General features: G+C 43.2%; 1 protein-coding gene, 2 long non-coding RNA genes and 1 pseudogene across 4 annotated transcripts in view; 1 reads left to right on the top strand and 3 right to left on the bottom strand.

Annotated features, from left to right (window-relative positions):
* The window catches only part of LOC147026267 (syndecan-1-like), a 41,525-nt gene extending 24,268 nt beyond the window's left edge, over positions 1 to 17,257 (bottom strand). Inside the window, exon 1 of the mRNA XM_085881520.1 lies at positions 17,026 to 17,257. Coding sequence (XP_085737646.1) covers positions 17,026 to 17,079 — 54 coding nt within the window. The 5' untranslated portion in view covers positions 17,080 to 17,257. The remainder of the gene's footprint in view (positions 1 to 17,025) is intronic.
* LOC147026268 (uncharacterized) lies at positions 2,075 to 14,532 on the bottom strand. Its single transcript, XR_015058266.1, has 2 exons — positions 9,763 to 14,532; positions 2,075 to 5,443 (listed from the first exon to the last, which is right to left on the bottom strand). It is a non-coding gene; the product is annotated as an uncharacterized LOC147026268 (long non-coding RNA).
* Positions 17,258 to 50,398: 33,141 nt separating the features above from the next.
* Positions 50,399 to 52,380, top strand: LOC147026266 (uncharacterized). Its single transcript, XR_015058265.1, has 3 exons — positions 50,399 to 51,160; positions 51,827 to 52,013; positions 52,130 to 52,380. It is a non-coding gene; the product is annotated as an uncharacterized LOC147026266 (long non-coding RNA).
* Positions 52,381 to 65,504: 13,124 nt separating this feature from the next.
* Positions 65,505 to 66,893, bottom strand: LOC147026265 (uncharacterized; annotated as a pseudogene). Its single transcript, XR_015058255.1, has 2 exons — positions 66,684 to 66,893; positions 65,505 to 66,437 (listed from the first exon to the last, which is right to left on the bottom strand). The product of XR_015058255.1 is annotated as an uncharacterized LOC147026265 (transcript).
* Between the last annotated feature and the right edge of the window lie 5,196 nt (positions 66,894 to 72,089).

The following is a 72,089-nucleotide window of genomic DNA, read 5'->3' as shown; positions in this document are numbered from 1 at the left end:
GAGCTTACGGCAGCTGCACGAATAACGCAAGCCCACCGTACGCCCTACGTACGGTCGACGTGGAACACATCTACGTCATAGCTTGGCTTGTCTAATTGCTACGGCGAACGTAGAAATGAAAAAAAGTTATAACTCCGCGCTAGAATTCCACAGCGCCCCTACGGCCTGTAAAATATAGCCAAACGGCGTAGGGCCTCCCTGAGGCCACCTCAGTTTCTCTGCGGCCGCCGCACGTTTCTGTCAATTCAGAGGGCGTACGGCCGCCATATCCTCGCCGTAGAGCAAATGTGACCTCGGCCTTATGAGTATCTCCACATCTCAATCTGAAAGAAGCACTACTACTACTACTACTACTTTTTCAATAACCATAATTTATCCCACTTTCTTGTGGGGTCGGCTGTGGGAGATGGTTGGCCTCAGTCTTTGACAAACTGGATGGCCAGACCTGGAGCTTATTTGGAGAAGAATTATGAATTTGTTTGGGGTACCGGTGAAAAACTCACATCTAGTCTGTGAAGGACCCTGTGGAATCTTTAACATCCATCAACTAATGCTAACATAAAGTTCCCAGATTAACCTCCAACCAAGGGACTGCACACTCCGTGAACAAACGTGCTGCCCGTGAAGCACCAAACTGACAGTTGAGTCGATTCAGGAATCAAACCCAGACAAGATAGTTCAAAGGTAAGTGCTGCCTTTGCAGTCTGCACAGTTCTGTCAGATATGAACCTGAAAAAGCACCATAATTTTTATTTAATTTTTTTTTAATCAGACCCTTAAACAGATGCATTATTTGAGGACAAAATAATGGGCAAGAACTCGGGTCTATCCTACAGTCTGGCATCGCTTTACTTGCAGGGTGTGTTTGGGCAAGTATAATTTAGTCAAATTATGTGCTCTTCGAGCTCAACTTCGTTTTTACACAACAGCACAGTTTGGGTGTCAAACACAAGTTATACAATTAACTAACAAAGCAGTGGGCCATTTGGCCCATCATACCTGTGTGATAGTACACCTGAGCAACCACATTCACTCTAGTTTGCGCTAACTATTATAGCAAATTCCAAATCAGGAATTTTAAAGGGACTTGCACATAATGGCCCAATATCAGAACTACAACGACCCTCATTGGAGTGCATACCTCTGCCAGGTTGAACAGTTTACGTTTTGTAAACCACCGATAAGCCGGATATGCATCCGGACCATTCGTCCTTGTCATGCCGGATGCCGGAACATCAGATGATATTCGAGCTCTCGTTGAGGCAATCAGGTGGAGACTAGACCGTTCAATGAGGAGGACAATACCAAGCGAGTCATCCTCAATCTTACAGCTTCAATTAGCACAAGTAGTGAATAAAATACATTTTTCCATTTTGCGTTCAACGACAGTGACATTGGAAGCCTAATTGTGAAACCATTTTCAGCTTCCAAGGGGATTATATAATCACCATTTATAAGAAAATACACAAAGTAATAGATTTCTCTAATGACCTCGAATCACATCTTGCCAAATCTATTGGCAGGGTCCCCGAGGAGAGATAACCGGCCCAAAAGCCTAGTTTAGTGACTACATGATGAGATCTTTAACATTCAGAGTGTTTATTGATGAGACAGCTTGCTTCATGTCTCCTCTGAAGCACAGCTTTTCCATAAATTGATGCCTCCTGTGGAGGGTCTTCCATCCAATTAAATTGTGCCAAAGATCAAACCCTTATACAAAATAGTTTATTTCACAGGTGAACACATTAACACTGAGCAATCATGACAGAAGATGAGCTATCCTACTGTGACTGCGCCCTTGGGAAGCAGGATTGAGGTCTGTCTGCCTCAAATTAAAGTCCCATCCCTCCTCTCACCCCACCTTTCTCCATTTTCTGCCTACAAGGCATCATTATTCAAAATTCTTACTTTCTACAACCCATGTATTTATTTTATTTGACTATAGCCAAACCCTAAAGCTTTCCGTTATAGCTCTCCCCACCAAATATTTCTCAACACTATTCTGGAGCTACCAGTGTCTACCTGAATCTCACTCTCCCCCCTTTACAAAGAAAAAAAAACAACAATCTGCCCACATATTTAAATGTTTAATAATTCCATTAGATTTTTGATCAGCAACCACTTCCAATTACATTTCAGGCAATAAAATGTGAAAAAAACACGTGCACGCACAATTCTGGAGATCAACAGATGACAAAATCAAATTTGTACACAAACATAAAGACAGCAAGCCAGAGAGTGTATCCCTAACCCACCTAACAAAAAATTCCAGGCAGGTGCAAAGATAAGATGTCGCACATGAAACCACAAACAAACAAATACAACCCCAACGATTGCAAAAAGAGATGAAAGAAAAAATATCAAGCGAAATATCAACAGATATACACCAAAAGAGAAAGAAGGTATAATAAAGAAATAAACAAGCAGTCAGACTGGTACATACGAAATCGTCAAATTGACCTCTGACTGTCTCATAAAGCTGTCTCAAGAGAAGGTAGTGACGCAAACCAGAAGTTTCTATGATTATTCTGCACCAAACTATCAAAAAATCGAATGTTTGACCTCACTGTGACCTTGACCTTTGACCGATTTTGACCAAAATCCAATCAGCACGAGCCATCACCATCCTGAAGCACGTGGTGTAATTTGACATTGGTAGCTTCTTCCCTTCTCGAGTTATCATTTTTTGGAAGTTTGACCTCACTGTGACCTTGAACTTTGACCAATTTTGACCAATATCTGAATAGCGCTAGCCATCACCCTCCTGAATCACGTGGTGTAATTTGACATTGGTAGCTTCTTCCGTTCCCGAGTTATCGTGCCAATAAACAAACACACAAACACACACACAAACAGAGGACGGAATTCATCAATATACTGACGAAATCTTTAGATTTTGTAAGTTATAAATAAATAGAGTTGGACAGACTGGGCATAGACAAAGAAGGCTCATTGCAATGGCTAAGGAGAGGCCAGTTCAACGGGGATGGAAAAGGAATCACAATAAATGCCCAAGACTGGGGACACTACACCAAGGGGCTTCAAGAAAATGGTGGGACTGAATCAATCAGACAAATGTAGATTTTGCGAGGTAGAACCAGAAAGCACGAGCCACCTCCTATCGGGATGTAAAAAACTCATGTCAGAACAGCTGAGAACACAAAGACATGACAACGAATGTGAAGTAATCCACTGGCACATCTGCGAAAGAAACTTTGATATCCCATTTCCGGAAAAGCTCATGGAAACATGAACCAAAAGCAATAATTGAGAAGAAGGAAGTAACACCCATGTATGACCTGATGATCCCATTGAGCGTGAACATGGAAAACAAAGCATTGTGACCGAATATAGTGCTGAGAAGAAGAAGAAAAAAAAAACCACATTGCTAATTGAGGTTTCAGTTCCCAGTGATTTTGGACTAAACAATGCAGAAATAAATTTTTAAAAATGACCAAATACCAAGACCTGAAAAACGAAGTGAAAATATCCTGGAAGCTGAAGAATGCCAAAATTGCACCAGTGATAGTTGGAGCTACAGGAATGACGACGAAGAACCTCAGAGATATTAAAAACCGTCCCTGGGAATATCACTACAAGCTAACTACAGTTGGAAGCTATCCGGGGCTCAGTAACAATCTTCAAAAGAGCCCTCGGCACAAGAAAAAAAATTCACAACTTGATCCATGAATCATGATCTCTTTATGAAACGGAGGTGGATACTTTGAGATCTGGGAGGACTCCGTTCCATATTTTGAAACCCGCATATGGAGATAACATCGACAGACAGACAGAATCCTCCAAGATCACAAACACACTTGGGCTGTTTGTGTGTCCATTCCTGTCGCGTGACAAATAGGTTCAGGTAAAAAAGCGTCATGGTGTTTTACACTCTCAAACACACCACAGGATTGGAACGCAGCCTTTTTAGCAGGGTTGTTTGCTTTGGCATTATAAGCATAACCGACTGGTGTTGAAATAGCCAAACCACCATTCCATTCCTCCTCTCCCTCCTCCTCCTCCTCCTCCTATTCCTACCACACCAGAGCAGTCACACATTTCAGAACTTTTTGAGCACAATAGTAAATTCAAGGAAGGAATTAACTTTTGTATGCCAATCCCTTCATGCGAATGCATCCCAGCCTAGCATTAGTCAGCTTCAACAGCTTGTTCCCCCAAAATGCTTTACTTGCAAGAAGTTGTAAGCAATCACAACTCTGTACCCACATCGCTTAATATATTCTTTTCCCCTTCTTGGATATATGTTTCGGCTCCAACTTTATAGTAACCAGAGCCTGTAATGTAAAGATTCAATAACAATCTGCATTTGATGATTTTAGTTTTACTGTCATTATCATTACAGCGATTCCAGAAATTTACCGGACAGTTTAAAATTTTCAAACATAATTTTAAAACAATAAGCTAATGTTCGCAATACAAACAGTAGCATTGAATCTGATCCAGGCACACCACAACTGGGATAAAACTGTTCTTGGGGGGGCGGGGCGGGGGGGTAAGAAGATGTACAGGTTGAGAGGTTGAGCAGTCTCACCCTCCCAATTTGGTAAAAGTTTTCAGATACCATACGGTAATTCCACCCTCCTGTCGGTATTCAAAAACACTCCTCAAAGGGTATTCCACCACTGTGGGATTATCATTGTTCAATCATGGAACCCACATCCTTTACAAAGTATTTTGAACTTTCTCCGTTCTGAGAATTTTTTTAACACGAGGCATGTCAAAAGAAATATGGGAAACAGAATCTCACTCAGTGGAGCACATACCTCTGCCAGTCTGAACAGTTCACATTTTGTATCCCACTGATGGGGCGGATTTGAATCTGGATTTGAACCAAAATCGAAATCGGCTTGTAGCTTCACCTAACCAACTCAGCCACCTAGTTTTGTTATAACTCGTCCACAACTTACTAAAATATCATGATGTATATCGTTTTTGGCCCCATCTCTCGATCGTGAATAAGCACTTAAAAATATATTTAAATTCTCATATCTGGATCAAGATCCGGATCGTCATGAAAATTGAATCAATTAGTCCTCGTCACACACCCAACCCGTTCATCAAGTTTCATCCGAATGAGTCCACAACCTTTTGAGATATCCGACTCACAAATCGAAAAACCAAACAAACAGGGGTGAAAACAACCGACGTCTACCTTCGGTGGTAATCATGCACAGCAGGGTATGCAATACATGCACAATGCTATTGCCTCAGGATAGAGGAGCATTACAGTTCAGTTTTCTCATTACTGAAGACTATTTACATATGACAGATCAAAAGCAGCACCAATTACCAAGCCAAACCAGGCAGATAATCGCACAGCATTAGTGCTTTTGGACAGTTGAGTTGCAGGCAAAATCTGTGCAGGTGTTTAAGAACCATTTATTTTCATGAAAGAAATGAGCAGGTGTGAAGGTGTCTGCAACTGCAAAAAAAAAAAAAAAAAAATTACAACTTCATAATCTCACATTTATCCCTCTACATCTACTGGAAGAAGATTAGTGGAGAAAGCTTTATGGTAGGCATTAGAGTACACAAAATAGGTGTTTACATTGTTGACCCACTTTGTATTCCACAAGTACAAAGCTTAATGTGGCAAACTCTGATGAGAGAATAACATTGTCGTGATCATATAGCTCGTCGTGAAACTCAAAAATGAAGGCACGAATAACTAGCATGGTTGCCCAGCAAACAAGTATCAGGTCAAGAGTTTTGACCATAGAGACATCTTCGGCCAGAAGTGTGCAGGCATCATTTATCAGGTCTCATTGTTACATGCTGGGTACATAGATGTACTCTGTGGGGTTCTGGCTCAATTTGGAAATAAGGATGTTCCAAAATATAACATAAAGTCTGAACACAAAAAAAAAAGTCTGAACATATTTGTGGATTATTTTTTTTTCAAAGAGAACAAATTGTACTCATCAGAAGAAAAAAAAAAAAAAGCAAAAGAAAAGAAAAGAAAAAAACAAAGATGATCTCAGAGGGTTCGAAGAGGCAAAGAGAGAAAAAAAAATAATAATAATAAATGATAAATAATAATAAAAAAAACATGGCAGCAAGAGGCAGTGAAAGGAAGCAAAGCAGTGCAACTGTCATCATATTTTGAGCTTCTGTTCCATACATTAGTAGTGGATTCTCTCGCTTTGTCTGCATTGCCGATGAATCATTATACATCTGCAAATTTAATTTCCTCTCCGAGACTGCAAATAAAAACTAGAAAGAGCACTCAGAGATTGCAGATCCTCACCAGAACTTGTTTTGTGTGGTGAATTTTGCGTGGCATTTTTATACTGGTGTGTTATGTAATTAATGAGACATAACTTGAACTGCCACTTTATAACCGCTGGAAGTGATGACCGTCCCGCTTTAATGCAACCCGGTTTGATTGAACACCTGACCCTGACCCATGACGTTTTTCATTATTATTCAATTGAATTTAAAGGGATTAAAAATAAATTCAATCCAAATCAAATGGAAAACAAAATAGGTACACTCGTACATTGGAGTCGTCAGAAGGAACCTGAACAAGCAAAAAGCAAAGATGAAGTCATCAGGAGGAACCTCGATAGGATTCACATTTCAGCTGCTACTCCTCTACCCTCAAACCCATCCAGGCACAGCCAAGTGAGCCTTATTCAAAAATAAAAAAAAGAAAAAAAGAAAGAAAGAATCCAGATCAAAAAAAAATCCCCAACAATGCTGGATGCCAGGCCATGTGTCTGATCAAGTTGGAATTTAAAACATGTAATCCCCATGACTACTGGATCATAATTCTGAAGTTTCATGTCGATTGATAAAGCGGTTCCAGAAAAAAACATTATTTAATATTTTCTTCAATCCAATATGGCTGCCAAACCATGTGACTTATGATGTCATGTGTATGAACCTTTTATTTGTCATGGATAAGCAGTCATACGTGTAAAGTTTCACTTTGATCTGTTAAGCTACTTCAGAGAAGATTTTGAAGATTTTTCTTATTCTTTAAACATATGGCTGCTGAATCATGTGACCGATGACATCATCAAAAATTTTTTTCTCTGGACCATTTTATCCCTAGATGACCCTCAAAAATTTTCATACTAATCAGATTTAGCGGTCTACATATGCAATTATGACGTCATTTTTTAAAAAAAACTAAAAAATAAAATCACATTCCCCATGAGGAGTACTTCCCATGTTTCAATTTCTTCCTTGGTAAGGTGTCAGAGACAGAGGTCCAAAGTTTTTTTTCCATTTTTCCAACATGGTTGCCATGCCACATGACCTATCATGTCATAATTATCATGAAAACATTCTACATGAGTAGCCGCACATGTGGTGAAAATTTCATTTCAATCCGACAAGCAGCTGTGCAGAAAAACACAAAATTTTGTGTGGACAAACAAATAAAGAGACCCAGGCAGACACGGACAGATTCACACGCAATATCTTCTCCTTCAGTGAGGGTAATAATGTCCACAGCACACGCTTGTCATTTTTCGAGTCATCGTACGAGACAATGTTGAAAGGTAATGCCTCCTATTCATTTTATCCAAAACACGTTAAGATAGTCAAACGAAAAAGTGCAGTCTGCACAATAGTTCTTTCTGGCACTGGGTGCAAGGTTTTGTGATTGACACTTGATGTCTCAGTGCTACGTTCGTCAAGCAGCATAACGTTGTTGATGCAATGAAGCATGAAGTGCTGGATGTGAGTCGGGACGACCGGACACGAGAGTCGGAAGTACCGGCGACGACTGGATACGAGAGTCGGGACGAGCGGATACGAGAGTATACAAGAGGTAGGTGCACTATTACGATCCTGAGATAAAAAGATGGTCAATGGAGTACCCCCACAAAGGATCACAAGCCCAAACCTGGCTCCATCAGATTACCTCTTCTCCAAACGGAAGGGACACCTTTGTGGAGATGACCACAATCTGATGGAGCCATGTCTGGGCTGGTGATCCTTTGTAGCAGTACCAGACTCGGTGGTGTAATGGTTAAAGCATCCACTCCGAGTCTGGGAGATCGACAGTTCAAACCTTGGCCAAATCCTACCAAATACTCTAAAAATGGGACGTGCTGCTTCCTTGCTTGATATTTAGCATTTAAAAGGTTAAGAGCATGAACAATCCCAATAGGTTGGTATCCATGGGGAGGAGGAAATTCCCCTATGCGTGCATAAGAAAAGCGGCACCATGTTGCGACGTTGCTGGTACCCAGAGTGCCCCGAGAAGTTACGGTACTTCTCCAAAGCTCAGTGGCTGTGTTCGTCATATCTAACATTCTTATGTTCACATAAATTATTCTGTATGTCCATGTGTGTGTGGGAGCCCTACATCATGTTTGTAAAAATAAATAAATAATGCACATGGTAGAACAAAAATTGTTTGTTACTATCTTTGTTTTATTCAAATATCTTTATCTGTTTTGGAGAAAAATAGGAGGTATTGATGCAGACCGGGTATCGGCTGTGAGCACGACCGCTAGGTGGGACGGTAGGGTCGACTCTACTGAACACCCGGAATCTATATCGTACCTTTCGGAAAACTCCGAGGGTACGGGTCCCTTACCGGACCGTGAATCATCAATAATTCCACCACGTGGTACAGGGTTATTTGCCAATCTTCAAAATACCGAGAGATCCACGTGGCGAGTTACCGAGTATTCACACCCTCGACGGCACTGTTAGCGTGTCCGACCCATGTGCAACCCGAGCGGATGGTTGCCGAAGTCCCGTCGGTCCAAATGTACATTTACAGCAGCAACAGCCTTTGTAATTCACCAACACACGCCATGCTTAGCCAATGGAGGAAACACAGCAACGAACTGATACGTTTAACAAATGTATTTATTTATAATGGGGGAAAGGGGGAGCACGCAAGAAGTAGAGTTATCTGAGTATAGAGATGCAAGTATGTACAGCAAAGAGCACTTAAACAATTCCTACTTACAGACGGGCCCACACACAGACGCACACTCAAAATAAACGGACCCAAAATGGTCTTTATTATCCCTTCAGCTCGGAGGGAAGTTGAGCTGAGGGACGAGAAAGTCACAGGCTACCTGGCCGCGCCGCGCGGCTCGAAGTCCGCACCTTCCCGGAGCACCAGTCGGCCAAGAAGGAACCAGGGCAGCCAGATGCAGACCACGCCAGCCACAAGACGAGATTACCCGGGAACCAGAGCGTGCCAGTGACGAGATGCCTTTCGCCCAGCCTCGAGAGATGCGTTTTGAACGGGCGCGAATTCTTCCTCTCTGAGCTCCAGCAGATCCACCGGAATATTTGCTCTCAGTTCCTTTTTATCGCTCTCCGGCGCGGTTCACTCAGGCATGGCCCGCTCTCGGGCGCAGTTCGCTCAGGCGTGGCCCGCTCTCGGGTGTGTGGCCTAGCAAACCTGTCCATGACCATATTTGGGAATGGAATTCAGTCCGCTCATCGTGGCCCGTTCTCAGTGGGTGGGACATGACGCATTCCCTTACTTGGCGCGCAGCCAAGCGAATCGGTTCATGACCATATTTGGGAATGGAATTCAGTCCGCCAATGAATTCCGAACATGCCCGCATTCCAGCGAGCGCACGGAGAATGCCGGGAGCAGAGGGTTGTCGCTGTGTGAGTGAAGATGGCGTTGTTGTTGCAATCGCCGTAGTTGTTGTGAGTGATGTAAAAATCCTAACTATTAAAATAACTCACAGTGCATGTACATTTATTCACCCATTAAACGAGGGATGGGGACCCCAACTAAAAACCCATATTTACCGATATAACTGTTCTATAGGACCTGTATGTTGAGAGATCACGGCTTCCAGATTCGTAACAGTATTACCTTTCAACACACCCTCATATTTTGTGTTAGATTGTTACGTGCAGCATTTGGCCTCGTACTGTCCACCACATGGGTAAGTCCTGAAAGGAATACCGGAACTCTCTCTCGTAAGCAAACAAAAACAACTTCTGGAAATTATGTTGTCCATAAGACATTAAGTGTTTCATCTAACCCACAGTTAAGAACAAGAACAACAAAGCATCCTGATTAACACTGCATCAGTTTAATGATGTACCTGCAGGCAAAAATATAGAGGCAACCACAAGATGGGGACAGATCAAGAAGAAAAGGGTAAAGTGGACTCTCTCTCCCACCAACTACTCTGTCCCTCACTCCCCCCCCCCCCATAAAATACAGGTTGAGTGCATGACAAGGACGAAATGATTGGATTTTCATGAAGATCCGGATCCGGATCAGACTACTAGAATTTTTAATGTGACTCTTCACCAGAGAGATAGGGCTAAACTAATATATAGCACAATATCTCAAAAAGTTGTGGACGGATTTGGACAAAATTTGGTGGACACGTTGAGTGTGACCATGACGAATTGATGAAGACCCGAATCCAGATCTGGAAATGAGTTATTTTACTTTAAAAGTGATTCTTCACCATTAAGAGATAGGGCTAAAATATTTCAAAAAATATTAGCATATTATTTCAAAAATGTATTGGGCCCGATATGTACTCGTGGATCAGGTATTACGCGGTGGAGGTATGCGCACCACCGAGTGACCTAATTTTCAAAGTGATTCTTCACCATTGAGATTTATTGTCAAGTAAAGCCAGATTAGATCCGCGACGTGTTACAGGTACCATGTAAACCTGTACCAACCTGTTCCATGGTCCAGTTGTCGGCAACTAAACCGGCTCACCCACCAAGTTTCTTGGTGAAGAGGGTGTATTAATATGGACACCCAGCAAGATTAAAAACAAAACCTGTCAAAGGGCGGAGGAGCTCCTAGTGAGCCAACAGCCATCCATATCTAATGCCCAACTGTCTGCGGATATCCTTCTGCATTTGGATTACTACTTTTTTATTTTGAGGTTGGTGGCAGGATTTGCATTCTGACCACCGTAAAACCCTTCATTCCGCAAAACACAAAAATGCAAAGAAAATTGAAAACCCACTCCGTGGGAGTACCTCCTGTGCAGCTGCCCTCCGCAGTGCACTGCATGATAGGATTGGGGCAAAGCCTTTGGGACCCCCACTCTTTGAGGAAAGGAGGAAAACCACGGGTTTTGGGGAGGGGGGGCAGATTGAGGTGGCGTGTGGTGGAGTGGTGCTGGCGTCTCATCCACCAGAAGGCGGACTCCTTGAATTAACCTGAAGGTGTCCCTCCAGTTAGGTGCCTAGAATGTCCTATCCCGAGGAGAGGATAATCACCCATCTCTGTTATCATCTGAGCCCAAGCATTTGATCATTGGTATTGCAGCACTCTGAGGTTCGGAGACCAGATAGTGGCGAGTTCATGGTGGGTGGTTACACTTACTATTGGGGTCTGTTCGCTCTGATGGTTACCATGCCCAAGGAGTTGCTGGAGCTGTGTCCAATGACAATTGAGGTAACACCGGTCAACGAGCGTATTACGAGACGACGGATTCGTCACTCCTTGGGTGTCGTGTCCCTGATCTCTGTATATGCTCCAACTGAGGCGAGTGATCTCACCGTGAAGGACGCATTCCATGCCATGCTATCGTCTGTGGTTGATCAGTGCCCCAAGCCTGGTGCTGGCTTAGTGATTAGGGTGGAGGCTTGGGATCCTGGGGTCCTGAGTTCAAGCCCCGTTGGCCGCTGAATTATTACACCAGGGGGTTGACTCAGCCTGTCATCCTTCCAAGGTCGGCGAAATGAGTACCAGTGTGTACTGGCAGAAGGGCACTGCATCAGCGGCACAGTCGCGCTTCCAAGAAATGATATCTACCCCGGCAACGAAGCTGCCATACGCAAGAAGATCAGTGCCCCAGGTGAGATACTCTTCTAGTCTTGGGGGATTACAATGCATCGACTGGAACTGATAGGGATGGTTATAAGACATGTGTTGGTCTCCATGGGTCTGGGAATGTGAACCTGAATAGTGCAAAGTTCCTTTACTTTGCAAGAAGTCATGGACTTAGGGTGGCTGGTTCATGGTTTCAGTGCCCACAGGCTCATCGCTGGACTTGGTAATCTAACGCTGATGGTGTGGTGAAGGAGACTGACCATGTGCTCGTTGATGGTCGCTGGAGGATGATCCAGAACCGCGGGGTCTACCAGAATTCTCTGCTCCTCAATACCGACCACAGGCTTGTGGTAGCAACTCTGAAGTTTCAGCTTAATTCTGGGAGAATGGTACCATCCCAGCTCAGACTGGAGGTTGGCAAGATGAAGGATGAGAGGGTAGCTAAGGATTTTGCGTCGCTGAAGTGAAGGCCCGCTGGGCTGGTTACTTTGAGAGGCTCGACCAGGCTGATTTGGATGTCAAGGGTGTTACTATTCCTCTTGCTGACCCTCCAATCAACTGTCATCCACCTTCGTTTGTGGAAACACAGGCTGCGGTGAACCGGTTGAAATGGGGTAAAGCTCCTGGAGTTTGTGGGATCCAGGCTGAACTTCTCAAAGCTTGTGGAAATGCTGCACTCATGTCTGTGCTCAGCCTGGAGAACAGGCATCATCCCAACGGAATGGAAGAGGGGCCTTGTTTTCCCTCTCTGGAAAGGGAAGGGTGATCGTCAGGACTGCAACAACTACAGAGGGTTGACGCTGCTCTTAGTGCCGGGAAGGTCTTTGCTTGGATAATTATTGATAGGGTTTGCCACCATATGCTTGAGCACCAGCACACAGAACAGTCAGGCTTTACACCAAAGAGGTCAACGATTGACCGTATCCTTGCCCTCTGGGTCCTCACCAAACGCAGACGAGAGTTTTGGCAAGGGCTGCTTGCAGCCTATGTTGATCTCTGCAAAGCATTTGATTCAGTGAACCGGGATGCCCTCTGGAGGATTCTTGGCCTTCATGGGGTACCACCAAAACTGATCAATCTGATGTCTGAACGATACTCTGGTACTGAGAGGGCTGCGAGATGTGGTGATACCATCTCAGACTTATTTCCAGTTGTTACTGGAGTTTGTGTAGTGACCCCATACTTTTCAGCGCTTGTATGGATTGGATTCTGGGGAGGATGTCGGAGAGATCAAGCTGTGGTGCATTGCTTAGGAATGTTGATCTTGGACCTTGATTTCGCAGATGATGCAGTCATCTTTGTGGAGACTCTAGATATCCTTTTGGGGACCCTCAAGTTTCTGAATGAGGAGTTGGAGCTGCTGGTATTACCAGTTTCCTGGGTCAAAACTAAGATCCAGGCTTTCAATGACATCTTGGATACTGCTATCTTGTCTTTACCCGTTTGTGGTGAGGATGTTGAGGTCACGGAGAGATTCACTTACCTTGGCAGTGATATTCATGTTTCTGCTGGCTGTGAGATAGAGGTCAACAGATGTCTGGGTCAGACCTGGGGAGTTATGGAGGCATTAGATCATGGGGTGTGGCACCTTTGATACCTGTGGAGGATGACGAAAGTCCAAGTCTTCAGGCCCTTGGTGCATCCAGTCTTGTTTTACAGATGTGAGACTTGGATCTGAGATGGAGACTCGATTCCTTTGGTTTCAGGCCTCTTCGGAGAATCCTTGGCTCTCGCTGGGATGACTTTGTGTCTTCCGAGCAGTTGCTGAGAGAGACTCAAATGGGATTTGTTCCCTGCATATTCTGTGAGCAACAGCTGTGACTGTGTGGAAATGTTGCTCTTTTTCCTGATGCTGATCCTGCTCACCAGATTCTCTCAGTGAGGGAGCCTGATGAGTAGCGATCAATGGGTCGACCACATGCCTCGTTGCAGCAAGTTGATCAGCATCTCAAGGAGATGGGAATGGTCAAGACATTTACCTGGGGGATGGCCAGACAGAGGCCCCTGGAGTACCGGCAGAAAGTGGACGCAGCGATGCGCTACTCTGGTGCATTCTCCCTTACCTGACCTGACATTGAAGATACGACTAAACTAATATACAGTATAGCACGACATCTCAAAAAGTTGAAGAAGGATTCAGACGAGAGAGAGGCCAAAAACTGAGACCATTGAGACCATACTATTGAGAGAGGGCCAAAAAACGATAAACAACATGATATTTGAAAAATGTATTGGGCCCGACATGTTCTTGTGGATCAGGCATTACGTGGTGGAGGTATGCGCTCAACCGAGTGCTCTTGTAGTCGATATCATCATCAATATGGCTCGACAAGAATCTGCTGATAGCAAGGACAGATAAAACCATTTATCCAACAGCTTTTTGTACAACAAAATTTCTCAAAGCTGCTTTCAGTACGTATCAAAATGAGAACCAACCAACCTGACAACTTCTGATCCAATAAGTACGATACAAGATCCCGGTAAACTTGACTGAGAGACAAAACACTCGGAGAACAAATTGGCCAAGTAAATAATAATGGATGCATTCGAAATGTCAACTTTGTTTCAGAGCGCAGCACGCGGTGCAGCAGCATACGATTATAAACTTATTAACCGAGAAATCGAACCACGGACAACAACTTAAAGACCCATCCTGCTGCGCTGCTCACAAACGCCAGCACCTTCCGCACGGATAAATTCATTCCTGTTCATTCGCCAAAGCTGCTGAGCCTCGGGCCAATATAAATACACCCACGATCCAGAAAAACAGCATACTTAAGTAATGAATAATATGTATGTATGTATATATATATATATATATATATATATATATATATATATATATATATATATATATATATATATATATATATATATATATATATATTATATTATCCTTTTGGGGACCATCGAGGTGCTGAATGATGAGCTTGCGCTGCTGGTATTACCGGTTTCCTGGGTCAAAACTAAAATACAGGCTTTCAATGACATCTTGGATGGTGCTATCTTGTCTGTGCCCGTTTGTGCTGCCGAAGCAGTTTCTTGGAAAGGGTCATCATGGTGGGTTGCCATTGCGCTCCCAATGCTGTCTGTTGGTGCTCTATCCTTTTAAATGCTGAAAGTCCAGGAAGGAGCAGCACGTACCATTTTTATAGTCTTTGGTATGATTTGTCTGGGGTTTGAAGGACTGACCTCCCAGACTCAGAGCAGATGCTTTAACTATTACACCACAACGTCCGATTACATGTATATGACTGGTGATGAGCAGGGCAGACGCAATGTGCTCATGTGGCAGGTGACACTTGTTGCTGGCAGGTCATGCAGCAAGCGCTGTGATGGGATTCGATTTGCACCCTACTGCCTTGTCAAGTTCGGGGTTTGATTCAACACACACACATATATATATATATATATATATATATATATATATATATATATATATATATATATATATATATATATATATATATATATATATGAAAAGCATGTTGATTAAACTCTTGAGTGGACCATTCAAACAACTCATGGCTGCAGACCCACGATGATCATCATCTCAGTTTGATGACACTTGCACACTTTAAAAAAAATAATATAAATAAAAGGGGTCGGTAAATATTTTAAACGATCACGAGTGTCGAGCGAACTACTTGTGCAAGACAAGTTCTGTGCTCGCAAGGGGGGGGGGCGACGGGTCGCGCAGGTAGACCTTTTAAAGCGCTTTGAAACCTTTTTTTTGTTTGTTTAGAAAAGTTAAAATCCAGCTAAAAGAGGCGCAAAAAAGATCTCTGCTAATCGGGGCCACCCAGAAAGAGAGTCGAGGAACGTCACAATTTGCAGCAAGAGGTGCTGGAGAATCAGGGATGCACTGGATCTTTAAGGACGCCGTGCGGTCCCCGCTGAGCACGCGCATGAGAAGACTGCACAAGTGCTGTGCTTAACCAAGATAACCCCCCGTGAATGCTAAAAATGTGTAAAAGCTCAAAGAGTCTCCTAAGCCGCTCTTTCCTGCCTTACCCCCACCTTACAAAGCCCCCCCCCCATTTTTTTCTTCTTTCAATGCCCCCCTCGACTTCCCGCCTACCCCCTCCCCCTAGCCCCTATCCCATACACCATTCGAACTTCCCCAGCGTCCTCCCGTGCCCCCCTGCAACTGGTCCGTTCATAATGCTTTCGATTTGCGTCCAAACACAATTCGGGTCGAAAGATCAAATTCCAATCCTTTCAAGAGGACGTATAAAGCCTTCCCGGTCTTCAGACCCACATACCGGGGCTTGATGGAAAGGGGAGGTTGGGTGTTTAAATAAATAAATAAATAATATAAATCTAAATAGAGGAGGTATGGTGTTTAAAAATAAATAAAAATAGGGGAGGTAGAGTGTTTAAATAAATAAATAATATAAAGATAAATAGGCGAGGTAGGGTGTTTATAAATAAATAAATAATATAAATATAAATAGGCGAGGTAGGGTGTTTAAAAATAAATAAATAAAAATAGGGGAGGTAGAGTGTTTAAATAAATAAATAATATAAAGATAAATAGGAGAGTTAGGGTGTTTAAAAATAAATAAATAAATATAAATAGGGGAGGGTGAGAAATAACTGGAACTTACCAACTCCACATAACATTGGATAAAGAGCTTTTGATAAATTTCCAATTGTACCATAATTAGAGGGAAGAAACAAACCTCGAACCGACGTGTTTCCCCCCCGTGGTGGAGCTGCCAACATGAAACCCCCGAGACGAGGTCGATGTGCTGCATGAACATGAGGAAAGGCTTGCACAGCCGAACAGTGAGTGAGTGTGTGTATCAGAGTGTAAACTACACACTCGGAGTGAGTGAGTGTGTGTGTATCAGAGTGTAAACTACACACTCGGAGTGAGTGAGTGTGTGTGTGTGTATCAGAGTGTAAACTACACACTCGGAGTGAGTGAGTGTGTGTGTGTGTGTGTATCAGAGTGTAAACTACACACTCGGAGTGAGTGTGTGTGTGTGTATCAGAGTGTAAACTACACACTCGGAGTGCGTGAGTGTGTGTGTGTATCAGAGTGTAAACTACACATTCAGGGTGAGTGAGTGTGTGTGTATCAGAGTATAAACTACAAACTCGGAGTGAGTGTGTGTGTGTGTGTGTGTGTGTGTGTGTGTGTGTGTGTATGTGTGTGTGTGTGTATCAGAGTGTAAACTACACACTCGGAGTGAGTGAAAGCAGTGATGGAGTTAATGAACTGGATAGAGCGGAGCGCACCAACTTACCGAGGATTCGAGGACGGCGAAAGTGCAGATGAGCAGCACGAGAATCCTTGCCATGGTGTGTACACGTGTGTGATCGGCAAACCGATGTGATCGTCTCCTTTTATCAGGTTCGTCTTCTGCGTGTCCCTCACTCCCTCTCGCGCAGACTTCTGTCTCAACTTTCCTCACGGTCTCTGGCTGCGTCGGTCTCGCTGTTCAAACCACCCTCTCCTCCTCCTCCTCCACCCCCTAATTCCCTCCCACCCGCACTTGATTGCACGTCACTACATTCCGGTTTGGCTTTCAGATGTTGCTCCTCCCCACCTTTCTCTCCTCCCCGACTCGCGTTATTCTCCCCATTGCCCTCTTCCTCTTCCTCTTCCTCTTCATTTCTCTCTTCCCTCTTCCTCTTCATTTCCCTCTTCCCTCTTCCCTCTTCATTTTCCTCTTCCCTCTTCATTTCCCTCTTCATTTCCCTCTTCATTTCCCTCTTCCCACTTCATTTCCCTATTAATTTCCCTCTTCATTTCCCTCTTCCCTCTTCATTTCACTCTTCATTTCCCTCTTCCCTCTTCCCTCTTCCCTCTTCATTTCCCTATTAATTTCCCTCTTCATTTCCCTCTTCCCTCTTCATTTCCCTCTTCAGTTCCCTCTTCCCTCTTCATTTTCCTCATTCCCTCTTAATTTCCCTATTAATTTCCCTCTTCATTTCCCTCTTCCCTCTTCATTTCCCTCTTCCTCTTCCCTCTTCATTTTTCTCTTTCCTCTTCCCTCTTCATTTCCCTCTTCATTTCCCTCTTCCCTCTTCATTTTCCTCTTTCCTCTTCCCTCTTCCCTCTTCATTTCCCTCTTCCCTCTTCATTTTCCTCTTCCCTCTTCATTTTCCTCTTTCCTCTTCATTTTCCTCTTCCCTCTTAATTTCCCTCTTCCCTCTTCATTTCTCTCTTCCTCTTCCTCTTTCTCTCATTTCTCTCTTCCCCACATCGCCCTCCCCTCCTCTCATTTCTCTCTTCCCCACATCGCCCTCCCTCCTCTCATTTCTCTCTTCCCCACATCACCCCTTCACCTCTCATTTCTCTCTTCCCCACATCGCCCCACATCGCCCCGCTCTCTCACTCTCTCTCTCTCTCTCTCTCTCTCTCTCTCTCTCTCTCACTCTCTCTCTCTCTCTCTCTCTCACTCTCTCTCTCTCTCTCTCTCTCTCTCTCTCTCTCTCTCGGCGCTCTCTCTCTCTCTCTCTCGGAGCTCTGTCTCTGTCTCTGTCTCTGTCTCTGTCTCTGTCTCTGTCTCTGTCTCTGTCTCTGTCTCTGTCTCTGTCTCTGTCTCTGTCTCTGTCTATCTCTCTCTCTCTCTCTGTCTCTGTCTCTGTCTCTCTATCTCTCTATCTCTCTATGTCTCTCTATCTCTCTATCTCTCTATCTCTCTATCTCTCTATCTCTCTATCTCTCTATCTCTCTCTATCCCTACCCCACCTCTATCTCTACCCCACCTCTATCTCTACCCCACCTCTATCTCTACCCCACCTCTATCTCTACCCCACCTCTATCTCTACCCCACCTCTATCTCTACCCCACCTCTATCTCTACCCCACCTCTCTCTCTCTCTTCCCCACCTCTCCCCTCCCCACCTCTATCTCTACCCCACCTCTCTCTCTTCCCCACCTCTCCCCTCCCTACCTCTCTCTTTCTTCCTCACATCGCCCCTCCCCTCCCCATCTCTCTCTCTCTTCCCATCCCCACCTCTCTCTCTTCCCCACCTCCATCACTTCCCTACCTCTACCTCTTCCCCACCTCTCCCATTCCCACCTCTCTCTTCCCCACTTCTTCCCTCCCCACCCTCTCTCTCCTCCCCACCTTTCTCTCTTCCCCACCTGCATCACTTCCCCACCTGCCTCTCTCTTCCCCACATTGTCCCTCCCCTCCCCCCTCTTCCCCACCTCTCTCTCTCTTCCCCACGTGTGTGTGTGTGTGTGTGTTTCTCTCTTCTCTCTTCTCTCTCTTCTCTCTTCTCTCTCTTGTCTCTCTTCCCCTCCCTCCTCTCTCTTCCCTCCCCCTCTCTTCCCCTCCCTTCCCTATCTCTCTTCTCTTCCCCTCCCCTTCTCTCTCTGCCCTCCCTCCCCTTCTCTCTCTGCCCTCCCCTCCCCTTCTCTTTCCCTCCCCTCGCCTTCTCTCCCCCTTCCCCTTCTCTCTCTCTCGAAGCCCCCCCCTTCTCTCTCGAATCCCCTCCCCTTCTCTCTCGAATCCCCTCCCTTCCCTCCCATCTCCCTCCATCTCCCTCCCCTCTCCTTCCCCTCCCCTTCTCTCCCCTCCCCTTCTCTCCCCTCCCCTCCTCTCCCCTCCCCTTCTCTCCCTCCCCTTCTCTCCCCTCCCCTTCTTACCTCCCCTTCTCTCCCCTCCCCTTCCCCTCCCCCTTCCCATCCCCTCCCCCTCCCCCTCCCCCATTCTCTCCCCTTCTCCTCCCCTCCCCTATTCTCTCCCCTTCCCCTCCCCTTCTCTTCTGTCCGCCTCCCCTCCCCTTCTCTCCCCTGCCCTTCCGCTCTTCTCCCCTCCCCTCCCCTTCTCTCCCCTCCCTTCCCCTTCTCTCCCCTCCCCTCCCCTTCTCTCCCCTCCCCTCCCCTTCTCTCCCCCTCCCCTTCTCTCCTCCTCCCCTTCCCCTCCCTTCTCTCCCCCTCCACTCCCCTTCTCTCCTGCCTCCCCTTCTCTCCCCCTCCCCTTCTCTCCCCTCCCCTTCCCTTCACCTCCCTCCCCTCCCTCCCAAATTCTCTCCTTCTCTCCCCTCCCCTTCCTCCCAAATTCTCTCCTTCTCTCCCCTCCCCTTCTCTCCCCCTCCCTCCCCTTCTCTCCCCTCCCTCCCCTTCTCTCCCCCTCCCCTCCCCTTCTCTCCCCCTCCTCTTCTCTCCCTCCCCCTCCCCTCCCCTTCTCTTCTCTCCCCTCCCCCTCCCCTCCCCTTCTCTCTCCCTCCCCTTCTCTCCCCCTTCCCTTCTTCCCCCTCCCCTTCTCTCCCCCTCCCTCCCATTCTCTTGCCCTCCCCTCCCATTCTCTCCCCCTCCCCTTCTCTCCCCCTCCCTCCCCATCTCTCCCCTTCCCTCCCCTTCTCTCCCCCTCCCCTTCTCTCCCCCTCCCTCCCCTTCTCTCCCCCTCCCCTCCCCTTCTCTCCCCCTCCCCTTCTCTCCTCCTCCTTCTCTTCACTCCTCCCCTCCCCTCCCAAATTCTCTCCTTCCCTCCCCTTCTCTCTCGCTCCATTGTCCTCCCCGACCCTTCTCTTCTCCTTTTCTCTCCTCCCCTCCTCTTCTCTCCCCCTCCCCTCCCCTTCTCCCCCTCCCTCCCCTTCTCTCCCCCTCCCTTCCCTTCTCTCCCCTCCCTTTTCTCCCCCTCCCCTTCTCTCCCTCTCCCCCTCTCCCTCCCCTTCTCTCCCCCTCCCCCTCTCCCCTCCCCTTCTCTCCCCCTCCCCGCCCCTTCCCCCTCCCGTCCCCTTCTCTCCCTCCCTGCCCCTTCCCCTCCCCTCTCCTTCTCTCCCCTCCCCGCCCCTTCCCCCTCCCCTCTCCTTCTCTCCCCTACCCCTTCTCTCCCCCTCCCTCCCCTTCTCTCCCCCTCCCCTCCCTTCTCTCCCCCTCCCCTCCCCTTCTCTCCCCCTCCCCTCCTCTCCCCTCCCCTCCTCTTCTCTCTTTATTCCCCTCCCTCCCCTTCTCTCTCCATTCCCCTCCCCTCTCCTTCTCTCTCTCGAATCCCCTCCCCTTCTCTCTCGAATTTCCTCCCCTTCCCTCCCATCTCCCTCCATCTCGTTCCCCTCCCCTTCCCCTCCCTTTCCCCTCCCCTTCCCCTCCCTTTCCCTCCCCTTCCCCTCCCCTTCTCTCCACCTCCCCTTCTCTCCCCTCCCATTTCCCTCCCCTCCCCCATTCTCTCCCCTTCCCTCCCCTTCTCTTCTCTCCGCCTCCCCTCCCCTACTCTCCCCCTCCACTCCCCTTCTCTCCCCCTCCACTTCCCTTCTCTCCTGCCTCCCCTTCTCTCCCCCTCCCCTTCTCTCCTCTCCCCTTCTCTCCTCCTCCCCTTCTCTCCCCCTCCCTTCCCTTCACCTCCCTCCCCTCCCTCCCAAATTCTCTCCTTCTCTCCCCTCCCCTTCCTCCCAAATTCTCTCCTTCTCTCCCCTCCCTTCTCTCCCCCTCCCTCCCCTTCTCTCCCCCTCCCCTTCTCTCCCCCTTCTCTCCCCCTCCACTCCCCTTCTCTCCCCCTCCTCTTCTCTCCCCTCCCCTCCCCTCCCCTTCTCTCTCCCTCCCCTTCTCTCCCCCTTCCCTTCTTCCCCTTCCCCTTCTCTCCCCTCCCTCCCCTTCTCTCCCCTCCCTCCCCTTCTCTCCCCCTCCCCTTCTCTCCTCCTCCCCTTCCCCTCCCCTTCTCTCCCCCTCCACTCCCCTTCTCTCCTGCCTCCCCTTCTCTCCCCCTCCCCTTCTCTCCCCCTCCCCTTCCCTTCACCTCCCTCCCCTCCCTCCCAAATTCTCTCCTTCTCTCGCCTCCCCTTCCTCCCAAATTCTCTCCTTCTCTCCCCTCCCCTTCTCTCCCCCTCCCCTCCCCTTCTCTCCCCCTCCCTCCCCTTCTCTCCCCCTCCCCTCCCCTTCTCTCTCCCTCCCCTTCTCTCCCCCTTCCCTTCTTCCCCTCCCCTTCTCTCCCCCTCCCCTCCCATTCTCTTGCCCTCCCCTCCCATTCTCTCCCCCTCCCCTTCTCTCCCCCTTCCCTTCTTCCCCTTCCCCTTCTCTCCCTCCCCTCCCCTTCTCTCCCCCTCCCCTTCTCTCCCCCTCCCCTTCTCTCCTCCTCCCCTCCCCTCCCCTTCTCTCCCCCTCCACTCCCCTTCTCTCCTGCCTCCCCTTCTCTCCCCCTCCTTCTCTCCCCTCCTCCCTCCCTCCTCCCTCCCTTCTCTCCTTCTCTCCCTCCCCTCCTCCCAAATTCTCTCCTTCTCTCCTCCCTTCTCTCCCTCCCCCTCCCCTTCTCTCCCCCTCCCCTCCCCTTCTCTCCCCCTCCCCTCCCCTTCTCTCTCCCTCCCCTTCCCCCCTTCCCCTCCCTTCTCTCCTCCCTCCCATTCTCTTGCCCTCCTCCCATTCTCTCCTCCTCCCCTTCTCTTCACCTCTCCTCCCTCCCCTCCCAAATTCTCTCCTTCCCTCCCCTTCTCTCTCGCTCCATTGTCCTCCCCGACCCTTCTCTTCTCCTTTTCTCTCCTCCCTCCTCTTCTCTCCCTCCCTCCCCTTCTCTCCCCTCCCCTCCCCTTATCTCCCCTCCTCCCCTTCTCTCCCTCCCCTCCTCCCTTCTCTCCCCTCCCTCCCCTTCTCTCCCCTCCCCTCCCTTCTCTCCCCCTCCCTTCCCTTCTCTCCCCTCCCCTCCCCTTCTCTCCCCCTCCCTTCCCTTCTCTCCCCTCCCCTTTTCTCCCCCTCCCCTTCTCTCCCTCTCCCCCTCTCCCCTCCCCTTCTCTCCCCTCCCCCCTTCCCCCTCCCGTCCCCTTCTCTCCCCTCCCCGCCCCTTCCCCCTCCCCTCTCCTTCTCTCCCCTCCCCTTCTCTTCTCTCCCCTCCCCTCCCCTTCTCTCCCCCTCCCCTCCTCTCCCCTCCCCTCCTCTTCTCTCTTTATTCCCCTCCCTCCCCTTCTCTCTCCATTCCCCTCCCCTCTCCTTCTCTCTCTCGAATCCCCTCCCTTCTCTCTCTCGAATTTCCTCCCCTTCCCTCCCATCTCCCTCCATCTCGTTTTTCCTCCCCTTCCCCCCCTTCTCTCCACCTCCCCTTCTCTCCCCTCCCATTCCCCTCCCCTCCCCCCATTCTCTCCCCTTCCCCTCCCCTTCTCTTCTCTCCGCCTCCCCTCCCCTTCTCTCCCCCTCCACTCCCCTTCTCTCCCCCTCCACTTCCCTTCTCTCCTGCCTCCCCTTCTCTCCCCCTCCCCTTCTCTCCTCTCCCCTTCTCTCCCCCTCCCCTTCTCTCCCCGTCCCCTTCCCTTCACCTCCCTCCCCTCCCTCCCAAATTCTCTTCTTCTCTCCCCTTCTCTCTCTCCCTCTCCCCTCCCCTTCTCTCCCCTCCCTCCCCTTCTCTCCCCCTCCCTCCCCTTCTCTCCCCCTCCACTCCCCTTCTCTCCCCCTCCTCTTCTCTCCCCTCCCCTTCTCTCTCCCTCCCCTTCTCTCCCCCTTCCCTTCTTCCCCTCCCCTTCTCTCCCCCTCCCTCCCATTCTCTTGCCCTCCCCTCCCATTCTCTTGCCCTCCCCTCCCATTCTCTTGCCCTCCCCTCCCATTCTCTCCCCCTCCCTCCCCATCTCTCCCCCTCCCCTCCCCATCTCTCCCCCTCCCCTCCCCATCTCTCCCCCTCCCCTCCCCATCTCTCCCCCTCCCCTCCCCTTCTCTCCTCCTCTCCCCCCTCCCCTTCTCTCCTCCTCTCCCCTCCCCTCCCTCCTCCTCTCCCCTCCCCTCCCTTCCTAAATTCTCTTCTCCATTCCCCTCCCCTCCCCTTCCCTTCCCCTCCACTCCCCTTCCCTTCCCCTCCCCTTCCCCTCTCCTCTCCTCTTTTTATTCACTTTGCACGATTTAGATGAATGTAACTTCCTCAATTTTTTAATTTCTTTAACACTTATAATAAATGCATCGACATCATTCAAGTTACATTATTTGCCAAACCACAAATCTTTAAACAAACAAAGTAAAACAACCTCCCCCACCCCCTCAATAATAACTTGTGATTTATCAATGTGATGAACATGAGCGATTAGTGATCGCTTTGAATGAGGAGGTGTGAAAGTGGGATAACTGATGTGCTACATTTAATGAACAAGTACAAGATTGTAGAGTATGACAATGTTGGTACAGTGTGTAGATTTATCAGTTTTATCAGATTGTAGAGTATGACAATCTTGGTACAGTGTGTAGATTAACCAGTTATATAGGATTGTAGAGTATGACAATGTTGGTACAGTGTGTAGATTTATCAGTTTTGTAAGATTGTAGAGGATGACAATGTTGGTACAGTGTGTAGATTTATCAGTGTTATAAGATTGTAGAGGATGACAATGTTGGTACAGTGTGGAGATTTATCAGTTTTATAAGATTGTAGAGGATGACAATGTTGGTACAGTGTGTAGATTTATCAGTTTTATGAGATTGTAGAGTATGACAATGTTGGTACAGTGTGTAGATTTATCAGTTTTATAAGATTGTAAAGTATGACAATCTTGGTATAGTGTGTAGATTTACCAGTTTTATAGGATTGTAGAGGATGACAATGTTGGTACAGTGTGTAGATTTATCAGTTTTATGAGATTGTAGAGTATGACAATGTTGATACAGTGTGTAGATTTATCAGTTTTATAAGATTGTAAAGTATGACAATCTTGGTATAGTGTGTAGATTTACCAGTTTTATAGGATTGTAGAGTATGACAATGTTGGTACAGTGTGTAGATTTATCAGCTTTATAAGATTGTAGAGGATGAAAATGTTGGTACAGTGTGGAGATTTATCAGTTTTATAAGATTGTAGAGGATGACAATGTTGGTACAGTGTGGAGATTTATCAGTTTTATAAGATTGTAGAGGATGACAATGTTGGTACAGTGTGTAGATTTATCAGTTTTATAAGATTGTAGAGGATGACAATGTTGGTACAGGTCAGGGCAGGTATGGGAGCATGTGCCAGAACAGCGCGTCGCTGTGTCCACTTTCCGCCGGTACTCCAGGGGCCTCCGTCTGGCCTTCCCCCAGGCAGATGCCAGGCCCATCCCCATCTCCTTGAGATGATGGTCAACCTGCTGCAACCACGAGGCACGTGGTCGGCCCATTGGCCTCCTCCAATCACGAGACTCCCTCGCTGAGAGAATCTCGTGAGCAGGATCAGCGTCAGGAAAACAAGCCACATGTCCATACAGCCGCAACTGACGCTCACGGATCATGCAGGCAACAAATCTCATCCGAGTCTCTCTCAGCAACTGGTCGTTGGACACAAAATCTGACCAGCGATAGCCAAGGATTTTCCGAAGAGACCTGGTACCAAGGAAATTAATTCTCCGTCTCAGATCCTTGGTCAGAGTCCAACTCTCGCATCCATAGAGCAAGACTGGAATCACCAAGGGCCTGAAGACTCGGACTTTCGTCCTCCCGCACAGGTACCGGCAGCGCCACACCCCATGATCCAGTGAATCCATGACTCCCCAGAACCGACCCAGACGTCTATTGACCTCTGACTCACAGCCAGCAGAGACATGAATATCACTGCCAAGGTAAGTGAATCTCTCCACGACCTCGACATCCTCACCACAAACAGACAAAGACAGGACAGCAGTATCCAAGATGTCATTGAAAGCCTGGATCTTAGTTTTGATCCAAAAAACCCGTAATCCCAGCAGCTCCGACTCCTCATTCAGCACCTCAAGGGCCCCCAAAAGGATATCTAAAGTCTCCGCAAAGATGACTGCATCATCTGCGAAATCAAGGTCTGAGATCTTGACATTTCCAAACGATGCACCGCAGCTTGATCTTTCTGACATCCTCCCTAAAATCCAGTCCATACAAGCGCTGAAAAGTATGGGGTCACTACACGAACTCCAGAAACAACTGGAAATAAGTCGGAGATGGTATCACCACATCTCGCAGCCCTCTCAGTACCAGAGTATAGTTGAGACATCAGATTGATCAGTTTTATTGGCACCCCACGAAGACCAAGAATCCTCCAGAGGACATCCCGATTTACTGAATCGAACGCTTTACAGAGATCAACATAGGCTGCAAGCAGCCCCTGCTGAAACTCTTGTCTGCGTTCGGTGAGGACACGAAGAGCAAGGATACGGTCAATCGTTGACCTCTTTGGTGTAAAGCCTGACTGCTCTGGACGCTGGTGCTCAAGCAGATGGTGGCGAACCCTATCAAGAATTATCCGAACAAAGACCTTGCCCGGCACTGAGAGCAGTGTCACACCTCGGTAGTTGTTGCAGTCTTGGCGATCACCCTTCCCTTTCCAGAGAGGGACAACAAGGCCCCTCTTCCAATCAGTTGGGATGATGCCTGTGTTCCAGGCAGAGCACAAAACTGCATGTAATGACATGAGTGCAGCATTTCCACCAGCCTTGAGAAGTTCAGCATGGATGCCACAGATCCCTGGAGCTTTACCCCTTTTCAGCCGGTTCATTGCAGCCCGTGTTTCCACAAGTGAAGGTCGACCACAGTTGATTGGAGGGTCAGCAACAAGGATTGTAACACCCTTGACGTCCAACTCAACAGCTGGGGGATCAGCCTGGTACAACCGCTCAAAATAACCGGTCCAGCGGGCCTTCACTTCAGACTTCTCTGTCAAGAGCCTCCCACTCTCTGCTCTAACTGCAGTGCTCCGATGGATGGGCTTGGATGAACGCAATGCGCGAATTCCCCTGTAAGCAGGACGAGAATCACCTGTCCACAGGTGTTGCACTACCCCCTCACAGATTCCTCGCACATCGGCCTCCTTGTCCACCCTCAGTGCACGTACAGTTTTACACCTCAGCTCCCTGAACAGCTCAGCTCTGCGATTCAGCCTGGCCCTGCGACTCTGGTCAATGGTATCTATTGTCCCTTGAGAGACAAAATTCTTCTTTGCCCTATGGTGAGTTCCAAGACATCCAGCGGCAACATCAAGAACGGTGGTCTTGACGGCACTCTACAACTCTTCAGGACACCCCCAAAGCACCCAGACATCCCAAATGTCAACTCAGCCTGTTCGCAAACTCCTCAGCTACTCTCTCATCCGTGAGCTTGCCAACATCCAGCCTCGGCTGGGATGGTACCATTCTCCAGGATTGAAGGTGCAGCTTTATAGTTGCTACAACAAGCTGGTGGTCGGTATTGAGGAACAGAGCACTCCGGTAGACCCTGCAGTTCTGGATCATCCTTCAGCGACCGTCAACAAGGACATGGTCAATCTCCTTTGCCACACCGCCAGCGTTGGAATACCAAGTCCAGCGATGAGCTTGTGGGTGCTGAAACCATGAACCAGCCACCCTAAGTCCATAACTTCTTGCAAAGTCAAGGAACTTAGTGCTATTCTGGTTCATAGTTCCAGACCCATGGGGACCAACACATGTCTCATAACCATCCCGATCAGTTCCAGTTGATGCACTGAAATCCCCCAAGACTATAAGTGTGTCTTGTCTGGGGCACTGATCAACCACAGACTCGAGTGTGGCGTCGAATGTGTCCTTCACGGTGAGATCACTCGCCTCAGTCGGAGCATAGACAGAAATCAGGGAAATGACACCTAAGGAGTGACGGATCCTTCGTCTCATAATACGCTTGTTGATCGGTGTTACCTCAATTATCATTGGGGTCAGGTTATTGGACACAGCTACAGCAACTCCTTGAGTATGGTAACCATGAGAGCGACCAGACCAATAGTAGGTGTAACCACCCACCATTATCTCACCGCAATCCAGTCTCCGAACCTGAGAGAGAGCTGCAATCCAGATGTCCAAATGCTTGAGCTCAGATGATAACAGAGACAGGTGATCATCCTCTCTTAGGGATAGGACATTCCAGGCAGCCACCCGAAGGGACCGCCTCAGGTGAACCTAAGGAGACCGTTGTCTGGTGGACGACACCTCAGTACCACTCCGACACACTCTCCCACAATCTGACCCAGGGATGTTACCCCGTGGTTTCCCTCCTTTCATCAAAGATTGGGGGTCCCGAATGCTTTGTCCCAATCCTGGCATCCGGTGAGCTGCCCTGCAAAGGGAAGCTGCACAGGAGGTCCTCCCAGGGAGTGGGTTTTCAGATGTTTTTGCGTTTTTGTGTTTTGCGGAATTTATTTATCAGTTGGTACAGTGTGTAGGTTTATCAGTTTTATCAGATTGTGGAGGATGACAATGTTGGTACAGTGTGGAGAATTATCAGTTTTATAAGATTGTGGAGGATGACAATGTGGGTACAGTGTGGAGATTTATCAGTTTTATCAGATTGTGGAGGATGACAATGTTGGTACAGTGTGGAGAATTATCAGTTTTATAAGATTGTGGAGGATGACAATGTTGTTACAATGTTTACATTGTTTACAGGATGACAATGTTGTCAGTGTGTAGATTTATCCGTTTTATAACATCATAGAGGATGACAATGTTGGCACATTGTGTGGATTTATCAGTTTTATAAGATTGTAGAGGATGACAATGTTTTCAATGTGTTGATTTATCAGTTTTATAACATCGTAGAGGATGATAATGTTGGTACAGTGTGTAGATATATCAGTTTTATAAGATTGTAGAAGATGACAATGTTGGTACAGTGTGTAGATTTATCAGTTTTATAAGATTGTAGAGTTTGACAATGTTGGTACAGTGTGGAGATTTATCAGTTTTATATGATTGTAGAAGATGACAATGTTGGTACAGTGTGGAGATTTATCAGTTTTATATGATTGTAGAGTATGACAATGTTGGTACAGTGTGTAGATATATCAGCTTTATAAGATTGTAGAAGATGACAATGTTGGCACAGTGTGTAGATTTATCAGTTTTATATGATTGGAGAAGATGACAATGTTGGTACAGTGTGTAGATTTAACAGTTTTATATGATTGTAGAGTATGACAATGTTGGTACAGTGTGTAGATATATCAGCTTTATAAGATTGTAGAAGATGACAATGTTGGCACAGTGTATAGATTTATCAGTTTTATATGATTGGAGAAGATGACAATGTTGGTACAGTGTGTAGATTTAACAGTTTTATATGACTGTAGAGGATGACAATGTTGGTATAGTGTGGAGATTTATCAGTTTTATAAGATTGTAGAGTTTGACAATGTTGGTACAGTGTGTAGATTTATCAGTTTTATAAGATTGTGGAGTATGACAATGTTGGCACAGTGTGTAGATTTAACAGTTTTATATGATTGTAGAGTATGACAATGTTGGTACAGTGTGGAGATATATCAGTTTTATATGATTGTAGAGTTTGACAATGTTGGTACAGTGTGTAGATTTATCAGTTTTATATGATTGTAGAGTTTGACAATGTTGGTACAGTGTGGAGATTTATCAGTTTTATAGGATTGTGGAAGATGACAATGTTGGTACAGTGTGTAGATTTACCAGTTTTATAAGATTGTAGAAGATGACAATGTTGGTACAGTGTGTAGATTTATCAGTTTTATAAGATTGTAGAGTTTGACAATGTTGGTACAGTGTGTAGATTTATCAGTTTTATAAGATCGTAGAGGATGACAATGTTGGTACAGTGTGGAGATATATCAGTTTTATAAGATTGTAGAGGATGACAATGTTGGCACAGTGTGTAGATTTATCAGTTTTATATGATTGTAGAGGATGACAATGTTGGTACAGTATGTAGATTTATCAGTTTTATAAGATTGTAGAGTATGACAATGTTGGCACAGTGTGTAGATTTATCAGTTTTATCAGATTATAGAGTTTGACAATGTTGGTACAATGTGTAGATTTATCAGTTTTATAAGATTGTAGCGTTTGACAATGTTGGTACATTGTGTCGAATTATCAGTTTTATATGATTGTAGAGGATCAGGCCCGTAGCCAGGGCTCAGTATTAAGGGGGGCATATGAACAGGATTGGGGGGGGGGACACAATTATTATATTTAATATTTTTGATAACCCGGTATACTATTGTATTCATGCAGCATTGACACATCAAAACTGAGGTTGCCGCCGCATACGAACCAAATTAATCTCAGCTCGATTAAATATGTTCCGATGTTTTTGGCCTCAAATTATTCGAATGCAGGAGAGCCGCAACAAACTGGCACATTCACAATGCAGATATTCAATGATTAGACAATTGGCACCAATTCAGGTTCACTTATACAAGGTGTTGTCAAGAATTGGCATTAGAAAATTAATATACCAGAGATACAATGACTAAACGGGGGAGGTTGGCACCAGAATCAGTGCACTTTGAAATAAGATACAGTAGGCTATGACCTGCAATCACCACGTTAAACTATCAACAGCAAATATAACCAGCCTGAAGATACCAAAAGGTCCGCATTTAAAGCAGTCAATTACACAGAGGTAAGGTTATGCACAAAGCACTAGATATGGGATATGCAAAGCACCAAACACAACAATTAACTTAAACATCAGAAGTACAAAGCAGCCGACCACGGCAGGTGCTGACCACAACCACACTGCAACCACAACCACACACGCATCACCAGCAGTCACACACACAATCTGAACTCCTCGTATCGTTTTTATACCGCTGTACTCGCTGTCAGAAGAGCTGCAGGCAACGTGTCTCGGTGTGGAATCTTCTGAGGACCTTCTCCTTCCATTCATTCAGGCATTTACGTGTGAGATCTCTCTCGAAGGCCAGCTGTACCAGTTGTGCCTTGCGTGCATGGCGCACGGACCGTCGATGGTCAGTGAAGACATTCCTCAATGTTGAGAATGAGTTTTCACACATGGCAGTAGACGCACCAAATGTTAGTCCAAGTCTCATAGCAGTCACTACACTTGGCATGGCTTCCAGCGTTTTGTGGAATGTTGAGAGGAGTTTTTGTGTTGTCCATCTCTCGTTTGGCTGCTTTTCTGTCTGTGAGCGAATAAACTGCTTTGCAACCACACACTCTGTTTCACTGATGGTTGACTTTGTTAATGTCATGATGTGCTGGAGCAAGTGGGGATCCAAAAACGTGCCATTTTCAGGATTCAAGGCAGCGAGTGAACGGGCGAGTTGTGTGTTGCGCTCACTGAAGCGCTGAGCGATATCTCCAAGCAAAGTGTCAATTGCGCTGTAAAAAACCCTCTGCAGTTCCGTCTTGTCATTGTCGTTGTTTCGTCCTGTAGTCTCCAAAACTACAAACTGTTCCATGTTCTTATGCAATGTGCGTCTCCGTTTTGGTGGTGCAGGTGTAGATGTGTGAGCATCATTGGCCTTGTTCCACATATCAGTGAACTCATCCTCAGAGCGGAGTTTCTTCACGCACTCTGCAGCACTCGCCACCAGTTCCAACCCCGTTAGCAAGTCCATGTCCTCTGCCTGCAAGAGTCTGTTAGGGCCATCGAACAACATCAGCAGTTTTTGTACAAAGATAGCAATGAACATGAAGTTAGGCCCAGAGACTTCCCGCAAGAGCCCAATAGCCTCCATCAATAGTGTGTAGATTTATCAGTTTTATAAGATTGTAGAGTATGACAATGTTGGTACATTGTGTCGAATTATCAGTTTTATATGATTGTAGAGGATCAGGCCGGTAGCCAGGGCTCATTTTTATATGATGTAGAGTTTGACAATGTTGGTCCAGTGTGTAGATTTATCAGTTTTATAAGATTGTAGAGTTTGACAATGTTGGTACAGTGTGTAGATTTATCAGTTTTATTTGATTGTAGAGTATGACAATGTTGGTACAGTGTGTCGAATTATCAGTTTTATATGATTGTAGAGGATCAGGCCGTTAGCCAGGGCTCAGTATTAAGGGGGGCATATGAACTGGATTGGGGGGGGGCACAATTATTATATTTAATATTTTTGATAACCCGGTATACTATTCATGTATCGTATTCATGCAGCATTGACACATCTATACTGAGGTTGCCGTTGCATACTAACCAAATTGATCTCAGCTCGATTTAATATGTTCCAATGTTTTTGGCCTAAAATTATTCGAATGCAGGAGAGCCGCAACAAACTGGCACATGCACAATGCAAATATTCAATGATTAGACAATTGGCACCAATTCAGGTGCACTTATACAAGGTGTTGTGAAGAATTGGCATTGGAAAATCAATATACCAGAGATACAATGACTAAACGGGGGAGGTTGGCACCAGAATCAGTGCATTTGAAATAAGATACAGTGGGCTATGACCTGCGATCATCACGTTAAACTATCAACAGCAAATACGACCAGCCTGAAGATAGCACAAGGTCCGCATTTAAAGCAGTCACTGTGACAGAGGTAAGGTTAAGTACAAAGCACGAGATATGGGATATGCAAAGCACCAAACACAACATTTAACTTAAACATCAGAAGTACAAAGCAGCCGACCACGGCAGGTGCTGACCATAACCATACACGCATCACCAGCAGTCACACACACAATCTGAACTCCTCGTGGAGTTTTTATACTGCTGTACTCGCTGTCAGAAGAGCTGCAGGCGACGCATCTCGGTGGGGAATCTTCTGAGGACCTTCTCCTTCCATTCATTGAGGTATTTACGTGTGAGGTCTCTCTCGAAGGCCAGCCATACCAGTTGTGCCTTGCGTGCATGGCGCATGGACCGTCGATGGTCAGTGAAGACATTCCTCAATGTTGAAAATTGAGTTTTCACACATGGCAGTGGATGCACCAAATGTTAGTCCAAGTCTCATAGAAGTCACTACACTTGGCATGGCTTCCAGAGTTTTGTCGTATGTTGAGAGGAGTTTTTGTGTTGTCCATCTCTCGTTTGGCTGCTTTTCTGTTTATGAGCGAATAAACTGCTTTGTAACCACACACTCTGTTTCACTGATGGTTGACTTTGTTAATGTCATGACGTGATTGAGCAAGTGGGGATCCAAAAACGTGCCATTTTCAGGATTCAAGGCAGCGAGTGAACGGGCGAGTTGTGTGTTGCGCTCACTGAAGCGCTGAGCGATATCTCCAAGCACAGTGTCAATTGCGCTGTATAAAACCCTCTGCAGTTCCGTCTTCTCATTGTCGATGTTTTGTCCTGTAGTCTCCAAAACTACAAACTGTTCCAAGTTCTTATGCATTGTGCATCTCCGTTTTGGTGATGCAGGTGTAGATGTGTGAGCATCGTTGGCCTTGTTCCACAGATCAGTGAACTCATCCTCAGAGCGGAGTTTCTTCAGCAACTCCGCAGCACTCGCCACCAGTTCCAACCCCGTTAGCAAGTCCATGTCCTCTGCCTGCAAGAGTCTGTCAGGGCCATCGAACAACATCAGCAGTTTTTGTACAAAGATAGCAATGAACATGAAGGGAGGCCCAGAGACTTCCCGCAAGAGCCCAATAGCCTCCATCCTCATCTCTGCACCGTAGGCACGCTCTGCATCAATCTCCGACAGTAAGGATGTGATATCCTTAAAAGATCCTATGATCACAGACACTGTGGCTAAATGTCCCGTCCACCTTTGATCAAGAAGTCGTTTTAACTGCTCACCTTTATACTGTGCAGCAACAGTGGGCTTTCTGAAGAATTTGTACAGGCAACAACAAACCTCGAGGAAATCAGTGACAGCTTTCTCTGCTGCCAGTGCGTGGATAACTACCAAATGGAGTTGGTGATTTAAGCAGTGCACATAAGAGATTTCTCTTTCCAATATTTCTTGCAACAACTTTTGCACCCCACCGTGCTTCCCAGCCATTACCAAACCCCCGTCGTACACCTGACTTAATATGTTTGACGTGTCGAGTCCTGTTTTTGTCGGCTCTGCAATTATTAGGTCTGTCAATGTTTTTGCATCTCCAGCGTCGGCTGTAGCCATTGTGAGTAGACGCTCTGTTGCTTCATTTGATGCCGATACAAAGCGAATGATGATTGATATGTTCTCACATTCAGTGGGGTCCCTCGTCCCATCCACCTTGATGGTAAACCACGATGTGCCGACTTCTTCCACGATGGAATCCGTCACAACATTACTCAATGTGCAGATCAGTTCATTCTGCATTTCCGGATTGTGGAGGATGACAATATTGGTAGAGTGTGTAGAATTATCAGTTTTATAAGATTGTAGAGTATGACAATGTTGGTACAGTGTGTAGATTTAACAGTTTTATATGATTGTAGAGAATGACAATGTTGGCACAGTGTGGAGATTGAACAGTTTTATAAGATTGTAGAGGATGATAATGTTGGTACAGTGTGTAGATTTATCAGTTTTATATGATTGTAGAGGATGATAATGTTGGTACAGTGTGTAGATTTATCAGTTTTATATGATTGTAGAGGATGATAATGTTGGTACAGTGTGTAGATTTATCAGTTTTATATGATTGTAGAGAATGACAATGTTGGCACAGTGTGGAGATTTATCAGTTTTATATGATTGTAGAGAATGACAATGTTGGTACAGTGTGGAGATTTATCAGTTTTATATGATTGTAGAGAATGACAATGTTGGCACAGTGTGTAGATTTATCAGTTTTATATGATTGTAGAGAATGACAATGTTGGTACAGTGTGGAGATTGAACAGTTTTATAAGAATTTAGAGTATGACAATGTTGGTACAGTGTGTAGATTTAACAGTTTTATAAGATTGTAGAGGATGATAATGTTGGTACAGTGTGTAGATTTATCAGTTTTATATGATTGTAGAGAATGACAATGTTGGCACAGTGTGTAGATTTAACAGTTTTATATGATTGTAGAGAATGACAATGTTGGTACAGTGTGGAGATTGAACAGTTTTATAAGAATTTAGAGTATGACAATGTTGGTACAGTGTGTAGATTTAACAGTTTTATAAGATTGTAGAAGATGACAATGTTGGTACAGTGTGTAGATTTATCAGTTTTATAAGATTGTAGAGTATGACAATGTTGGCACAGTGTGTAGATTTATCAGTTTTATAATATTGTAGAGGATGACAATGTTGGTACAATGTGTAGATTTATCAGTTTTATAAGATTGTAGAGGATGACAATGTTGGTACAGTGTGTTGATTTATCAGTTTTATAAGATTGTAGAGGATGACAATGTTGGTACAATGTGTAGATTTATCAGTTTTATAAGATTGAAGAGTATGACAATGTTGGTACAGTGTGTAGATTTGTCAGTTTTATAAGATTGTAGAGGATGACAATGTTGGTACAGTGTGTAGATTTATCAGTTTTATAAGATTGTAGAGGATGACAATGTTGGTACAATGTGTAGATTTATCAGTTTTATATGACTGTAGAGGATGACAATGTTGGTATAGTGTGGAGATTTATCAGTTTTATAAGATTGTAGAGTATGACAATGTTGGTACAGTGTGTAGATTTATCAGTTTTATAAGATTGTAGAGTATGACAATGTTGGTACAGTGTGGAGATTTATCAGTTTTATATGATTGTAGAGGATGACAATGTTGGTACATTGTGGAGATTTATCAGTTTTATAAGATTGTAGAGGATGACAATGTTGGTACAGTGTGTAGATTTATCAGTTTTATATGATTGTAGAGGATGACAATGTTGGTACAGTGTGTAGATTTATCAGTTTTATAAGATTGTAGAGGATGACAATGTTGGTACAGTGTGTAGATTTATCAGTTTTATATGATTGTAGAGAATGACAATGTTGGCACAGTGTGGAGATTTATCAGTTTTATATGATTGTAGAGAATGACAATGTTGGTACAGTGTGGAGATTTATCAGTTTTATATGATTGTAGAGAATGACAATGTTGGCACAGTGTGTAGATTTATCAGTTTTATATGATTGTAGAGAATGACAATGTTGGTACAGTGTGTTGATTTATCAGTTTTATATGATTGTAGATTATGACAATGTTGGTACAGTGTGTGGATTTATCAGTTTTATTTGATTGAAGAGTATGACAATGTTGGTACAGTGTGTAGATTTGTCAGTTTTATAAGATTGTAGAGGATGACAATGTTGGTACAGTGTGTAGATTTATCAGTTTTATATGATTGTAGAGGATGACAATGTTGGTACAGTGTGTAGATTTATCAGTTTTATATGATTGTAGAGGATGACAATGTTGGTACAGTGTGTAGATTTATCAGTTTTATATGATTGTAGAGGATGACAATGTTGGTACAGTGTGTAGATTTATCAGTTTTATATGATTGTAGAGGATGACAATGTTGGTACAGTGTGTAGATTTATCAGTTTTATAAGATTGTAGAGGATGACAATGTTGGTACAGTGTGTAGATTTATCAGTTTTATAAGATTGTAAAGGATGACAATGTTGGTACAGTGTGTTGATTTATCAGTTTTATAAGATTGTAGAGGATGACAATGTTGGTACAGTGTGTTGATTTATCAGTTTTATATGATTGTAGATTATGACAATGTTGGTACAGTGTGTTGATTTATCAGTTTTATATGATTGTAGATTATGACAATGTTGGTACAGTGTGTAGATTTGTCAGTTTTATTTGATTGAAGAGTATGACAATGTTGGTACAGTGTGTAGATTTGTCAGTTTTATAAGATTGTAGAGGATGACAATGTTGGTACAGTGTGTAGATTTATCAGTTTTATAAGATTGTAGAGTATGACAATGTTGGTACAGTGTGTAGATTTATCAGTTTTATAAGATTGTAGAGTATGACAATGTTGGTACAGTGTGTAGATTTATTAGTTTTATAAGATTGTAGAGGATGACAATGTTGGTACAGTGTGTAGATTTATCAGTTTTATAAGATTGCAGAGGATGACAATGTTGGTACAGTGTGTAGATTTATCAGTTTTATAAGATTGTAGAGGATGACAATGTTGGTACGGTGTGGAGATTTAACAGTTTTATATGATTGTAGATTGTGACAATGTTGGTACAGTGTGTGAATTTATCAGTTTTATTTGATTGAAGAGTATGACAATGTTGGTACAGTGTGTAGATTTATCAGTTTTATAAGATTGTAGAGGATGACAATGTTGGTACAGTGTGTAGATTTATCAGTTTTATATGATTGTAGATTATGACAATGTTGGTACAGTGTGTAGATTTGTCAGTTTTATAAGATTGTAGAGGATGACAATGTTGGTACAGTGTGGAGATTTAACAGTTTTATAAGATTGTAGAGTATGACAATATTGGCACAGTGTGTAGATTTATCAGTTTTATAATATTGTAGAGGATGACAATGTTGGTACAATGTGTAGATTTATCAGTTTTATAAGATTGTAGAGGATGACAATGTTGGTACAGTGTGTAGATTTATCAGTTTTATAAGATTGTAGAGGATGACAATGTTGGTACAGTGTGTAGATTTATCAGTTTTATATGATTGTAGAGAATGACAATGTTGGTACAGTGTGTAGATTTATCAGTTTTATAAGATTGTCGAGAATGACAATGTTGGTACAGTGTGTAGATTTATCAGTTTTATAAGATTGTAGAGGATGACAATGTTGGTACAGTGTGTTGATTTATCAGTTTTATATGATTGTAGATTATGACAATGTTGGTACAGTGTGTTGATTTATCAGTTTTATATGATTGTAGATTATGACAATGTTGGTACAGTGTGTGGATTTATCAGTTTTATTTGATTGAAGAGTTTGACAATGTTGGTACAGTGTGTAGATTTATCAGTTTTATAAGATTGTAGAGGATGACAATGTTGGTACAGTGTGTAGATTTGTCAGTTTTATAAGATTGTAGAGGATGACAATGTTGGTACAGTGTGTAGATTTATCAGTTTTATAAGATTGTAGAGTATGACAATGTTGGTACAGTGTGTAGATTTATCAGTTTTATAAGATTGTAGAGGATGACAATGTTGGTACAGTGTGTTGATTTATCAGTTTTATAAGATTGTAGAGGATGACAATGTTGGTACAGTGTGTAGATTTATCAGTTTTATAAGATTGTAGAGGATGACAATGTTGGTACGGTGTGGAGATTTAACAGTTTTATATGATTGTAGATTGTGACAATGTTGGTACAGTGTGTGAATTTATCAGTTTTATTTGATTGAAGAGTATGACAATGTTGGTACAGTGTGTAGATTTGTCAGTTTTATAAGATTGTAGAGGATGACAATGTTGGTACAGTGTGTAGATTTATCAGTTTTATAAGGTTGTAGAGGATGACAATGTTGGTACAGTGTGTAGATTTATCAGTTTTATCAGATTGTAGAGGATGACAATGTTGGTACAGTGTGTAGATTTATCAGTTTTATAAGATTGTAGAGGATGACAATGTTGGTACGGTGTGGAGATTTAACAGTTTTAAAAGATTGTAGATTATGACAATGTTGGTACAGTGTGTGGATTTATCAGTTTTATTTGATTGAAGAGTATGACAATGTTGGTACAGTGTGTAGATTTGTCAGTTTTATAAGATTGTAGAGGATGACAATGTTGGTACAGTGTGTAGATTTATCAGTTTTATAAGATTGTAGAGTATGACAATGTTGGTACAGTGTGTAGATTTATCAGTTTTATAAGATTGTAGAGTATGACAATGTTGGTACAGTGTGGAGATTTAACAGTTTTATATGATTGTAGATTATGACAATGTTGGTACAGTGTGTGGATTTATCAGTTTTATTTGATTGAAGAGTATGACAATGTTGGTACAGTGTGTAGATTTGTCAGTTTTATAAGATTGTAGAGGATGACAATGTTGGTACAGTGTGTAGATTTATCAGTTTTATAAGATTGTAGAGGATGACAATGTTGGTATAGTGTGCAGATTTATCAGTTTTATATGATTGTAGAGGATGACAATGTTGGTACAGTGTGTAGATTTATCAGTTTTATAAGATTGTAGAGGATGACAATGTTGGTACAGTGTGTAGATTTATCAGTTTTATAAGATTGTAGAGGATGACAATGTTGGTATAGTGTGCAGATTTATCAGTTTTATAAGATTGTAGAGGATGACAATGTTGGTACGGTGTGGAGATTTAACAGTTTTATATGATTGTAGATTGTGACAATGTTGGTACAGTGTGTGAATTTATCAGTTTTATTTGATTGAAGAGTATGACAATGTTGGTACAGTGTGTAGATTTATCAGTTTTATAAGATTGTAGAGGATGACAATGTTGGTACAGTGTGTAGATTTATCAGTTTTATAAGATTGTAGAGGATAACAATGTTGGTACAGTGTGAAGATTTATCAGTTTTATAAGATTGTAGAGGATGACAATGTTGGTACGGTGTGGAGATTTAACAGTTTTAAATGATTGTAGATTATGACAATGTTGGTGCAGTGTGTGGATTTATCAGTTTTATTTGATTGAAGAGTATGACAATGTTGGTACAGTGTGTAGATTTGTCAGTTTTATAAGATTGTAGAGGATGACAATGTTGGTACAATGTGTAGATTTATCAGTTTTATAAGATTGTAGAGGATGACAATGTTGGTACAGTGTGTTGATTTATCAGTTTTATATGATTGAAGAGTATGACAATGTTGGTACAGTGTGTAGATTTGTCAGTTTTATAAGATTGTAGAGGATGACAATGTTGGTACAGTGTGTTGATTTATCAGTTTTATAAGGTTGTAGAGGATGACAATGTTGGTACAGTGTGTTGATTTATCAGTTTTATATGATTGTAGAGGATGACAATGTTGGTACAGTGTGTTGATTTATCAGTTTTATAAGATTGTAGAGGATGACAATGTTGGTACAGTGTGTTGATTTATCAGTTTTATAAGATTGTAGAGTATGACAATGTTGGTACAGTGTGTAGATTTATCAGTTTTATTTGATTGAAGAGTATGACAATGTTGGTACAGTGTGTAGATTTGTCAGTTTTATAAGATTGTAGAGTATGACAATGTTGGTACAATGTGTAGATTTATCAGTTTTATAAGATTGTAGAGTATGACAATGTTGGTACAGTGTGTAGATTTGTCAGTTTTATTTGATTGAAGAGTATGACAATGTTGGTACAGTGTGTAGATTTGTCAGTTTTATAAGATTGTAGAGTATGACAATGTTGGTACAGTGTGTAGATTTATCAGTTTTATAAGATTGTAGAGTATGACAATGTTGGTACAGTGTGTAGATTTATCAGTTTTATAAGATTGTAGAGGATGACAATGTTGGTACAGTGTGTTGATTTATCAGTTTTATAAGATTGTAGAGGATGACAATGTTGGTACAGTGTGTTGATTTATCAGTTTTATAAGATTGTAGAGGATGACAATGTTGGTACAGTGTGTTGATTTATCAGTTTTATATGATTGTAGAGGATGACAATGTTGGTACAGTGTGTTGATTTATCAGTTTTATAAGATTGTAGAGTATGACAATGTTGGTACAGTGTGTAGATTTATCAGTTTTATTTGATTGAAGAGTATGACAATGTTGGTACAGTGTGTAGATTTGTCAGTTTTATAAGATTGTAGAGTATGACAATGTTGGTACAGTGTGTAGATTTGTCAGTTTTATTTGATTGAAGAGTATGACAATGTTGGTACAGTGTGTAGATTTGTCAGTTTTATAAGATTGTAGAGTATGACAATGTTGGTACAGTGTGTAGATTTGTCAGTTTTATTTGATTGAAGAGTATGACAATGTTGGTACAGTGTGTAGATTTGTCAGTTTTATAAGATTGTAGAGTATGACAATGTTGGTACAGTGTGTAGATTTATCAGTTTTATAAGATTGTAGAGTATGACAATGTTGGTACAGTGTGTAGATTTATCAGTTTTATAAGATTGTAGAGGATGACAATGTTGGTACAGTGTGTTGATTTATCAGTTTTATAAGATTGTAGAGGATGACAATGTTGGTACAGTGTGTAGATTTATCAGTTTTATAAGATTGTAGAGGATGACAATGTTGGTACAGTGTGTTGATTTATCAGTTTTATAAGATTGTAGAGGATGACAATGTTGGTACAGTGTGTTGATTTATCAGTTTTATGTGATTGTAGAGGATGACAATGTTGGTACAGTGTGTTGATTTATCAGTTTTATAAGATTGTCGAGGATGACAATGTTGGTACAGTGTGTTGATTTATCAGTTTTATATGATTGTAGAGGATGACAATGTTGGTACAGTGTGTTGATTTATCAGTTTTATAAGATTGTAGAGGATGACAATGTTGGTACAGTGTGTTGATTTATCAGTTTTATATGATTGAAGAGTATGACAATGTTGGTACAGTGTGTAGATTTGTCAGTTTTATAAGATTGTAGAGGATGACAATGTTGGTACAGTGTGTAGATTTATCAGTTTTATAAGATTGTAGAGTATGACAATGTTGGTACAGTGTGTAGATTTATCAGTTTTATAAGATTGTAGAGGATGACAATGTTGGTACAGTGTGTAGATTTATCAGTTTTATATGATTGTAGAGGATGACAATGTTGGTACAGTGTGTAGATTTATCAGTTTTATATGATTGAAGAGTATGACAATGTTGGTACAGTGTGTAGATTTGTCAGTTTTATAAGATTGTAGAGGATGACAATGTTGGTACAGTGTGTAGATTTATCAGTTTTATATGATTGAAGAGTATGACAATGTTGGTACAGTGTGTAGATTTATCAGTTTTATAAGATTGTAGAGGATGACAATTTTGGTACAGTGTGTAGATTTATCAGTTTTATAAGATTGTAGAGGATGACAATGTTGGTACAGTGTGTAGATTTATCAGTTTTATAAGATTGTAGAGGATGACAATGTTGGTACAGTGTGTAGATTTATCAGTTTTATATGATTGAAGAGTATGACAATGTTGGTACAGTGTGTAGATTTGTCAGTTTTATAAGATTGTAGAGGATGACAATGTTGGTACAGTGTGTAGATTTATCAGTTTTATAAGATTGTAGAGTATGACAATATTGGCACAGTGTGTAGATTTATCAGTTTTATAATATTGTAGAGGATGACAATGTTGGTACAGTGTGTAGATTTATCAGTTTTATAAAATTGTAGAGTATGACAATATTGGCACAGTGTGTAGATTTATCAGTTTTATAAGATTGTAGAGGATGACAATGTTGGTACAGTGTGTAGATTTATCAGTTTTATAAGATTGTAGAGGATGACAATGTTGGTACAGTGTGTAGATTTATCAGTTTTATAAGATTGTAGAGGATGACAATGTTGGTACAGTGTGTAGATTTATCAGTTTTATAAGATTGTAGAGGATGACAATGTTGGTACAGTGTGTAGATTTATCAGTTTTATAAGATTGTAGAGGATGACAATGTTGGTACAATGTGTAGATTTATCAGTTTTATATGATTGTAGAGGATGACAATGTTGGTATAGTGTGGAGATTTATCAGTTTTATAAGATTGTAGAGGATGACAATGTTGGTACATTGTGGAGATTTATCAGTTTTATAAGATTGTAGAGGATGACAATGTTGGTACAGTGTGTAGATTTATCAGTTTTATATGATTGTAGAGGATGACAATGTTGGTACAGTGTGTAGATTTATCAGTTTTATAAGATTGTAGAGGATGACAATGTTGGTACAGTGTGTAGATTTATCAGTTTTATAAGATTGTAGAGGATGACAATGTTGGTACAGTGTGTTGATTTATCAGTTTTATATGATTGTAGATTATGACAATGTTGGTACAGTGTGTGGATTTATCAGTTTTATTTGATTGAAGAGTATGACAATGTTGGTACAGTTTGTAGATTTGTCAGTTTTATAAGATTGTAGAGGATGACAATGTTGGTACAGTGTGTAGATTTATCAGTTTTATAAGATTGCAGAGGATGACAATGTTGGTACAGTGTGTAGATTTATCAGTTTTATAAGATTGCAGAGGATGACAATGTTGGTACGGTGTGGAGATTTAACAGTTTTATATGATTGTAGAGGATGACAATGTTGGTACAGTGTGTAGATTTATCAGTTTTATAAGATTGTAGAGGATGACAATGTTGGTACAGTGTGTAGATTTATCAGTTTTATAAGATTGTAGAGGATGACAATGTTGGTACAGTGTGTAGATTTATCAGTTTTATATGATTGTAGAGGATGACAATGTTGGTACAGTGTGTAGATTTATCAGTTTTATAAGATTGTAGAGGATGACAATGTTGGTACAGTGTGTAGATTTATCAGTTTTATAAGATTGTAGAGGATGACAATGTTGGTACAGTGTGTTGATTTATCAGTTTTATATGATTGTAGATTATGACAATGTTGGTACAGTGTGTTGATTTATCAGTTTTATATGATTGTAGATTATGACAATGTTGGTACAGTGTGTAGATTTGTCAGTTTTATTTGATTGAAGAGTATGACAATGTTGGTACAGTGTGTAGATTTGTCAGTTTTATAAGATTGTAGAGGATGACAATGTTGGTACAGTGTGTAGATTTATCAGTTTTATAAGATTGTAGAGTATGACAATGTTGGTACAGTGTGTAGATTTATCAGTTTTATAAGATTGTAGAGTATGACAATGTTGGTACAGTGTGTAGATTTATCAGTTTTATAAGATTGTAGAGGATGACAATGTTGGTACAGTGTGTAGATTTATCAGTTTTATAAGATTGCAGAGGATGACAATGTTGGTACAGTGTGTGAATTTATCAGTTTTATTTGATTGAAGAGTATGACAATGTTGGTACAGTGTGTAGATTTGTCAGTTTTATAAGATTGTAGAGGATGACAATGTTGGTACAGTGTGGAGATTTAACAGTTTTATAAGATTGTAGAGTATGACAATATTGGCACAGTGTGTAGATTTATCAGTTTTATAAGATTGTAGAGGATGACAATGTTGGTACAATGTGTAGATTTATCAGTTTTATAAGATTGTAGAGGATGACAATGTTGGTACAATGTGTAGATTTATCAGTTTTATAAGATTGTAGAGTATGACAATGTTGATACAGTGTGTAGATTTATCAGTTTTATAAGATTGTAAAGTATGACAATCTTGGTATAGTGTGTAGATTTACCAGTTTTATAAGATTGTAGAGGATGACAATGTTGGTACAGTGTGGAGATTTATCAGTTTTATAAGATTGTAGAGGATGACAATGTTGGTACAGTGTGTTGATTTATCAGTTTTATATGATTGAAGAGTATGACAATGTTGGTACAGTGTGTAGATTTGTCAGTTTTATAAGATTGTAGAGGATGACAATGTTGGTACAGTGTGGAGATTTAACAGTTTTATAAGATTGTAGAGTATGACAATATTGGCACAGTGTGTAGATTTATCACTTTTATAATATTGTAGAGGATGACAATGTTGGTACAATGTGTAGATTTATCAGTTTTATAAGATTGTAGAGGATGACAATGTTGGTACAATGTGTAGATTTATCAGTTTTATAAGATTGTAGAGTATGACAATGTTGATACATTGTGTAGATTTATCAGTTTTATAAGATTGTAAAGTATGACAATCTTGGTATAGTGTGTAGATTTACCAGTTTTATAAGATTGTAGAGGATGACAATGTTGGTACAGTGTGGAGATTTATCAGTTTTATAAGATTGTAGAGGATGACAATGTTGGTACAGTGTGTTGATTTATCAGTTTTATATGATTGAAGAGTATGACAATGTTGGTACAGTGTGTAGATTTGTCAGTTTTATAAGATTGTAGAGTATGACAATATTGGCACAGTGTGTAGATTTATCAGTTTTATAATATTGTAGAGGATGACAATGTTGGTACAATGTGTAGATTTATCAGTTTTATAAGATTGTAGAGGATGACAATGTTGGTACAATGTGTAGATTTATCAGTTTTATAAGATTGTAGAGTATGACAATGTTGATACAGTGTGTAGATTTATCAGTTTTATAAGATTGTAAAGTATGACAATCTTGGTATAGTGTGTAGATTTACCAGTTTTATAAGATTGTAGAGGATGACAATGTTGGTACAGTGTGGAGATTTATCAGTTTTATAAGATTGTAGAGGATGACAATGTTGGTACGGTGTGGAGATTTAACAGTTTTATATGATTGTAGATTGTGACAATGTTGGTACAGTGTGTGGATTTATCAGTTTTATTTGATTGAAGAGTATGACAATGTTGGTACAGTGTGTAGATTTGTCAGTTTTATAAGATTGTAGAGGATGACAATGTTGGTACAGTGTGTTGATTTAACAGTTTTATAAGATTGTAGAGGATGACAATGTTGGTGCAGTGTGTATATTTATCAGTTTTATAAGATTGTAGAGTATGACAATGTTGGTACAGTGTGTGGATTTATCAGTTTTATTTGATTGAAGAGTATGACAATGTTGGTACAGTGTGTAGATTTGTCAGTTTTATAAGATTGTAGAGGATGACAATGTTGGTACAGTGTGTAGATTTATCAGTTTTATAAGATTGTGGAGGATGACAATGTTGGTACAGTGTGTAGATTTATCAGTTTTATAAGATTGTAGAGGATGACAATGTTGGTACAGTGTGTAGATTTATCAGTTTTATTTGATTGTAGAGGATGACAATGTTGGTACAGTGTGTAGATTTATCAGTTTTATAAGATTGTAGAGGATGACAATGTTGGTTCAGTGTGTAGATTTATCAGTTTTATAAGATTGTAGAGGATGACAATGTTGGTACAGTGTGTAGATTTATCAGTTTTATAAGATTGTAGAGGATGACAATGTTGGTTCAGTGTGTAGATTTATCAGTTTTATAAGATTGTAGAGGATGACAATGTTGGTTCAGTGTGTAGATTTATCAGTTTTATAAGATTGTAGAGGATGACAATGTTGGTACAGTGTGTAGATTTATCAGTTTTATAAGATTGTGGAGGATGACAATGTTGGTACAGTGTGTAGATTTATCAGTTTTATAAGATTGTAGAGGATGACAATGTTGGTACAGTGTGTAGATTTATCAGTTTTATTTGATTGTAGAGGATGACAATGTTGGTACAGTGTGTAGATTTATCAGTTTTATAAGATTGTAGAGGATGACAATGTTGGTTCAGTGTGTAGATTTATCAGTTTTATAAGATTGTAGAGGATCACAATGTTGGTACAGTGTGTAGATTTGTCAGTTTTATAAGATTGTAGAGGATGACAATGTTGGCTCAGTGTGTAGATTTATCAGTTTTATAAGATTGTCGAGGATGACAATGTTGGTACAGTGTGTAGATTTATCAGTTTTATATGATTGTAGAGGATGACAATGTTGGTGCAGTGTGTAGATTTACCAGTTTTATATGATTGTAGATTATGACAATGTTGGTACAGTGTGTAGATTTATCAGTTTTATAAGATTGTAGAGGATGACGATGTTGGTACAGTGTGTAGATTTATCAGTCCTATATTTAACCTGCCAGCCATTGGGTCATCTTAAGAACCTTCGAAATGCTTTTCTTGTTTCCAGCTCATTGGACAAACATTTGGTCTGGAGGAGCTGCCAGGATGGTTTATTTGGTAGCGACGGTGGAGTATTCTCATGTGTCGAGTCTGGGTCATATATCAGATTCAGAGAGAATGAGATCCGACTACAAAGTACAGTCCAATTGATGATCTATTTCTGCAATGGAATGGCAGGTCACTCTGTGAAGCATTGACCACGGCACTGGAGTGTCCTTTGTGTGATCATGTGGATGCGTGGTGTTGGCTTAACGGGTAAGGTGGCTGGCTTAAGATCTTAGGGTCTTGAGTTCGAGCCCCTGTCGTGACGTTAAATATCACCAGTTGGGTTGACTCAGCCTGTCATCCTTCTGAGGTTGGCAAAATGAGTATCAGCTTACTGGAAACAGGGGGAATTGCATTAGTGGCACAGCCACACCCCAGAAAGTAATGCATTGAGCAGCCAGAGGCTGCATACAAAGTGATAATAAATCATATGGATGACTTTAAAGATCCCATGGTGCAAATACCTCATGAGGTAGATAGCAGAACAAATGAGCCATGGGGCTGTACTGTCAAACATTGTCATGCAGCCATGATGAACCAACACAGCACCTGTGAATGGACCATTGATGACCATAAGGTTAATGCACCATTAGGTGTGCTGCTCACAAATTACAGGTGCAGTCGATCTGAGCTCTCATGCACATCAGTGAATGCTTCGTGTGATTCTGATTTAAAATGTTGAAAATATCTGGTGTAGATCTGAGCTGATGAAATGCAAGAAAACTAGTTGGTAGACACTAAAGATTGCATGGTGTCCTTTGCGAAGAATAGATGAGCTCTCACCGGCACCCTGAACAAATTCCAAATTCTTGCCCTGACTACTGCTGGGAAGGCAATGGCAAACCACCAAATGTAATCCTTGCCAATAAACTGTTATGGCAACACCGATGCTCTGTGACAGAGTTATGGTACATCAGAATCAGAATATACAGAAGACTGAAAATGAGGGGATTGGACTCTTTCAGGAAGAATTACCATCATAATGGTTCGGAATGCTGCTTAAACGTGTGGGGAATTTATTTATTTGTTTGTTTATTTATTCGGTTCGTCATCATTGTGAGCCACCAGCATCGATTACAAAGAAGTTAGGAGACAATGTCGCAACACACACACACACACACACACACACACACACACACACACACACACACACACACACACACACACACACACACACACACACACACACACACACACACACACACACACACACACACACACACAAACACCCAACAGTATGTGGGACTTGAACCTGGGAGTTTGGCATCACGAGTTATGTGCTCAAACAGGAATAACAAACATACTATTTGGGGAGCTGTTCACATCCAATGGCTGGGGCTCAAACAGCTCAGAGGAAGTTAAATCGAGGATAGCTCGGGGAGGGACAGCAGCCAGGAAAAGGAAAGACTATTTACAACAAGGAGCCGATACTCGAGGTCCCACACATTTTGGGTGGTAAATCTTGAACGGTTTTTGAAATATCACATACACAAGCTAAAGTACTGAGATGGTTGCCATGGCAACATGATTGAGGCAATCACAGTCATGATCTCACCAGGTCGAGATAATATCATGAGGAATAGATATCTGCAATATGATAGCTGAATGTTCAACGGTTTTTGAAATATCGGGAACACAAAAGTACATGGACGGTCGATCGGTTGAACGGAGCTCATTTTGATGTCCCCCATCCCCGACCTTGTCGAAGGGACGGGGGGACAAAAAAAGGATAAACTAAAGGCTGAAGAAGAGATGGTTGAAAAGTGAGATGGGGTGGTGTACTGTATGAGGCTCTGAAAGAGGGGACCAGACTACCAAAAAGTTTTGAGATCTTTCCGGACAGAGGATAGGAAGACAAGTTGGACAGAAAGCAAAACAAATGAGGAGGTACTAGAAAGTTGTTCTATATTTCATACACTTATTGAGACTTAAGCAATCTTGAGCAGAATGGATCAACAGACAAAATAGGGCAAAGGGTAAACAGTGGGACGACAACAAAATCTGTGCCACAGAACAAGGAAAGATATTGTTGAAGAAAGGTGGGAACATGAGGTGGTGATGGGTGGTGGAGTGGACGCGAAGTTCTTCAAGGAAGAGCTCGTGACAACCAACTCAGGAAGACAGTTCCGTGGGTGAGATCAGTAGAAAAAAAAGTTGAGGTAAGCATGGAATTTCGACGGGATGGTGTGACAAGGAAATGGTTTCTGACAGAACACACATGACATGGAGGGGCAAGGGGTTCAGCGGAGAGGTGAGAGAGCAGGAGCAAGACCAGAATAGAGTTGGTTAAAAAAAAATGCGAGGCCACCAACCTGCCTATGGTTTGTAACGTGAGATTCAAATGATGCGGAGGGCCTTACATATTGCAGGGCCTCAATGGGACAAGATGGAAAGCAGCAGCCAGCAGTGGGAAGCCATATTTCATCACATTCCAGATAAAGGGTTTGGACACCAGTATAAGCTGAGAATGGCAGAGGAGTGACTAGGCCCTCCAGAGAAGGTGGTGGCCAGCTTTGGAGGCCAACCACTAGATATGATCTGCCCAAGTAAGGTTATACATTACACTGAGGCTCAGGAGGTCCGGAGGTTTTAAAGGCTAACAACGTTTCTTCTCAGTCCCATGAATATGAGACCGGCATCATTATAAAGGGAAACTCTAAAAAGTTCAGAATTTATCATCATCTTTTATCCAGGTTCTTTGATTGCTTAAAAAAAAAATCTCGGTGAAGTGAAGAACAAAGTGTTCCCAAGTGGGAAGATATCTTAAGAATGATGATTCCACTGTTATCGTTTTGAAACTAAATTTCTTGAGCTCTTGTGATTCTATAACTATTTCGTGTTGCTCTTCCTATTGATACCAGTCTCAAAATCGTAAGGCTAAACGTAAAGACGTTATAAGCATTTCAAACTTGATAAGTTTTTCTGAGACACGCTATATTATGGCATTTTTCGAATGAGTCTAATGTTATCAGCTGATACCGAGCAAATAAATCCTGTGTAACCTGTGATATAAAAAGTACAGTGATATAAAATCAGGGATGTAAACAGTTTGCGGTCTTGGGGAATGCAAAGCAAACACCTTATCTATCTTGCACTCGTACTCATATGGTTTCCCCCTTGACGTGAAAAATTGTTTCTCATGTACAACACATCATTGGCTTATTTATTCTTAATCCAACCCACAACAAATGCTTCTTCACAGTTCATCAAAATGATGATGGCAATTAGCTAATCTGCTTCTCATTTAGGATGCAGCATCATTGGCTGAGGGCATGGCTGTGCTGCTGATGCAATGCCCTCTGTGGGTTAGGGCAGGAATTTGTTCAGGGTGCCGGTGATGGCTTACCTACTCTTCGCAAAGGACGCCATGGCATCTTTAACATCCACCAACGAATACCGGAGACGGCACGCTCAGTTTAGGATGCCCGACACACACACACACACACACACACACACACACACACACACACACACACACACACACACACACACACACACACACACACACACACACACACACACACACACACACACACACACACACACACACACACACACACGGCACTGCGAGGAGGAGTGATGTAAGGGCCACATCAGCCATTTTGGAATTAATGCCATATAGTACTATTTTAACCCTTCCCCTATCATCCGAACCTATCATCATCAAATCATTAAAACATGTCGCTTACATCACTCCTCCTTGCCAGGACTTATCTATATATATATATATATATATATATATATATATATATATATATATATATATATATATATATATGTATATATATATATATATATGCTTCATAATAGGGGGTAAAAAAATAAAAGTATGATTATTCATGCTCCCTGGGTGTGTCTTTGTTCCATTTGCCAGTAGACACATAGACACCAAATATGAAGCAGATTGGAGGATGTTTAGGGGTTCCTCAAGTTGGCACAATATTGTTGAAATTTCCCAAACTGGAACTGACAACTTGCCGTCGAATGTGAACAACGCAGTACACTTCACAATTAATATGGTTGTTTGATATTTTCAAAAACCACAGCAGTCATATAGGATGAAAGAATAGATTTTCCAAGGAGACCGAGATGAGCTTTTCGACATTGCAGTGCAAAATGCCCTCTCCATAATGGACATAATTGTGCCAACTTGAGGAACCCCTAAATATGATGGAATTTTGTTCATTTTTGACCTATAAGTTCTTATGGGGTATTGGAACAAAGGCAAAATCAGGGAGCAGCAAAAATCAAACTTTCATTTTTTTGGAACACCCTAATATATATATATATATATATATATATATATATATATATATATATATATATATATATATATATATATATATATATATATATATATATATATATATATATATTCATGTCCATCCGATGGACGGCACACACATTGTGATATTGGGTTGATAGTTTATAGCTGGGCCGTGATTCAACCCATGCTCGACTGTTTTGAGGCGAATGTATATACCGATAGGCCATCCCGTAAGCCAAAGAAGCTCAAAATATTCACACTACTGCACATATACACGTTAAAACGGCAGGGTTTGGGAGTCTAGGAGGTCAGCGGTTCAAATCCTGGCCGTGTCATACCAAACACTTTAAAAATGGTGCGTGTTGCTCGATCCTTGCTTAACGTTGAAAAGGTTAGAGCATGGACACACATCCTCATCCACACGAGAATAATCCTCATAGGTTGGCCTCCATGAGGAGGAAGAAATTCCTCCTTAGGAAATGCCCCTCTGAGTGTGGTGAGAAAATCTGTGCCATTGTTGTGACGTCGCTGGTACCCAGAGTACCCGGGGAAGTGTCGGCACTCCCCCCAAGCTCAGTGGTTGTGTTTGTCTCATCAAACAGTCTTGTGTTGTGTCGCTTATGTTCGTGTGTGTGTGTGTGTGTGTGTGTGTGTGTGTGTGTGTGTGTGTGTGTGTGTGTGTGTGTGTGTGTGTGTGTGTGTGTGTATATGTGTGTGTGTGGCGGCTCCACTACGAGCCTTATATCATGTGGAAAATGAAGTTTTGACAACCCTTCACACACGCACCCTTTTCGACATTTTACAAAATATCATTTTTCGTTTTACAGAACTCTGCGGCATCTCATGGCTAGTGGAGAAACATTTTAAGGGTGGAAACAGTCCTGGATGGGTCGCTACTCCAACACCGGGAACACAGCTGAAGGTGATTTGGGCAGGAATTTGTAGAGGGTGCCGGTAATAACTCCCTTGTTCTTTGCCAAAGACCTCGTGGGATTTTTAACGTGTACAAACAAGCAGTGCCAGAAGACCGGTCCCCCAGCTTGTCCTTCTGCGGGACAGTGCACACACATTGATGCATCGCCCAGCATGGTTCTCTATTCCAGAACGCCAGGATGGTAGTTTGTATCTGGGCCGAGATTCGAACCCAGGCAAGTAAAGAGACAGCTCAAGGGAGAGTGTGTGCATACCTCTAGGCTTTCCTGACAGCCTTCTTTTCCGTGTATATAACTTTTATTCCTTTAATGATCCTATTCCTGTTCACACAAACTGACTTTACATTTTTCTCCTTTCATCCCCAACCTTATTCCCTCCCTTTCCCAGAACTTTTTTTAAATTTCTCCAATTGTACCCTCTCCCCCACTCCTTTCCCTTCCCATGGTTAAATATTGTTGTGAGCATGATCATAGGGGTTAAAGGGTGTAAGATATAGTAGTTATCTCATTAATAAATGTCTAGCCTCGGTATTCGGTTTCTGTGTGAAATGATAAATCATGAAGAGTGTTAAGCAGAAAACCAAAGTCTTTCCTGCCCTTCTGTAATGTGTCTAAAAGTTCTCATCACCATCCTAACCACCGCCGCCCCCCCCCAGTCCTCACAATGAGGTGAAGAGAGTGGCAAGGCACCTGAGTGACCGTGCGTGAAGAAGGGGAACATCCCTGAAGGTTCAAAATTTCTTCTGGTTGAATGTTGAGCTATGACTGTGCGCAGAGCTTTTTCAAACGCGGCGTGGAAAGCGGCCACCAGAAACAGGAGACAGCCGAACGCACGGACAGATTGTAAGTTGTTTCATCCCCCACGTGTGCAAAGTATTTTGTTTTATTTTTGTGTATTTGCAAACATATGGCAGCATGTTTAATCTCCCTCACTTCTGTCATCCCGGTGTGTTTCACAGGCAGTGTGATTCATCAAGGTGTGTGCCGTCTCTTGGATAGATCTTAAAGTGGGCGCCCCGTCTGTCACTCTACTGGAATTAGTGGACATTATAGACCCCACGGTGTCCTTCGCGAAGAGCAGGCGAGCTATCGCCAGCACCCTGAACAAATTCCAAATTAATGCCCTAACTACTGCCGGGAAGGCAATGGCAAACCATGCAGTATAACCCTCCCCAATACATGGCTTCGGCAGCACCGACGCTCTGTAACAGAGTATGGGACATCAGAATATATATATATATATATATATATATATATATATATATATATATATATATATAAATATATATATATATATATATATATATATATATTAGATATGTAGCTATATATGGCAAGGGTCGAAGAAGACTGAGGTCATGCAATTCTCAAGATAATAAAAAAAACGCCACATAAACCTACTACACACTATTGAAGGCTGTTGTGAAGATCTTGCATTACCAAGGAGAGAAAATCAAGCTTAAAGGTCGTCGTCAAATAATTTCCTTTCTGGGTTGATATCCTCATGAACTCCAAACAACATTTACATTCACAACATTTGCTCTGTTCCATTTCGCAACTCTTTATAAATCAACGAGTTGTCGTTCATATTTGTTTTGGCACGACTTCGAGCGAACGATACTTCTAAAGCAGGTATTCAAGGTTGACTCACAAGGTTTTCTTGTACCTCACAAACACCTCTTTGAAGAGGGATTGTTGTGTCTGAGACAGTTTGTTGGTTTTTCACCAAAACAACATTTCAATGTTCCATAAACTAATTTCAGTTGTTGTGGAACTGACAAGATGCCCAAGAGGGAAGCATACTCGTCTGTAAGCTTTCTAGCATGGGTTCGCATCTTGACTCATCTATCAACTATCATCCCGGTGTGTTTCACAAGCAGGGTGATTCATTAATGTGTGTGCCGTCCTTCGGATGGATGTTAAATGGGAATCCCGTCTGCTGGCATTGCTTGGATGCTAAATATCCCACGGAGTCCTTCGCGATAACATATAAACCTGGAATGGCACTCGGTCGAGCGCATACCTCCTCCGCCCCGTGATGCCTGATCCACGAGAACATATCAGGCCCAATACATTTTTGAAATATCGTGCTATATAATCGTTTTTGGCCGTATCTCTCAATGGTGAATATTCACTTTAAAAATTATCGTCGTCGGATCCAGATCCGGATCTTTATCAAAACCCAATCAGTTTGTCCTTGTCACACACCTAACCTGCCCACTAAATTTCATCTGGATACATCCACAACTTCTTGAGATATCCTGCACACAGACAGACAGATACAAACAAACAGACAGAGAGGGGTGAAAACATAACGTCCTTCACCTTTGGTGGCGGAGGTAATAATAGACATACCTAGAACTGTCACTTTTTAACTGCTAACAGTGATGACCAGGTACCAAGATGTCCCGCTTTGATCTGACACTTGACCCTGACCCATGACATTTATTATTATTGAGTTGAATTTAGAATGGGATTAAAATAGGCAATTCAAATCAAATGGAAGACCAAATAGGTGCTGTCCTGCATTGGAGTCATCAGAAGGAACTTAAACAAGAAAAAAACAAAAGTCATCAGGAGGAACCTGGATAAGAGTCACATTTCAGCTGTTACTCCTCCACCCTCAAACCCATCCAGGCACAGCCAAGTGAGCCTTATTCAAATAAATAAATAAATAAATAAAATAACCCATAACAAAAAAAATATATTCTGGCTGACAGACCATGCATCCGATCAGGTTGAAATTTAAAACATACATTCAGCATCACTACTAGATCATAATTGTGAAGTTTTACGCCGATTGATCAAGTGGTTCAAGAGAAATAATTTTTCAAAGATTTTCGCTCAATCCAATATGGTTGCCAGAGCATGTGACCTATCAATGATTTGTGAACACCCTGGTATCCCCAAAGCTGGGGGAACACGTGTGTGAAGTTTCCCCTCGATCTGTCCTGGAGAAGGGGATTTTTTTAATGGTTTTTGGGTAAATCCAATATGGCTGCCAAACCATGTGACCTATGACATCATAGGTGTGAACCTTTTGTTCCTCATGGAGGGACGATCATATCTGTAAAGTTTCACCTCGATCTGTTCTGCCGTTTCAGAGAAGAAGATTTTTGAAAGTAAAAAAAAAGACAACAAAACAATATGGCTGCCGAACCACATGACCGATGATGTCATCAATTTTTTTTTTCTGTGCACCAATTTATCCCTAGATGACCCACAAAAATTTTCATACTGATTGGATGCAATTATGACATCATAATGAAGGCACCAATGCCATCATAAACAAATCACACTTGATCCCCACGAGGAGTACTTGCCGTGTGCTAAGTTTCAATATTTCCCATGGTGTAATTTCGGAGATACAGAGGTGCAAAGTTTTTACTTTTTTCAACATGGCTGCTACACCATGTGACATATAACATCATAGTTATCATTAAAACATTCTACATGCGTAGTCGCTCTTATGATGAAAATTTTGTGTCAATCCGACAAGCGGTTGCAGAGAAAAACGCTAAAGTTCTGTGCAGACAAACAGACAGACTCAAATGCAATTTCCTCTCCTTTGGCGGGGGTAATTACAGGCAAAACAGGCTATAAAACGATACAACAAGGTAATGCTACACAATAATAATTATTGCAGTTCCTCCTGGATAGACAACTTTTCGAGTCTGGTTGTTGGGTGCCAGAATTGTGAACTTGGCAATGATAGATATGAAGATGATTTCTAATACTGCTTACCATCAGGTGGCGCTATACGATACTCATTCCCATAGAATTGGGGGTCCCCCCCCCTACAGTGATCCGCCAACCCTGTAAGTTTGAAAATGTTTTCTTGCATCTCCATTGTCAAGAGGATTCCAACGGTATGCAACATGACGGGGTTACTACCGGTGGGGCCGATTCTATCGATGAACAGATCAACAGACAGGCAGACAGAAAATACAATTTTATACATTTAGATATTGCATATATTGTACTAATCGTTACAATATTATTATAGTGTTGCCTGCTAAATAATATGTGATGAATCAATTGGAAATTTACATATTATCTGGTCCTCTTTAGTAAACTCTAAATTCCTTCCCTGTAAGATACAGGTACCTCTACTAGTCTAAAAAATAACATTGTTGTGGTTTCGGAAGACCCGGTGAGTTACATCTATCTCAAACATAAAGGAACCCTGGAGTTTGGTTATACAGGATCAGTTGTATTTTGTTTAGTTAGATTACCTCGCCCCTCATATATGTGGACAGGGAAATGCGTTGTGTTTGTGCAGTAGATTCGAACACCCCCTTTGTAACTCTTCTTTATCTAAATCCCTTCTCTTCTTCTTCTCCCTCTCTCCCTCTCCCTCTCCTTCTCCCTCTCCCTCTCCTCACACGTCTTTGCAGCACACCCATACACATTTTGCAACGCACAACACATTTTATAAAACCCATCTCATTACAAATCTAAGAGCCGTCGGCATAAGGTGATGTGGACCACCTGTGCGAATCTCTTCAATGGGAGAACCATCTGAGCAAAGCATCACACATGGGTGGAATTGGCCGTTGACCCCACTGCAGGACCATGAGCTTGACTAATAAGTACCGCATGGCAACGAGAGTACACCAATCAGGAAGCTGCACAAAGACCTGCCAGTTTCCCAATCATGCCTCGACCAGGTGCTTTATATAAGGCTGGATAATTCCATGACTGGGGCTGAAATGCATCCAGGGAACATCTGAAAGACAAGCAAGACATTGCAAGAGCGAGCAGTTGTGAGAACAAGCCCCGGTGGACACAAACGGACTGGTACTGCGGAGCGAGAACTGACAAGCCACAGAGTTTTTTGCCGTGGACGCGCCGGCGACACACTGAGTTGCAGTATCTTCTCTTTCTGTCCTTATTTATAATAATTCACTTGGAACACACAAGAGAAATTAACAATTGCACCCTTAACCCATTCAGGGCTGGGTTACTGATTCACATTCATGATTTCATCAAACGCATCTCTCCCCACGTGGCGCATCACACCATCTTTCTCTCCCCCCCCGCCCCCCCTCCCCATCTGTAATGTTGGGTTCAAAGTAAGTGCGCAGGCTTATGCCAGGTGGGCAAGGGGTCACCAACAAATCCTACCTTTATCTTTCTCTCACTATCCCTCTTGCTTGTTTTGTTTCCCCGGAGTGACTGAAGTGCTTATGTCTGTATATTCATGTTAAGTTGACTGACAAAGGGGCTTGTGTGTTTAAGGGTAAGATCCTTCTCATGTAAACTTTTTTTCCCTGTAAATACTTGTCCTTTGCTCAATCTTCTATATACTTTCCAATCTGCCCGATCATCTTTCTCCCTCAGTTAGACACTATGGTGTAAATAATGGATTGGAGTTTTGCCCCACTGTTATGCAACAGTCAGTGACTGGGGTATCGCTCGGCCATTTTTGATATACAGTAGTGAGGCATCAAGAGCATAGTTCCCTATCTGGGGGGAGTAATTTGTTTGGAAAGTAACACGGGAATTGTACGCGAGAACCCTTCCTAAATTAATTGTCTCAGATGGCTTCCGTGGTTGCTTAGCAGCATGTCGTGCTGTGGAGTCATCTGCCTTTCGTCGGTTTCAGGGTCAAAGGTCAGTAGTGGCCCAAGAAGCCCTTCGTGAACCGGCCGCCAAACCAGGAACAATATAAAACCGAGTTTGTTTGCTTGTTTGCTTGATGCCTGTACTCAGTACGAAATGAGTATGTCTATGACGTATGTAATACAATGTGAGTACGTCTATTAAGTATGTACTATTAGAACGTCATCACATTGATTGAGTACAGTAGTAATCTATTAAGTACATAGTAGAACATAGTTATTGCTGTGAAGACATTACCCCATGCGTACAAAGTGAAATGCGGGGTTAAGCAATTCGTTAATTTTTGTCCGTCTGTCTGTCCTGTCGACAAATGTCGATTTATGATTGAGGAACAATTTAATTTCAATTGAATGTTATATTTTGTAAATGAATCGGAAAACGAACGTGTAGTTTAGCAGTACTTCGGCCCTGAATTTGTCACGATTGCACATGCACAAAGAGTGAGATAATATTTTTTTAGTCTGTCTGCCCTGTCTGGCAGTCACAAAATTGAAAATCATTCAAAACAGGAAATTTACTGTTTTTAAGGACGTCATAAAGGACACATACAACAAGCACGAAAAACGAATGTGACTTGTTAAATAAGATGGTGAAAAAGACTCTGCATCAATGGTGGTAAACTTCCCAAAAAGCTTGTTTTCTGCCTCCTTTAAAATCCTTATTTCATTTCAATTGAATTACATACTTGAACACTTCAGAACACAAATCGCCTTTTTGGCACTTTCAAAACCCTTCTGCTTATCAGTACTTGGACAAAATATTCTGGAATTTTACGTCATTACGACCAATCAAACTTGCTGCTCATAAACCCCACCCATGTCCTTGTTTCTCATGATAGCATGGGGCAATGTATTCCATGAACTCTTTAGCTTCAGCAAAGATTGTACTCCACTTCAAATTCACCTTTTGTACCCACCCTAACAGTTTGTGATACAATAAAAACCGGTTTTACAATCGGTTTGAAATGCCAAGACTGGTCTTGAACTTGAGAATGAAACCAAACCTTCCCACCCTCGATATTGATCACGTGCTGTAAACATGCTGCCGGCAGTAGCATTGTATTTCTGTTATCCAGAGATGTTGTCCCAAAACTGCTGCAGGCTGAGGACAGCTCATACAACTACATTGTATATTATTGTAGCTATGCCAACTAAGCATACTAATAACAACAACACTTGGAAAAACATCAACGAGCCAATTGTTAGAAAACACAATGACAACACATTTTAACTAGCATCCAAGTGACTGTTTTTAAGCTTAAAAATCCCCAAAAGCTTAAGAATGGCTCACGGGGTATTGAAGATTGTGCACTTTCCATGAATGCCATATCATTCCAAGATTAAGAAGAATTGGCCCTGGAGGTTTCAAGGCCAGGCAAAGCACTGCCTTTATCATTATATGACATCATCATTGTGACACCATCGGCTTCCTCACATTACATTTGCTTCCCAGATCAGAAAATCTGACTCTAAATGCATCATACACATGACAGAGTACATAATCTAAAGCCCATAGGTATTCTCTGTTTAGCTCCAGGTTTTCACATTCACATCAAATTATACGGCCCCATATACTGGAAAGTGGAAGCATAACAAAAATGGAGTGTTATATGCAAACCACATTAACACCACTAACTGGTTTTTGATATTTTATGAGTTATGAGTAATGCATGAATTAACCTATTTTTCCTTTTTGTTCTAAAAATAAAGCCAGCCACATGAGAAACACAAATTGCAATTTCTTTATTTGGCACCTGAAGTTTTGATGTAATGACTTGGATCCACTGTGCTTATGGGTGCACATTGAACTGAACAGACTTGCAGCCTGTCTGGAGACTTGGCGAGGCCTGTACTCATCTTGGAACGCGCGGACCCAATCTGCCCGTCTCGAGGGTTAAAAAACAAATTTCCAACCATGAAGAATCCCGTTCCTGATGGCTACATAAGTTTTCATCAAATAGGTAATTTATTGACAGAGAAAATTGGGGGAAAGGGAACAAAGCACAGCTGCTCAGTGGCGATCACGATTAAATATGGACATGTATATGGACATGTGGCTCGTTTTCCTGACAGTCATCCTGCTCACCAGATTCTCTCAGCGATGGTGCCTCGTGGGTAGAGGAGCCCAACGGGCCGACCACGTGCCTATGGTTGCAGCAGGTTGATGGGCATCTCAAGGAGATGGGGATGGGCCAGGCATCTGCTTGGGGGATGACCAGGTGGAGGCCCCTGGAGTACTGGTGGAAAGTGGATGCAGCGATGCGCTGCTCCAGTGCATGCTCCCATACCTGACCTGACCAGTGGTTCAGTGCAGCCATAGCCTCACTATATCTCACGTGTCTCCCTCCCGACCTCATGCACAAGCCAGCAGCAGTCCGCTGCAAGAACCCACCAGCATGAACCAAGCTTCTGTCAAACCTTTCCCACTGCCATTGTCACTGCAACATTCCTACACAAGAGGTGCACTTTAAGGTGAAGAATGATATGGAAGAGGATGTGTACAATAAGTTGGAAGAGTATGGTGGGAGGAAGATGATATTTAAATTAGCTCGTGACAGGGATGAGGATCGTAAGGACATGAGGGGGCAGGGGGGGGCTCTTATTGAGGATGTTGATGGGAGGTGAGTGACAGAGGGGGGCAGTATTGAAGGTGTGGAAAGAATATTTCAAAGAGCTGCTGAACCGGGAAGGAAGCAACGGTGCGCTGGAGCTACCATGTTATGTTTTGTGGAAAGTGGAGTTGGTGGAGAATGTGCAGACGGTATTGAAGAGGGAGGAGCACCAGGCATTGATGAGGTGTGTACAGAAATGATAATTGAGTGGAAGAGGTCGGCGTCAGTTGGATAAAGACTTTTTTTGTTATTGTTTTTTGTATACCTTGTCAAGGCTTGTATGAGAGCTAACACACAACGCACAGCAAGGGGGCATGAGACAAGAGGGGCAGGAGTGGGAAGGACAAAACAGTGGGGAACAGAGACATTAGGAGATCTGTGGAAGGGCGAGGGATGTGGCTGGGAACATGGGGTATACAAGATGGACATTACAGGGACTTTCAGGAAGGAAAGCAGGGAATTTGAAGGAGGTGGGTTTGGGGTGAATTAATGGGGGTAGAAAAGATCGAGGATTTTGATGAGGGACGATAAGAGGTGGTGCTGAACAGCTGTTTTGAAGGCCTGGAGGGAAGAATGGAATTGAACAGAGTGAGGGAGTTTTTTCCAAAGGTGGGGAAAAAGAGGAATGAAAGAGTGAAGGTGAGCAGTGATTCGTGATTTTGGTAGTTTTACCAGAAGGGGGTTGTTGGCGGACCTTGAGCGCCCTGCGGAAATATGGTGGGGACAAATCGCAGACAGAGCAAGGGGGGGGGCAAGACCGGAGAGGAGACGGAAGAAGACAGAAAGACCACCGACCTGCCTGCGGTGAGAGAGTTAGAGGCCTAAAGACCCAAATTTCTCTCATCCTCTCCCAGAAGCCTGCATCCCTCTCCGGGATCCAGCAGGCCCAAATTTCTCTCATCCTGTCCCGATCGATGCTTACATCCTTCTCTGGGATCTAGTAGGTGTAGAGTTCTCAAGTCCATTCCCAATTAATGCCTGTATTAATGCCTCGATCCTCTGGGATCTGGTCGACACAGATTTCTCTTGTCCACTCAAGATCGATGCCTAACATCCTCCCCCGGGATCTGGTAGACCCAAAGTTCTCGCATTTATTCCCAATCGATGCCTGTATCCCCCTCCAGGAAAAACCGTGGCCACAGCCATAATCCAGGCAGACGTTGCCACGGCCCAGCGGACCAAGCCAAAACTGCACCTCATGGGCGTGCCAGGCTGAGTGCAGAACAAGGCCATGACCGGCCGACCCACAACCAGCATGAGGATAACTCCCAGGCACGCATGGATGCCGGCAACCACACTCTACCATCCACGATAGACAAAAGCCAGACAAACAGCCACTATGGTTAACGCAAACACCATCACCCAACCCCGGGCTGTTATGCTCGTTTGCCAGGCCACCTGCGATGAGAGTTGGAGTAAGTTGAGATGTGTTTTGGCCTTGTGCAACTTTTTGTTTGTCTTTCATCTTCCCATACCGTCGTTTACTTGCCCTCATTTTCTTCTCGGCTCCAGTGAGCTCTTGCTGTGCTTGTTTGGCTTGCTGCCAGCACAGCCTATCCAATTCAGCTTGCAGGGCTAGAGTGTTAGCCTGCACATGCTGCTGGCAGCTGCGATCGTTATCCAACTCAGCTTCGAGCTCACACACTCTCTCCTGAAGACTTTTCATCAGCTTCTGGGTTTCGCTCTTGAATGACTGCAGTTCAATCCGCAATCCTCTGTTCTCCTGGCGTAAACTCTCTATCAGATCTTTTTCATCGGGTCCCTCTGAAATGCTGGGTTCTGGAATCGGCAAGGGCTGTGGTTCTGGTTCCAGTTCAAGTTCTGGCTCCTCCTCTCCTGAAATCACCACGACTGGACTCACATGCTCAACCAGTGCAGATGCCGTGATGTGCGGCCCCTACTCTCCATTGTACCACAGTTGTACCTCCATGGGACAGGAGACTCAGAGACTCGGATCTGGTATGATCTGGGTGAGAGGTGCCAGATAACACCGTCCGGCTTGTGTCATAGAAATAGCATGCGGAAGATCCAAAGATGCAGAACCTGCTTCAAAACGGCTAAGCTCACTGTCCATACAGGTGAATAGCTCCACTATCAGCCGAAAGACAGCACCAATGCCACTCTCTCCCGCAGCACCAAGCTCCCCGTCCATCACTGCCAAGACATATGGAAAAACCAGCCACCCAATGTGGCAGTCAACTTTCTCTAGATTCAACACGATGTAGATGGCCAAAAGCCAAAAACAACGGTCATGACGGTGCTTTCACACATGACCAAACTTCCCCAGCCTAGCAACTGGAAGTGAAGAATCTTGCAGAATATTGCGGTGCCCACCGCGCAAAAGCTTGTGGAGCAAATTGCAGAACGTACAGCTGAGAATAGAGTTGCTGGAAAAGGAGAAAGTACGTGTTGCATTCCAGACTGTGTTGGCACCAAGACACCTTGCCCAAGATGCAAATGCAGAAATGTTTCTCTTCAAAGCCTGGAGTTGACTCACTCTGGTCTAATTCAATATGAGCCTCCCGCTCAACCACCAGGAAGCTACCGTTGCTGCAACTCTCCTCCTCTGCATGTCCTGCAAATGGTTCAAACATTAGCTCTGCCAAATCTGTTCGACCCTGTTCAGTAACATCTGCAATATCAAATTGCAGCAAGTCCAACCCAACTTCGTGCAAGTCAGTCAGTCGAGGTATGGACTCGACAGAACCATCAACATCACCATTGAGGCAAGCAGAAACTTTTGGTTCTTTCTCTTCTCCCTGTATGGCATTGTCCCAAGAGTTCAGCTGCTCCTGTAATGTCTCATCCATCCTTTCCCCATTCAATTGTGATTCCCACAAGCCTTTGTTAACTAACACCAGCTCTTGCCCTGTGACACGAGTTTCCAACCCTTGCACCAAACCACTACCATGGCACTGACAAGATCCCAATTCCTCTACCTGCCATAGCATTACGACATACACACGGGTGTGATAGCCTTCCAGGTCCTCATTCACTTTGTCAATTATTTTATTTGTGAATTTCTCATTTCTTGCGTATGCTGGTTCATATCACCTGTCATTTATTTCATAATCCTGTTCATTTTTTTACATATACCTTCTCACCTCATCCCCCATTGCTTTTATCATTTCCATCATTCCTTCCATAAACTTCCTCGCATTCAGTGGCTTTAGTGAGGCCGATCTGCCACCATTGGATGTGGATCCCAATGGAATTGCTATGTCCTCCGTGAGGGATATTTTGCGGTGGGTGCACCCGCTCGGGATGGGGGAAACTTTTACCCTATGCTTATCAACTAACTATACACTCGACTCGCTTCCTTCATATATACTACCTTCCCTCCGAACCACCATTTCAAACTCGTCCGCCATTTCAAGCATGCGTTTAATCTCAGAAAAAAATAATTCTCTCAAATTTCCATGCGTTCTTTTCTCCCGACACCAATTAGCATGTTCAACAATTTCATGTCCCCTCTGAAATGTTGATCAGAGTTCAGATCCCACTCCCGACACCAATTGTCGTGGTGGTGGCGGTCAAGGTTAATCCCCCTACCCAATTTGTGGTGATGGGCGGTTCACACCACCAGCCCCAAGATGGTCGAACTTCTCCCTTGGAGGCCTACAGCCGAGACTCTCGGAGATGAATGCGCGCGCGAGGGAAAAGGGTGCAATGGCAGTGCGACGGGGAACAGAAATGGATGCACAGCACAGGGGGTTTTATACTCGAACCACACGACAAATACACGGATACAGTTACTTAACACTAACACATTTGATGAAAATGGACAAATATTTACAAAGGACAATAATCAAAAGGTAATGATAATAATGTGAAGTAAATAAAAGACTGAGTCGAGGCACCTCTACACATGGACTTAAATACAGACAAAGGGAAACAAATAAAAGAAAACCCTTCCTTTATTCTTGTACTTAGCTTGGCACGGAGCTGGTCTTTGTGGAACTTGGAATCGAGGCGCTTCTATTTGCACGTGAAGGCACGCGCAAAATGGCGCCAAGTCGCTTCTCTCGTAGCGGGACAAACGTATGTCAGGCAATCCATGAGCAGCATTCAACACCAAGGTGCAGAGACTCCGTGCAACTGCTTCATGTGTAAATCATCCTCACTGACCCCTATTTGTCATAGATGAGGCTCATAGTCCATTCCTCACGACCCAACCAAGAGCCAAAGGCCAGCGTCTTCCTTCACCACGCCAGTCAATTCTCCTGTGGCTGAGAAGAGTTTTCAGAGGTGTTCTATACGTTATTTCAAAAGCTTTAAAAGTGGTTTTGATGTACCTACTACCTTTGTCTTTTCCCCTCTCTCTCTCAACCACTGTCCCTCCCTCCCTCCTCTCCTCTTCTCACCCACCTCCTTTCCCCATAGCTGGAAGACCTTTCAAAGCGGTCTGATATAGTATGCATGCATCACATTGCTCGAGGTCCCTCGAGGTATTCCACATGAAATCAAAAGAAATCCGGGGAAAACACAGACAGTGAAATCCCAATGGGACAAGTCTGATTCCCTCTCCCCATGGCTGGGAAGAGCTTTCAAATATCATATGCAAGCATCTCACAAAACAGCAGCAGGGACCTGTTCATTTTCCATCCACAGATTTCTCCCAATTTAATTCAGAACACCTCGAGGGATGTCTAAAAATGCAAACATGCATCAAATAGACGTCCACATAATAGACCTTATGAACACCTCCAAGGGGACAGCTGTATTAGTGGGGTGACATCTCCAACCTGTTGTGCATTTTGTGATGCAAGCATCAAATTTAGCACAGATATAGACCAATATATTGTGAACGGATCTGGATGTTGAGCCATTGTGGATTCGGTCCCAGACGGCTGCGGCAGCCATTTTGAAAAATGGTTGCTTGCAGTTACATTTAGTTTACTGACTGGATGAACTCTGTTGGCCAGAAGTTGGAAGTGGAGGCCAAATGATTTGGGCAGAATAATTTGTCAAATTGGTCTCGGTAGGCTAATTATGCCAACAAAGCGAAGGGCTTATTTCCATGCCATTGTTTTTTTTTGTTGTTTATTTTTTTATGTGCATGCCAGAAATGTCATGTCCATGTCAATTAACATCACCGCTGAACGGATGAGCCAAACTGGCTTTTTACTCCCTCAGACGACGTTCCCAATTAATGGCGGATAACGTGCGTGCAGGTCATGAGGAGAAGCACCGAGAACCTTAAAGCTTAAAACCAACGGGTTTATTCCTGAACCACAATATATAAAAAAAAGAACCAGGGGTGTTGATCACGAGGAGACGATGGCGGTTTGGGATGGGGTAGAAAGAAATGCAATTAATAAATAATTATATCTAATGTGAATAAAACATATGGCACCACACACACAGATTTAGGCAATGACGGGAAGGGGAAAAAACTAGGGAACTCAGCTCTGATGGTAGCTGGGGCGAGCAGGCTATGAGCAGGAAGATGAGGAAGGATGATGTGATGGGCAGGATGACCAACAGGCTCTGGGCGACGAACAAGCACAGGGCGAAGACAGGCAGGCAGGACAACCTCCTTAAAACTCTCCTCAGAAATGATTCTCCCTTTCAGTCAGTTCTCCTCAGAGGTCCACTGTTCTCTCCTCACGTTTCCCTCAGACTCTTCCGACCTCGACAGTCCTCCTTTGTCTCGTCGGAAGAGGGGGGTGTCATGCACCCCCCGGAAATATACTTCCAATCAGTGTTTCTAGATTGGAAAAAATGTGTAGAAAACGATGAGCTATATTGAAAAATTGTCAAAATGTCCCACGTATTTTAATTTTTTAATTTTTATGCAAATTAGTGCCGCCATTATCGAAAAATCTAGTTTCACTATATCTCAGCCAATATTGCCAATAACTGAACAAATAAGGTGTCTAGACCCATGTTTTGAGGGTCAAAGATCATAATAAAACTATTCTTAAAGTGATCACATGTGTCTGTGTCATGCTAGCATGCAAATTAGTGCCGCCATGACAAAATAATCACATTTTTCCCAATTAAGAGACTCCATATTGCAGATAACTGAACAAATAAGGTGTCAAGACAGATGTTGTTGTGTTTTTAACTAATGTTTATTTATTTTGTAGAACAAGGGTCGAACATCATAATAGAACTCTTCTTCTCTTTCCCATTCCAGATAAACAGTCAGGAAAATGCTTCTCCGCCATGAATCACTCATCGTTTTCAATGAAATCATCAGAGTCCAACTCGTCCTCTCCTTCCTCTTCCTCCTCCTCTTCCTGTTCATGCTCTCCAGTGTCCAGGAGATCAACTAGCGAGGTTGGTAGGACAGGACCGCAGGACCATACTTGTTTGAACACTCCTTCATCAGTCATCATCCATCCTTGCCCCTCATCATAGGGTTTTTGCTTTTCCAGAATAGCTTCATCAGCTCGCTTGTACAAGGCGACACGGTGGTTCACGCGTTGGACGTGCGGCTTCAGAGCAGAGTGGCATGGAGGAAGGCGAGCCAGGTCGAACTTAGACTTGGAAGTGAGTTTCTTGTCCTCCCCAACCATTTTGCGTAGCAACTTGGCACGAACGACGTCCACTGAAGACTCACGACTCTGTCCATACATTAGACAGGTGAATTGCTCCAACTGCCTCAGCACCTCAGGCTTGACATTCCAGTTGTCACCGAGTTGACTGAACGCCTTGTGAAACCTGGGGTTCTTCTCCAGCTTTTTCAAGGGCCCCACCTTCCCCTTCCCTTTGAAGGCACTGGTACAATCTTCTCCGCTGAACACATAGAACCCAAGAAGAGTGGCGCAGTAGTCTTCTCCCAGGGAATCTGCAAGCTCAGAGAGGTTGAGAAGTTGTCAATGTTTCCCTGACCCCATATCCAGGTATACAGTCAGCTTGATGGCATGAGCATGGTAGAGAAGAATCGTGAAGATATCTGTGTCAGGTGTTCTGACCACAGCATTCTTGTATCCGAGGGCAGAAGCACGATGGAGGTACAGTACCACTCTTGTATCAGTATCTTCCTGGTTGCTGTAGATTGTGGGGAGCTCACGCACCTCAACCTGAAACACAAAGGGGCATTGCACTTCAGTCACCACCAATTCTAGATCCAGACAAAAATCACAGATAATCACTTATAATTTACCAATTTTACCAATATTTAAATATGAGACTGAAAGAAAAAAATCGCATCACCAATCACCAAAATTTTATACTATTATTCACCAATCACCAAGAAGCATGTTGGCAATATTATTTAAGTTAATCCTGGTAATGATAATTAATAATAATATGGGTTTTCAATTTACCTTGCCATTTGATGAGACAAGATGGTGGGCTCTCCCCTCCACGATCAGCACTGTCATCTCTGTTCTCTCCAGCTTTGAAGCTACCTGTTGGTCACTCCATACACGCAGCAGGAGCTGGCAGATCTGCTTTTTGTTGTCGTCATTTGCAAGGAACATCTTGAAGTCATATGGCTTCCTGGTCACTGGTCCAGCCAAAATGATCTTCTCTGAGCTGCCATGCATGACGGATGGTGTTTGGCCTCACAAGCAAAGAGGTCTTTACTTTTCACCTGTCTATGAAGTCGAACTAGACCCATTTTCTCAGCCTGCGATTCAATTTGCTCCCATGCATTTTCTTTGTTCTTATAAGATGTGAAGTATGCAGGTCTCTCAGTTTTGCGATGGCCATCTTTGATCTCAACTTTGTCACAGAAAATGCACTCTGGCAGGAAGATGGGTCCAGCAGAACCCCCTGATTTATGAGGGGAGTGATGCCACTGTGAGGTTGATGGTTCTGGTTCTGTATCATCTCCCAGCAGCTGAAGGTTGCCAGTAAAGCGCTGATAACAGTTGCGGTGATACTCAACACTTTCCAGGTCATCGGGGAGAGTTGTAGGGATCTGGTCACACACTGATTGCATCCGATATGGGGACTCGTGTGATTGGTGGAGATGTCGATCCTGGATCTTCTGAAGCTGTTGTAGTTTTTTTCTGTAGCAGTTCCTTTGATTTTAGTGAGGGGTGTAAAATGACCATGATCAGACATGGATGGCACATGAAAGATGCATGCAGGTGGAGAGCATTTGTGGGCTGCAGGATCTACACTCTGTTTTATTTTAGGCATGCCGGCTTAATGTCTACTTCTACCACCACTGTTAGAGAAATGAATGAGAAATCACCATTAATGTTAAAGGTGCCCTGTTATGAAATCTGGACTTCTCAATCTGATAACAGATGTTCTGAGTGCAACCATCATGTTCTACAGTGGCCTAATGTTTGATGCTAACAAATGTTTTTGGGATACAAGCAGTGATAACAACAATTAAGCTAGAACCCTACGTAGATTTTAAGAGGCGAGCTATAGCTAATATGGTGCTAGCTTGCTCAGCTGTGATGCTGCCTGTTTATGGTTCCATGCAGAAACTGACATCCACATGTGTGTAGCTGAATTAATTTCTTACCTTGTTGGTTTGGAGGTTGAATACCCAGCAAAATCAGTTGGCATCGACGAAGATGCAGAACTCTTAACGGAGGTATTGAATACATTTATGAAAATAGGAAATGGCAGTAATGGCAGGACTAGTTTGCATAATAGCATGCCAGAGTTACATGTGATCACTTTAAGAATAGTTTTATTATGATATTTGACCCTCAAAACATGGGTCTAGACACCTTATTTATTCAGTTATCTGCAATATTGGCTGAGATACAGTGAAACTAGATTTTTCGATAATGGGGGCACTAATTTGCATAAAAATGATACGTGGGACATTTTGACAACTTTTCAACATCGCTCATCGTTTTCTACGCACTTTTTCCAATCTAGAAACACTGATTAGAAGTATATTTCCGGGGGGTGCATGATACCGCCCTCTTCCTACAAGACTACCTCTCTTGAACCCCAACTTCCCGAAGAGGCTCATCCCTCTTCTCCCCAGGCAGCACTCTGCCCCTGGAAGGTGGCTTTAGCTCCGCCCCATTGACTTGCAAAGCTTCCTCGCGCACCCGGTCGAGGTTGACATAGATAGAGGTTATACGCACAATTTCCTTAACCATAATCCCAAGCAAACTATTACCACACACAACCCCTGTATTGTGCACATTCAAACAAGCCAATTCTTAACCTAACATTTCCCTACTTATTACATCAAGATGGGTTAACTACTCGTACACAGATGAGTAATGCTACTCTATACATTACTATCTGCTCTATGGTAATATCTACCCTCCCCACAAACGTAACAACATTGGTGGTGGTGGGAGTAGTAGTAGTAGTAGTAGTAGTAGTAGTAGTAGTAGTAGTAGTAGTAGTAGTAGTAGTAGTAGTAGTAGTAGTAGTAGTACGAGTCATCGTAGAAGATGATTAGTCATGACCATGATGATTTCATTGTCTTGTTGTGGGGTCGCCATTAAGGGATGACCATGTATCCACGTCAAAGCTTCAAACTCGTTGACCCAGAGTGTCCTGGCCCATCAACTTCCCCGCATCCAAGTGAGACAAACTGAAAGCTGTGTATCTGCAACCAAAAGGACAAGACAGAGCAACTGACACATCTTTCACAGTCTAAAAGAACAGACTTAGGGAGTGGATACACTTCACTGATAGAAAATCTAGTCAAATTCAATGAGCTGGGTCTACTTCCATGGACACTGTAGCTGGAGAAACACGACGATGGACGCAGCATTGGAGCCATCATGGTCACCCACAATGCACAGCATCATCAAAAATGCTGGCTAAAATTCAACAATACAATGCTGAATAGAGCAAAAAAAAAAAAACCCCCCAAAACGGACGCTGAAGACAGACAGTGTCTGCCAAAATGTAGATCAATCAGCTGCATGCAACTGCATCAAATAACAAATATCAAGTGCTGAGAAGAATGTCCAAGAGGCATTGTGCTTCTTCTGCAGATGAGCAGCTGCCCTGAACGACTCCGCGAGGCAGCAACCTTCCAACTATACAGCTGGGTGTGGGGCTGTGCATAACCTTTATGAAGACACAGACCTGCTGGCCAGATTCAGCACATGTGACATGGTGGCTCTGGAAGCCAAGTATCATGCCAAGTGCTTGGCAGGCTAGTACAATCGAACCAGGAAGACCAAGACTGCAAAATCCATTTTTACTGATTGCGAGAAGGAAGTATCCTCTACTGTCTTCACCAAATTGGTTTTCTATATCAAGGAAACACATCTAGTTGAGAAGACAGCACCTGTCTTCAAACTGGTTGATCTTGTTTGCCTCTACACATCCAGGTTGGAGCAGCTTGAAGTCAAACTCGATGGCAGAGTTTACACGACATGACTAAAAGAAAAACGCCTGGCACAGTTCCCAGACATGAGGGCCCTCAACAAGGGGAGAGATGTTCTGCAAGCATTCAATGAAGATTTTGGTTCTGCTCTTGCCAATGCCTGTGAGCTGAACAGCAACATTGAAGCAGTCCATCTTGCTCGTGCAGCACAGTTGGTCCGCCGGCAAATGTTTGGAGAAGCCAAACCCTTCACTGGTTTCCTTGGTGGAGGCTTAGAAGAACTTGTGCCACCACTGTTGCTTGTCCTGGTGAACATGGCATTGTTGGGGTCCAATATCAATGACCAGATGGCAGACACCATGCCTGCAGCACTTGCCATCACCCAACTGTTGAAGTTCAACAGTGTTAAGTACAAGCAGACGACAAAGACCACAGACTCCACCTTTGTCCGGCACAGCTCATCTCAGGAGACACCTACCTCGGGCTGATGTTGCATGCTTACACACACAAGAGGGAATTGGTTGACAGGCTTTCCTACCTGGGCATAAGCATCTCCTATGACCGTGTCCTCCAGCTCTCGGCACAGATGGGGAACACTTTCTTCCAGCAATTCTACCAAGACCAAGTAGTCTGCCCTCCCAAGATGCGTGGCAATGTGTTCACAACTGCTACTGTCGACAACATTGATCACAACTCCAATGGAGCAACAGCGAAGAGTCCTTCCATGGGACTGCTCTCTCCCTGCTCCATTATCCATCCTTTTTTGGTGAAGGAGTTGATCAGAGTATCGTCATTTTGGAGTGTGTGAGGGGGAGTGTTCTCAGCACTGATTCAAAGTTGAAGCCAATTATTTTGTTGTCACCTGTGTATGCCAAAGACATTTCAGACCAAAACACTCATGTAAATGTCAGTAAAACTACGTTAATGTGCAATTTATAAATATCAATCACTAAAAATGGTCTTCTTTAACCTTGCAGTGTTCAATTAATCCCACTTAGACCACTTCCTCTTACTTGACCAATTCCACAAAGTAACTCAATCATCCTGTGGCCATTTTGTAAAATGGCTGCCACAGCCGTCGGGGGTGGAATCCACGATACCCCAATATCCAGATCTGTTCACAATATATTGGTCCATCTCTGTGACAAATTTGATGCTTGTATCATTGAATGCACAATTGTTGTATATTTTTCAGCAATGCCGCCCCACTATATTTAGTTACTTAAAATGCTTTTTTTTTTTGTTTGTCGAAAAACATCTAATTTGTCCAATTTTTCTTGGAATTTGTTTTAGTCAAGTCTTAAGTTATGTCAGCGACAGTCAAAAATGATATCGCAAAAAAGACATCACAAGAATAAATCGTGGCATAGCCAAAAAGGGTTTTTAGCTTTGTGAGGCCTCAAAGTACAGGACATTTTAAACATTCATGTAATCAGAACCTGAGCCCCCACAAACACTCCACTTATCTTATTCTTCTCCAGAACCACTTCTCTTCAAATATCCACACATACACACAATCACGTCACCACAGCACCGACTGAGAACTGCCCTTGAGCAAAAATGATGGTGTCAATATTGAATTCCATTTTGAAGCCCTCTCCCAACGGTGGAAGCCCCTCCCTGAACCGGGAAAGCCCCTCCCTGAACGGGAAAGCCCCTCCCTAAACCGGGAAAGCTCTCCCTGAAACGGAGAAGCCCCTCCCTGAACCGGGGAAGCCCCCTCCCTGAACCGGGAAAGCCCCATCTGAACCGGGAAAGCCCCCCCCAAACCGTGAAAGCCCCTCCCTGAACCGGGAAAGCCCCCTCTGAACCGGGGAAGACCCCCTGAACCGGGAAAGTCCCTCGTGAACCGGGGAAGCCCCTCCCTGAACTGGGGAAGCCCCTCCCTGAACCGGGAAAGCCCTCCCTGAACCGGGAAAGCCCCCCTGAACCAGGAAAGCCCCTCCCTGAACCGGGAAAGCCCCCTCTGAACCGGGGAAGACCCCCTGAACCGGGAAAGCCCCTCGTGAACTGGGGAAGCCCCACCCTGAACCGGGAAAGCCCCACCATGAATGGGAAGACAGACTGGCAGAGAATTTATCAACCAATATAAAACACAGTGTGTGTTTGTATATTTGCCTGTCCCCCTTCAAAAGGACGATTTGAGTATGGTTTTAAAGGCCACTCTTTTAACACGATTCTGTGTTCACTGCACTCTATTTTTGAGGAAAAAAAAAACTTGACAAACATTTTCCATAAAACAGTAATTACGTCTCTTCCATTGGAATTGTAGACGGCGACACGCAACCAGGCCTCAAGGGCGGTGTACAGAATTATTTTTTTTAAATATCAATAAATACACGACACAGGGAGATGTTATTCACTGCACACGACGCGTCACATGAGCAGAGTAAAATGAGCGTTCAGTTACATCTGTAGGATGGCTAATAAATATACAAGATATAAGTATACCTGACCC

Source organism: Eptatretus burgeri, chromosome 5 (assembly GCF_056783735.1).
Source record: "Eptatretus burgeri isolate ZD-2024b chromosome 5, Ebu_testis_v1, whole genome shotgun sequence".
In the NCBI taxonomy this organism is placed as follows: Eukaryota; Metazoa; Chordata; class Myxini; order Myxiniformes; family Myxinidae; genus Eptatretus; species Eptatretus burgeri.
The sequence above is the reverse complement of the archived record's forward strand: the minus strand, read 5'-3'. Positions and strand labels throughout refer to the sequence as shown.